Source organism: Lycium barbarum, chromosome 6 (assembly GCF_019175385.1).
Source record: "Lycium barbarum isolate Lr01 chromosome 6, ASM1917538v2, whole genome shotgun sequence".
NCBI lineage: Eukaryota > Viridiplantae > Streptophyta > Magnoliopsida > Solanales > Solanaceae > Lycium > Lycium barbarum.
Window position 1 is genome coordinate 82552454 of NC_083342.1, and position 72089 is coordinate 82624542.

The 72089-nt window shown below is 38.8% G+C and overlaps 1 protein-coding gene across 5 annotated transcripts; it reads left to right on the forward strand.

Annotated features, from left to right (window-relative positions):
- Positions 1 to 11037: 11037 nt before the first annotated feature.
- Positions 11038 to 59800, forward strand: LOC132644395 (vacuolar protein sorting-associated protein 54, chloroplastic-like). 5 transcript variants are annotated; one of them, XM_060360985.1, is made up of 20 exons: positions 11043 to 12065; positions 21555 to 21617; positions 21897 to 21976; positions 22991 to 23108; positions 24532 to 24606; positions 25902 to 26058; positions 26411 to 26499; positions 27697 to 27950; positions 43549 to 43720; positions 43812 to 43895; positions 43976 to 44245; positions 44314 to 44399; positions 44683 to 44836; positions 51793 to 51874; positions 53451 to 53530; positions 54179 to 54340; positions 57894 to 57961; positions 58420 to 58500; positions 58676 to 58912; positions 59535 to 59800. In XM_060360985.1, the coding sequence occupies exons 1-19, from the start codon at positions 11286 to 11288 to the stop codon at positions 58806 to 58808; spliced, it is 2988 nt and encodes a 995-aa protein (XP_060216968.1). In that variant the 5' UTR covers positions 11043 to 11285; the 3' UTR covers positions 58809 to 58912; positions 59535 to 59800. The 5 variants fall into 5 exon arrangements, with proteins under 5 accessions (XP_060216970.1, XP_060216971.1, XP_060216973.1 ...); XM_060360986.1 differs by lacking the exon at positions 59535 to 59800 and having other exon boundaries at positions 11039 to 12065; positions 57898 to 57961; positions 58676 to 58731; XM_060360987.1 differs by lacking the exons at positions 57894 to 57961; positions 58420 to 58500; positions 58676 to 58912; positions 59535 to 59800 and having other exon boundaries at positions 11038 to 12065; positions 53416 to 53530; positions 54179 to 54318.
- Positions 59801 to 72089: the final 12289 nt, after the last annotated feature.

Below are 72089 nucleotides of genomic sequence, written 5' to 3' on the forward strand. Positions count from 1 at the left end.
TTGAAGTCATACAAATATATGGAACTAAGTTTGTTGAAGGAAATGAAATGTAAGTAGCGCTCGGAAAGGTTTTCGCTATAATTGAGATAGTATTTATTTAGTAATGTCTTGAGAGGCTGCTGTCGGGCCTATTGTATGGCTAATGAAGTGTTATTCAAGTGCCAAGAAGGTTCCATAAGGATTGAGAGTCAAACGAATCGAAAGGACCAACTTTTAGGAAGAGGGCACTTTGACGGATCATTTGACGGACCGTATAATATTTGACGGCCCGTCAAATGGTAGAGCACCACTGTATAACGGTCACAGTAAGCTATGTTGGGTGGCCATTTTTACGGTGCACTTTGACGGACCGTAGGAATTTTGATGGTCCGTCAAAGGGGTCGCAGGATTGCCGTCAGGGTTTTAAGTGACGCTTTATATATTTCATTTTTCCTCATTTGAGTTCAATATTTCGCCAAAATCAGATCCAAGAGCTCCCTAGAACTCTCCAAAACCCTCTCTTCAACTCCATAAACTAATCCAAGCCAAAACCCAAGAAAATCCAAAAGAATTAAGAGGTTCAAGTGCTAAGAAGTTGCTAGGGCTTGTGGAACTCATGTTTTTCCTTGGGTGTTGATGTTAGGGTTTTTCACTTTGGTGTAATAAGTTGATTCAAGACTTGTTCTTGTGAGATTAAGGTAAGTTTTTACATCTTTGACATATGGTTGAGGTTGTTTGAATGTTATACCATGTGGGTGAAGGAAGAAAAACGAAAATGGTGTTCAAGTAGGAATTTGAGGATACTTTGAGCTAAATGTTAACTTGAATTGATGTTTTTTGTATGTTATGAGCATAACCTTGTTTTGGGTGAGTCTAATAATATTGGGGAAGTATTGCATGTAAGTGTATATGAAGTTGTAGAGATTATTATTATTAGTGACCTTGAAAGGAGTTGTGGGGATTGAATGATGCTTAATTTGAATGGAGTCTCTTGATTGTGGTATTGTTGATAATGTCATTGTTGATTGAGAATTGTTTTAGAATTTGGTAGAAGTAGATGAAATAGGGGAAATGTTGCCCAATCTTCGTTAACTCATGAATTATTCTAGTTCGAAATTAGGAGTGTCTTTAAGGCCTAACTTTGGTATGAACCCTCTTAAATGTAGATTTCTCGGGCTTTGGAGGTGAACGTTAAGTAGTTAAGATGACATAAAGGTATGTAAGGCTAACCCTTCTTTCATTAAGGCATGATTCCTTTGCTATATGCTACCTCATGGGTTCTAAAATGTCTTCTAAATGACTCCATCCCTGGAATTACCAAAGCTCATGATCCTCGATATTTTCACGATGCTATTGCCTCCCTTATATAATAGTCGATCCCCCAAGGAAAGAAGTAACGGAAACGATGATGATAATGATGTTAGTAATACTTATGGACAAGTATGTATACGTGTATACATATGTATGGCTATCATGCAACACCAAACTTTTATGGCCGGGTATGATACCTATCGCGCGCACACCACTGCAGTTGGGTATAGATAACACTGAGCCTTGGTAGGGCCAGGTACGTGTAACACCGAACCTTATTATGGTCGGGTATGTAAGACACCGAACCGCCATGGTCGAGTATGATACTTCTAAGTGTATGAATGTATGAAATGGAAGTTTCCCATTAGAAAGAGGGTAAGTAAATATGATGAACGTCGCTAGAGGTATACCTAGCCCTTTTTATTTCATGATTCGTCTATCTTATGTTATTTCTTATGCTTTCATTATGTTATTGATCATGCTTTACATACTCAGTACATTATTCATACGAATGTCCTTTTGTTTGTGGACGCTGCGTCATGCCCATAGGTGGACGGGGAGACAGACTTGATCCATAGATTACTTGTTCAGGGACTGCATAGAAGAGCTCAATTTCATCCGGAGCTACAACTGTTGGTATTATTCTTTTGTGTACATACATATGGGCATGGCGGGGTCCTGTCCCGTCTATATGATGTTACATACTCTTCTTAGAGGCTCGTAGACAGTTGTGTATGGTTAGATGTCCTGTAGCCTTGTCGGCTCATATTTTGTATATTTTTTTGTTAGCCTCGTCGGCTTGTGTACATGGATATGGACATTGTTATTGATGATGATATAAATGTGTCGTTGCCCGATTTGATTAGTATTGTTGATGTATAGAAAGTCATGAGTAGACCATGTGACTCATCTATATGTGAATATGAATGTACGATAGGAGGTGCCCGGGTGGGGTAGCATCAGGTGCCCGGGTGGGGTAGCATCAGGTGCCCGTCATGGCCCTCCAGTTGGGTCGTGACATAAACCCATGACACCGAGGGAGGTTCATAGTTTTCTCGGGTTGGCAGGTTAATACAGGAGATTTATGGAAGGCTTCTCCTCTCTTTCAGTGCCATTGACGAAGTTGACACAGAAGGCAGCTAATTTCCAGTGGACAGACGCTTGTGAGCAGAGCTTTCGGGAGTTGAAGAACAGACTGACTTCAGCACCAGTTCTGGCTCTTCCAGAGGAATCAGAGGGTGATTCATGCACTTAAGGTTTAGAGACATTATTTATATGGTGTTCACGTTAATGTTTACACGGACCATAAGAGCAGTATATCTTGAAGCAGAAAGAGTTGAATTTACTACAGAGGCGATGGTTGGAGCTGTTGAAAGATTATGATGTTGACATTCTATACCATCCAGGGAAGGCGAATGTAGTAGCCAATGCCCTTAGCCGCAGATCTATGGGTAGTTTGTCTTACTTGCCAGCCGAGAAAGGGAGCTAGCCCACGAGCTTTATCAGTTAGCCAGCCTAGGAGTTCGATTATTGGACTCAGGTGATACACGAGTTACAGTTCAGGATACAACTACATCATCTTTAGTAGCTGAGGTTAAAGAACACCAGTACAAGGATTCTTCTTTGATTCGGTACATGGAGACAGCCCCACAGAAACAGAAGTCACCCTTTGAGATTTCCAGAGATGGAGTTCTGAGGTATCGAGATAGATTGTGTGTTCCGGATGTTGCAGGGTTACGTCAGCGGATTTTGGTAGAAGCTCATTATTTTGGCTACTCTATTCATTCAGGGTCGGCGCAGATGTACCATGATATCAAAGAGATCTACTGGTGGAATGGTATGAAGAAGGATATAGCAGAGTACGTGGCTCAATGCCCTAATTGTCAGCAGGTAAAGGTTGAGCATCAGAAGCCTGGTGGACTGTTGCAGGATAGAGATTCCAACCTAGAAATGGGAGGCGATTAATATGGATTTCATTACAGGCTTACCTCATTCTCAGCGCAGGTTTGATTCGATATGGGTGATTATTGATAGGCTTACAAAGTCAGCACTTTTTCTACCTGTCGGGACTACTTATTCAGCCGAGGATTACGCGAAGTTGTATATTAAGGAGATAGTGCGACTTCATGGTGTTCCAGTATTTATTATTTCAGACAGAGGTGCACAGTTTACAGCTAACTTCTGGAGATCATTCTAGAAGGGTTTGGGGACACAGGTGAACCTCAGTACAACATTTCATCCCCAGACAGATGGGCAGGTAGAGCGTACTGTTCAGATGCTCGAGGATATGCTAAGAGCATGTGTGATAGACGTCGTAGGTAGCTGGGATGATCATTTTCCACTTATAGAGTTTGCTCATAATAATAGCTGTCATTCCAGTATCCAGATGGCCCCGTATGAGGCCTTATATGGGCGGAAGTATAGATATCCTATCGGATAGTTCGACGTCGGAGAATCAAAGTTAATAGGGCCTAATTTGGTTCAGCAGGCGGTAGAAAAGGTTAAGCTCGTTCAGAAGAGATTGCTAGCAGCTCAGAGTCGCCAGAAGTTATGCAGATAACAGACGATGAGACTTGGAGTTCCAGGTAATGATTGTGTGTTTCTAAATGCATTACCTATAAAAGGTGTCATGAGATTCGGTAAGCAGGGCAAGCTTAGCCCTAGATACATTGGTCCTTACAGAATTATGCGTAGAGTAGGCCAAGTAGCCTATGAGCTGGATTTACCTTCAGACTTGGAGTCTGTACATCTGATTTTCCATGTATCCATGCTCTAGAGTGCATTGGAGATCCTTGCAGGATTATGCCCGTAAGTGATCTCCCGGTTACAAAGTAGCTGTCATATGAGGAAGTCCCTGTTGCTATCCTAGATCGCCAGGTTCGTAGGTTGCGAACCAAAGATGTAGCTTCCATAAAAGTACTTTGGAGAAATAAGAATGTAGAAGAGATGACTTAGGAAGCCGAAGAAGATATGAAGTCTAGATATCCACTATTATTTCCGGTCCCAGAGCAGATGCAAACTACGACACCTTCATCTTCTGGTATGTGTTGTCCTGTCAGTTACTTTGTTGGTCGTGCGAGGCCATTATTATTATTGATTATTGTAGCCCCGCGTGACATTGTACTGTATTGTTGGGCTGTGTGGCAGGTTGGTTGTAGCATGATTATAGAGAAGACTCTGCCAGAATTTTTGTAAACTCCTAAGAGTGCTAACATTCGAGGACGAATGTTTCCAATGGGGGGAGGATGTCACACTCCGTACTTTTATACGTTAAATTTCGTCTTGAGTTAGTTGCCATAGATTTGGAAAGTAGAATTATCTTTGAGGTTGTATGAGATTAGACGTGTTTATATTGAGTATATGAGAGTTTAAATTCATGTTTGGCATGTGTTAGAAGGATTAGAGGATGAACGAATCGAAGAGAATACGTTTTGTCGGAGTTGATTTTCGAAAGTGCAAAATACGGACCATATTTTGGAAATACAGACCGTATTTAAGAATACGGACCGTATTTCCTTAGACAGAGAGGGTGATTATTGGCCTGAGAATTACAGTCCATAAATACAGACCGTATATATACACGGCCAGTATTTTCTGGCCGTATGTTTATGTCGGTTCCAGCTCTTTTCTGTTATATATTTCGCACACCCTCTCATTTTATCTCATTTTGTCCACTTCCCCTGATCACCAACATTCTAGAAAACTCTCTCCATCATATCTAATCAATTCCTAAGAAAAATCAAGGATCAAAAGAGAAGATCAAGTATTAAAGGTTTCCAAAGTATAATTGAAGCTTGTTTCTCCTTCTTATAGAAGCTGTGGAGGATACTTCAAGGTGAAGTAATCGTAGAATTGGAGTTTTCTTGAGTTCTTAAGGTAAGATTCCTTCTTATTTCCATGTTTATGAGTTTATGTGATGATTTTTCTAGGTTTGGAGAGAAAGGAGTTGGAGGGAAGGTTCAAACATGAATTTGAGTTTATGTTGAGATGTAATCTAACTCGAGTCACGTTGTAAATGTGTTTCTAAGCTAGAACCTTGTTGTACGGATAGTAATGGGTGTTAAGATTGTATTAAGGAAGTGATACTCGGTATAATTGGAAGAACAAAGTGTATATGTGTCGTATACAAAGATTGTATTGGGCTGTTTTGATGTAAATCTTAGGGTGAGTAATGATGTGAAATTAAAGATAATTATATGAGGTTGTTGTTGTATTGTTGGCTGTTAGGTGTGTTGTAGTGGCTAAGGAGATTGGAATACTAGCCCGGCAGATTTGTTGTGGGATTGTTAAGGCTAACTTTCCTTCTTTTGGCAAGATCCTTATGAACGAAACGTAAACGTAACGCTACTCCATAATGAATCTATTCGTAGCAGGGATGTTCTATGTGGATTCATGTCCAATGATATTGTTCATAGTAAGTCCTTCTTCAGATTCAGTATGCTTCATAGAGTCACATATTGATGTAAATGCTACTTCATAATGATGTTCAGAGGTATAACGACCTTACGTCACTCCGACAGATTCAGGATGCACTCTTATCATATTCATGCATATGCATATATTATTATATCTATATGGGGTATTGTCATGCCCTGAAACCCACCCTAGACTTGACCAGCATCTGATGCTATGAACAACATCGGAAGAACCTTATAGATTAATAACCATCAAGTCTATTTCTATAATTTTTCATTATTTAAATAAACAAGTCATAAATAGCTAAATAAATCGTGATCATAATTATGAAATAAAATCAGCGGAAATCTAATATAAATAAGTTATCATCAAACGTAGCAACACCCAATGAGTCAAGCAATGACATCACAACTACCCACATTATGACACTTGTCTATGGAGCTTCTAAGAAAAATAAACTAACTCAGGACATAGTCTGAAACTACTAAGTATTATATTTGACTCAATGAAAACCCACGAACAAATGTGTGGGCTCACTAACAATCTGGAAAGCAGCAAGTACTCCTAATCCGCGATATCTGTCGGTACCTGCTCTTCTTTGTTACCTAACATACCATAAAAAACAACAATGGTATGCCTGAGTACTGGGTACTCTGTGAGCGTCTCGGGGACAATAAGTAATATAACAAAATAATACAATAATGATTAGTGAAAACAGTTCCAATAGAATAATTTGAAACCAAAGACAAGATCAATTGTACAACTCAAAATCATCAATAGAAAACCATCAAGACAAGTATATATCTTTTTCGATTCAGTATACCATTTATTACCATTTGAGTCTTTTCCATTCGAGACCAATATAATCAACAAGCCACTCACAGGCGAACAAGTTCATTATCATCAATAAGCCACTCACAAGCAATAAAGATACGAAACAAGCCACTTACAGGCAACCAATATACGAAACAAGCCACTCACAGGAAGATCAAACAATCGATACTCCAGGCTAGGAAACCATGGAGGCTAATCTTCCTCTGGACTGACACAGTAATAGATGCACCAAGCTATACGCCTCGGAGGTTAATCGTCCTCTGGACTGACACAGCAATAGATGCACAGGGCTATACGCCTTGGAGGTCAATCGTCCTCTGGACCGACACAGCAATACTCGTAGCGATACGTTAGGATCCATAATGTCTAATCATCCTATGGACTAGCACAGATTGCCCATACAGGCCCAAACACAAACAAGATACAAATCGTAGCATATTAGCCGAATCATCAATCATGGCATAGAAGCCGAATCCCAAGTCTTATCATGATAGCCAAATTATTTCTCATGGGTTATGTTCATCTTCCTATTATAGGGGTACATCAATTCATTTCAGTTTTAGAAAAACAGACTCACTTCTTTAAACAAGTTTCATGTTCAACACAATCCATTTATAGAGCATTCACATGAGATAATCAAGCTTTCCAAATCTCAAGTTTAAACATCCCTTAAGGGTAATTCGATTTCAAATACCAAAGCTTTATGTCTCAATCTTTAATCATCCCTTAGAGAGGAAAACAATCATGAATACGTATATATAATATAGTACAAACAAGGTTTAATGTGGGCTTGTCCCTCACGCACACAAACTACGACCAATGTCACACAAATCATTTCAAAAGAGTATGTTCAAAAAGACACATACAAATCACCTTTGAAGTTAAAAAGGATTTTTAAAAAGAGACATACATCAAAGAAGGTTTTCAAAAGAGACATACCTCGAATCTCGCTAAAAGCTAGCAAAATGGAATTCTCAAGGTTCAAAAATCAATCTACAATGGATTTAGATGAGAAAGATTAAAGCTTTATTCGTTTCTATGAACTTTCTTTATGTTTCGAAAACTAGGGCTTTCTAAGCCTACAAACGTGTTCTTGAACCTCATGTGAATCATTAGTGGATTCCAATCGCGTAGTATAATATATAATAGCCTAAAAGTCATTAATTAAATCAGGGGAACCAAAGTTCATACCTTTTAGATGAAGTTCTACACGCCCATTCTTCTCCTCTCTTGAGTTTTCAAGAATCTAGGGTTTGGAGAGATGAACTAAGGTTAATTTGATATTAGATTGATGAAGTAATGATGAGAATTGATCAAGAACTTACCTTATATGTTTTGGGGAAACCCTAGGGTTTTTTCTTCTAAAAAAGTCGGCCAAAACAAAGTGGGAATGAACATAACGAAGTTAGGCTTTTATAAAATTCGGGAAAATTCGCTTCAGGCATAAAATGACCTGGTGCGTCGCCCAGGGCGACACGCATAGTATATCTATTTCGACGGTGTCAAAATTTTGAGTTTTCTAAAAATTTGACTTGGGGCGCTGCTCAGGGCACCTCACACGCCTAATTTTTACACTGTAATGATGATGTTCAGTAAAATGGGCATAACTTCTAGCAAAGAGATCCGTTGGAGCTGGGCAACCTACCATTGGAAAGGTATGTCAAATATCTACAACTTTTATGGAGGAAGTTTTCCCAAATTACTAACGTAGTTTCACAAAACTGGCTTAGAAGTCAGACCTACCACAATTTAGACGAGTTTGAGAACTCTTACGAACTTCACTATTTGGTTTGACTTCAAAATGACTGCTCATCACCCAAATTCATCCCGAATGGATTAATATAGCTAAAATATCATCCTTATACTAGTTTTACACATTCACACCTAACTCAAATTTACGGAACATTATAGGTATGGGTGTGAGGTATAGGGAAGGTGGCGGTGTTATATACGCACTACCACTTGATCAGTTGATCACATGATGATGATGCCCACAAAGGGCGATATGATACGATGGGATGCCCACAGAGGCTTAACGGGCATTATATAAGCATATATATGTATGACCAGGTGTTATATATGCATAGACGTATACATGGACAGTATTTATGCATATCATTGGCCCTCAGAGGCAGTTCAGACATACAGGTTGCATTTCTTTTATCCTATGAACTTTTATGTCTTCTTCATGTTACTTTCATGCCTTATATACTCAATACTTTGTCCATACTAACGTCCTTTTCTGGGGGGCGCTGCGTTTCATGCCCGCAGGTTCAGGTAGGCAGGTTGAAGATCCGCCTCCATAGGTTGCTGTTTAGCTGATATGGAGCACTCCCCTTGTTTCGAAGTTGTTGTTATGTTTGGGTACGTTATATTTTTGTGTACATACAGGTATGGCGGGGCCCTGTCCCGACCATGTTATGTCATGCACTCTATTAGAGGCTTGTAGAAAGTTATGGTATAGTTAGACGTTGTATGGCCCCCTCAGCCTATATTTTGCTGTATAGTTATCCATGAAGGCCTTGTCGGCTTGTACAGTTTTGTCCAGCATAGTTATATAGTATGTTTTTTCAGGCTCATCCCTTTCTAGCATACTTCTCTTATGATCTAGCAAATTTCCATCTGATGACCCTCGAGGTCCACCATTATTTATGATTATGATATGAAAGGATGATTAGTGGTGCTTAGTAGGTAGGGCCTGGGTGCACGTCATGGCCCTCCGGTTTGGGTCCAGATAGTGGGCTGAGGTAGTTGCCTACCATAACCCTACTGAGATCTAGGGTAATCCTTCTTGAAGTGATCACTTGAACTGCACCCAGAGCACACATTCTAGCTGTAAGTTCCTAGGTGTTTTTTCCCACAACTTGAGTAAGAAGGGTTTTGTGACTGCTACACCACACTACTCTAGGACTGTCTGTGAGCTTTAGCTCTAAGATTGGTCCTGACGGCCTCTAAGATCCTGCCCCGCATAATGTGCAGGTACTGAATGATTATGATACTACTGGTGGTCCAAACGACCCCTCATTGAAGTTACCCTTGTTACTATGTCACCGCAATGAATGTGCTTGAAATGCAGACTTTCTTGTTTTGCTCTATAGAAGCCTTTTCTTCCAAGAATCCATTCTCCAATTCATGGGCCAAATCAACTATAGCTCAGAAAGTGAAACCTGTCCGGCTACCCTCCACTCCCTTGAAAAGACTATAAATCAATTTCGAGTGAATCTCTCAATTCTGGCATCCTCATCTAGGACCAAATGTGATAGCAAGCAACGCAAGTGAATTCCAAGCTATACTCACCAACACTCATAGTGTAATGTTTCAAGGTCTTGAACTTGATTGCATACTTGATATAGACACCGAAAGGTAAAAGCTTCCCACAAATGCCTTCTCGAATTCTTGCGAGTCAGTAGGAGGATAATCCCGTGGCTTCTCATTCTTGAACAACAAATACCATGTATTCAATAGATATATAGGGTAAACATGGAGTGCTTATTAAATTTTTATCATAAAATAGTGTTATAGGCTGTGCGTCCACCAAACAGTATATGAGGGACCTGGTTGTGTACCAGTTCCCTTATGCAATGCAATAAGTAAAGAAGGCACTGTTTTTACCGTGGAAAACTCCTTGCTCAAGGGATTAAAAACCACGACCTACCCCAGTAGGATTTCAACTCCACTACACGAGCAACTTCAGATTATAACCTATTTTAACCTAGAAACTAACTCCCATAATCCCTCAACCCTTACAATAGTACATACCTAGGAACTAACTCTCGTAGTCCCTCAACCTTTGCAACACACCGGTTGCAAATACCTCCACTTGACTAACTCTAGCCAAGGAAACTAATACAACTAGACTAACTCTAGCCTAGTGTACCACTCAAGAGCTTATGGAAGCAACCTTGAGAATTTAGAACACCTAAAAATAGCTTCCTTTTTGGGAAGAGTAGGTTTACAATTTTAGCACAACAAAACAAAGACTTACGACAACATAAAGAACTTAGACTAAATCTATATCTGGATCAGGGTCTTCAGTTTTGCAGGTGACTTTGTTTTTGTGACGGCAGCTTTGCCCAATTTAGATTAGGTTTTTCGAGTGATACACAATATATTGCAACATGTTGTATATATAGTGGGAAGCATGTGAGATGGATAGATACCACTCATTTAATATTTGACCTAAAGCATGGGCCAGCTGCTGTACTTGTGTGCAGTGAGTAGCTCGACTTCACAACTATCTCTGCTTATCGTGCAAGATGCACAAAGAGCAAATCGCACACCACGTCTCTATCTGATTCTGAATCAGTTTGACAATCATCAAAACACGAATGCACTTAAGCTTATCAAATAGGTATATAGGGTAACTATTAGATGATGCAAATGGACAATGGGTGGGAAATAATTGGTACAACTTGGGTACTTGGGTAAATATCTCAAAAAAAAAAAAAAAAAAAAAAAGGAAGGAAGATATAGAGGGTCTTTTTCCCAAAAAATCCTCATTTTTTTTACCAGTACTAACGATATTGTTCAACCTGCGGGTCCAAAACCAAAGCAGACAGGTTGTCCTTGCAACCAGCGTTTCCCAAATTATTACTCCCAACAATTCCTTACTATACTACTCATTTGCAGAGTGCAGATCCACCTCAGCATTCATTCAGCTCTTGGATCCAAAACCGGTAACCAACTCTATTCTCTTCACAACAGTTAGTGTCTTCAGATCTACACACATTCTCTTCATAATAAACATGGATTCAAAGCCTTCCCCATCATCGGGAAGGTACGAAAGTAGTAGTAATAGCAAGAAACCATATTTATCCAAGTCATTGTCCGATAGTAATAGTAACAATAGCCATCATAACCAAAGCTTAGCATCAATTCTTAACAACCCACATGCTGGAAAATCAGATGGATGGTTGTGGTGGTCATCTAATTCCTCATCTCTTCCTGTTATTCCTGAATTCACCCCATTAAACCCAGTTCCAAAACCCGGATCTGATACAACCCGACCCGATTTCCTCCCTTACATTACATCCTTTTCCGACCCTTTTGCCCGTTTTCATGATATCCAACAGCACAGTAAATCCAGCCTCTTGGATGATCAAAATGGTGAGAATGCACTTGTGGCATGTCTTCGACAAGTCCCTTCTTTGTACTTTAAAGAAGATTTTCAGTTAGAGGATGGTGCCACGTTTAAAGCTGCCACAGCCCCTGAGAATTTGGTTATGCAAGAAAAGTTGTCACAGTATTTGGATGTAGTGGAACTGCATTTGGTCAGGGAGATTTCGTTGCGTTCGAGCTCGTTTTTCGAGGCGCAAGGCCAGTTGGAGGATCTGAATTCTAAGATTGTTGAAGGGTGTAAGAGGATCAGGGAATTGAAAGAGACAATAAGGCTACTCAATACTAATTTGGTGGGGCCTGCAAGAAAGTTGCAAGAATTGAATGTAAAGAGGACTGATTTGGTTGCTCTTCAGAACAAGCTCAAACTCATTATATACGTTAATCAGGCTTTATCAACTCTCACTTTGGTATGTCAACATCTTTACTTCTATATCTGTTTCTTAATTCCGCTAACAATCTGCACTTGTGCTTACCTTTGGGTGCCCTTATAGATAATGCCACTAACTGTAATTTAGATAATAGATGAAGTCGGAAAAATTTCTTGGATATTACGTGAAATGAACAGTTCTTTGATAGAGGAAAGAAGTTGCACTTATATAGCTCCTCACGCATAATACGGGCAACAGTACGTTGAAGGTATTGGAAACCTTCTTTTATGATGCTGTTAGAATAGTGTTAGTGAAGTGTAATCTCTAGTTGACGGTGTTAAAATCATTAGATTTATAATGAAAGGAGGTAAACATTAGGATTCACAATTTCTTCTTAGCTGTAGCTTGGGGATAGGTTATAACTATGTTACTCGGATTCTTCACTTTCGGTGCCCCACCTGTGTCGACATGACATGGGTGTGGGATCCGTACCCGATCTGGTCAACCGATTTTGGATACTTTGACCAAAATCGATGTAGAAATTCTGGACAGATTCAATGATTTCTTTAATCAAAATTAAAGCTAAGGTGAAATTGAAGAAAATGGAATACCTTGTATGTATTTCTGTGTCACTCTATTTCCTTTTATCTCCTTCGGGGATTCTCCTTTTGATCAATATTTTTGCCTCAAGTTTTCCACATAATATTCCATAATTTAAGTTTTATAACTCTATTTTTAGATATTTGAATTTTTTTAGCTGAATCCCCGCACCTGTATCCATAACTGGATCCGTATCCCCGAATCTTAAAATTTAGATCACGAAGGATCTGACATCTAGATCCGCACCCGTATCGGACACGCGCACCCGTATCGGACACCCGCACCCGAGTCCGAGTAACTTAGGGTTATAAGATTATGACAATAAAACTTTTAGCTTTTAGGAATCTTGCACTTGAATCTCAATGGTGATTTGGTAGGTCGCAGATCGCAGTAGTTAAACTTAAGGTTAGATATAATAGAGTGAGTAGAGGCCCTGATAAAAAATAAAAGAGTGAGTAGAGGCCCTGATAAAAAATAATAGAGTGAGTTGAGGCCCTGATCAAAAATAAAAAAAGTGAGCAGAGGTCTTCCATGGAAGAAAGGTAAGAACAAACTAGTTACAACAAAAAAAGGTGAGGAAATAGAAAATTTCATACAAATTAAATCTTGCACTTAGAATTGACCCTACGATGCACTAAAGCAAAGTGACGGTCAAATGGAAGAATACATGGAATTTTCTTGGTGTCCTGTCAACATTGACTTCAGTAATAAAAAACCTTTTGGTGGAGATGCCAAACATACATGCATACAAGATTATAATTGTTTTGATATTGGAGAAATCCCTTGTTGACTTTTGAACCGTCTCTATTTAGCGCAAAGGTTCGAAATTTCGAGGAGTATGACCTCGCCACTCTACTTTCCTCTCAACTCAAATACTAGCATGCAATACTGATCAAACCCATAAATGCACCCTAATCCACATATCACGTGTTGCGTTCTTACTACTGAACTAAGACCTCGGGAAAGGGCAAAAGATTATAATTAGGGGTTGTTTTTGGGTGGAGGTCTTCTATGGAAGAGAAATAGAGATGAAAAACCCGAGGTTAATCCCTCATGGCTTATACCCAAAGTTAGGGATGGGGAAGGAAGCAAAAGTGTATACCGGCATGATTGAGAGAGAGGAGTAAAGATTTAAATCAAGTGAAGTGTAAGATTACTTCCAGCGAGTTTTTGGGAGGATATTACTTCCAGCAAGTTTTTGGGAGGATATAGTGAGATAGAGAGAGACAAAGATGTATTTAGATAACTACTATGTTGGAATTGCAAGAATTGGTAAAGTTGGAAGAAATTTCACGGAGGCAAAGGTCCAAAATCTTGTGGATAATGGCTGGTGATAAAAATACAAAGTTCTTTCACAAGGCTGCAAATGCTTATAAAAGGCACAATACAATTGAGAAGCTGAAAATCAATGTGGAACTAGTGGAAGATCAAGAAGAGATCAAAGGGAAATCATCACTTTTTACAACAATTTGTGCCTGTAAAATGACAGGTGGAAGCCAACCTACTACTCAGATTGTTCCAGTATATCAGAAGAGGACATGGAGTGGTTACAAAGACCTTTCGCTGTGGAAGAGGTTGAGAAAACCATTAGAAGTTGTGAAGGAGAAAAGGCTCCGGGTCAGATGGATTTAACATGGCCTTCTATACACACTATTAGTGTAAAGGACGACATCATGGCGGCTGTAAATCTTTTACTGCACAAGGAATTTCGAAAGAAGTTTTAATGCTTCTTTCATTGTTCTCATTCCCAAAAGGGCTGGTGCAGTGGCGATGAAGAATTTCAGGCAAATAAGTTTAGTTGAAATTTCTACAAAATTGTATCGAAATGTTAGCACAAAGACCATTTCTTTTCCTTAGAAAAAATGTTAGCGCAAGAACTATTTTTTTTTCCTTATAAAAAATGTTAGCACAAAGACTAAAGAAATTGATGAATGTCCTAGTTGTTGATTCACATGTTACTGTTATAAAAGGATAAAAATCACAGATGCTGGAGAATGTGTAAACTGGATATTGAAAAAGCCTTCGATCATGTGAACTTGGAGTACTAATAAATCTGGTGAAAGAAATGGGATTTGGGGTCAAGTGGATTAAGTGGATAAAGTGTTATGTCTCAACTTTAAACTGTTAGATTCCCTGTGATCATAAATGAAGCTCTGGAAGGATTTTTCCCCTACCTACAGAGATTTGAGATAGGGGACCCTTTATCCCCTTCTTATTCATTCTAGCAATGGAAGGGTTAAGCTCTATGATGCTGAAGGCAATGTCTCGCTAATGGATTAAGGGTTTTTGTGCTGCGCCGGTTGGACACACTAGAGTGGAGATCTCCGATATACAATATATGCCGATGACACTTATATTATGTGGTGCGGAGGAGTCACAATTTAGATATCTCAGGGTGATCCCCTATCCCCTATTTATTTGAAATGCCTCTGGCTTGAAGATAAATCTTGGAAAAGCTTCATTATTGCTGTTAATGAAAGTAAATAACATAAGTTGGTTGGAGAGGGCTTTGGGTTGTCAAATTGGGGATCTCCCTATAGAATATCTGGAATGCCTTTAGGCAAGGTACAACTGTACAAGGCAAAACAAGTGTGGCAAAAAACATAAGAGCAGTGTGAAAAGAGACTAGTTACGTGGAAAAGACAATACTTACCTCTGGAGGCAGGGTGGTTCTAATCAAGTGTTCTGGATTCTCTTCCGACATAACTTATGTCATTGTTTTCCATGCAAGTCAGTATGAGAAGAACCTGGACAAGATTAGGAGAATTTTCTTATGGGGTGGCAACAACGAAAAGAGGCCGTTTTACTTGGTGAAGTGGGATAAGGTCACTAGGAGGACTTCGTATCAGAAACTTGAAATAACACAATAATAATTATGAAGTGGCCCCACAAAGACAAGGGTAAGGTCTGCGTACATCCTACCTCCCTAGACCCCACTTGTGGAATTACACTGGGTATGTTGTTGTTGTAATAATTATGAAGTGGCTTTGGAGATACGGAAAAGAAGAGGGACTTTTATGGAGAAGGGTAATATCTATTAAATATGGAGCACAATCTCTTTGGTACACAGTCCCGGTCAATTCTTCACATGGTTTGAGCTAATGGAAGCATATATGCAGCCTTTGGTCTTCTTTTGTTATTAACACAAAGATCAGGTGGGAAATGGAAGAAATACTTTTTGTTTTTTTGTTGAAGTGGGAAATGGAAGAAATACTTGGGTCTGGCAAGACGCTTGAATTGGACATGCTCCAGTGACTCAATATCGTGATCTTTATGACGTCACTTCAAATGATGGTGCTTTGGTCTTGGATGCTGGAATGGAAATATCTGCTGTCCTGATTTTTGTAGACTGTTTTGATTGGGAAATCCCTAGAGTAGCTTTGCTTTTAGATGATCTTGAAAGAAGAGGTGTCAGATACTACCGTATGGACTAGGCAGACAAATGGAGTCTTTTTCTTTTTTTGAAACTGAAACAAGTGGAGTGTTCTTTGTGAACTCTTGCTATAAGATCCAGTGATGGAGACACCACATGTTGGCCTTTGAAGGAATTATGGAAGTCGAAAACTCCCTACAAAGTCAGTTATTTTATGTGGATGGCCTCCCATAGTGCCTGCCTCACCCAAGGCAATCTACAGAGGAGATTCTTCATGTGCAATAGTGAGGAGGAAAGTGACAGCCCCCCCCCTTTTTTTTTTTTTTTGTGTAATGCACAGTAGCAAGATAGATCTGGTCACTATTTTTTCAACTTTTCAGGGTCTCTTTTGTCATGCCCTATTCAGTAAAGGATCTTCTGGCCAGCTGGGGTGTTAGGCTAGGGGAATGCGTAAATCAGTGAGGAACATTTGGAACACAGTGCCAGCATACCTGTTGATAAAATGGAAGGAAATGAATGCAAGATGCTTTGAAGGAAAAATAGAGGCTATACAGAAGATTAAGTACACTTGCTAGGTTTTTGTTTTTTTTGGTGTAACCTACAGAATGTGAAAGATGAAAATAATATGCTTGACTTTATAGACTCTCAGTCCAGATTTCTGATTTAATACAATTACTAATGTATCAGTTCAAAAAAAGATGCTATTTAGGTAAATTATTCTTCTCTGCTCAAAAATGAAGGAAACATTGCGTATCGTTATACATCTGCCTCAGCTACATTTGTAAACTTTGGTCTACAGGGTTAAAGGAGTCATGAAAAATAGGAGGTTTAGAAAAACATATGTCCAAATAGTATCCCTATAAAGGTTTGGAAGTGCCTTAAGGCTTAGAGAAATTGGAGTAATACGACTTACCAAGTTATTCGGGTGGAAAGATGCCAACTGAATGTCAACGAGTACCTTGATTTCGATTTTATTAAAACCACATATATAATTATAGTTGTACAAACTATAGACACTAAAAGTATGAACCATTCGATGAAACTTCTGAAATAAGCGATAGATATAGACTTAGGGACACTATAAAGATATAGAGAGTTGATGGTGGAAAACCTTAGAAAGAGAAAGGTTGTATGTGTCAGCTGGTGTTATATGTGCAAGGACACGGGCGAGGACGTGGATCATCTTCTCCTACATCGTGGTTTGGTACTTCTTGGGCTATGCCAAGAACTGTGAAAGAGTTGATGTCCAGTTGGAAGGGCGGGAGGAGGAGAAGACGCAGGGTGTGGAATATGGTTCCACCCGCGTTAATGTGGGTGGTGCGGAAAGAGAGGAATAGGAGAGTTTTTGAGGTGACAGAGTTGAGTTTTTCTCAATTGAGGAAAAGCATCCGATCTCTTATTTTCTTTTGGTACACCCATAGAGTTCCCAATTGTATAGAAAATGGGTGGAGTTTGTAGAGAATCATTTCTTTGTGTAGATCTTTACTTTTGGTATACCCCTTGTATACGGCCAATTCTTTGGCCATGTTTATGAATGAAAATACATTTACCTGATCAAAAAAAAAAAAAAAAAGATATAGAGAATTAGCTTTTACGCATGCATCATACATCTATAACAGAGGTTACTTTTTTGCTAAGAAGATTGATGAGAATTTATCAAGGAAAAGAATGATTGACATATTGATATAGAGTAAGTGTAAGATAAAGTAGGAAGTTCCAAAGAACTTTGAAGAATGTTTTTTCTACCAGATATGGGAAAAAGGATTTTTGGACACCTAAGCCTGTGCGCTTACGTCTACCACTGTTGCTGTCTGCTAACACATTTTGCAAGCTCTGGGATGAATTCCAGCTTAATATCATTTTAGACAGAACGATGACATGTTAGAGGGAAGCAGGTGGAGATTTTTCCAAATCTATACAGTATTTCACAGAACAAAGACATTATGGTGGCGGACTGTTTTGTCAACTCAGAATGGTAGCTACATTTTAGAAGGGATTTTAATGATTGAGAATTAGATGAAACAACTCAAGTCCTAAATTTACTGCATCCTGTATCTCTTAATATGAACATGACGGATCCTCAGCTTTGGATGGGCAGCAAAGGTGAACGCTATTCTGTAAAAAGCTACTGCTCACTGCTAAGAAAGCAATCATAGAACTGGGAGATGTTATGGAGAACAAAGGAAGCACCCGAAGCAACTTGCTTTGGATGGGTAGCAACAAAAGAAGCATGTCTAATTCAAGTTGCAGTACTGAGAAGAAGCTGTTCTCTCTGCAGCAGGTGCTTTTATGTGAAGATGCAATAGAAACCAACAATCATCTCCTTCTTCATGTTTGTTTCAGAAAAAAATAAAAGAATAAAAAAATCTCCTTCATGCAAATTCACTTGGCAGATTTGGTCTTGCTTCTTAAATATCTTTGGAGTTCTTTAGGTGATGCCCCAGGAAGTGAGAAGTTTACTATCTTGCTGGCATGGTCAAAGGATTGGGAAGAGTAAAAAGCAAATATGAAAGACTATCCTATTATGTATCATGTGCCCTATATAGATGGAAGGGAACAGTAGATGTTCGATGGAAGGATACAACACTCTTCTTTTGTAAAGTATAAATTTCCAGGGTCTTTGTATTCATGGTGTTGGTGTAATACGTTAGACAACCTAACCTTTCTTTTGGAATTTCTAGATGTTATGTGCTGTAACTATGTAGAGGAACTTGATGTACTTCTAAAGTATCTCCCTGGTACTATTTATTGGTATAGTACATCTATCAAAAAAAAAAAATTACTTTGGTTAATGGTGGGAAAGAATGAGTTTGTACCAAATATACAAATTCCATGATGAATATGTCCAAAACTTCCATCACAAATATGATAACAGTGATGGAGATACAAAGGAGTTTCCAATAAGTACATGTCTACACGAGGGATCTTCTTTAAGCTCATACTTACCTGTCTTATTATAAATGACTAACCTATAGTATAAAAGATGATTTCTAATGATGTATTCCATTTAAAGATGTTATTTTATTAAGGCCAAAGTCATAGATGGACCCCTGAACTTGTCCTGATTTTCCATTTAGACCCCCCAACTGAAACGTTGACCATCTGAACCCTCGAACATAAGATAAACTGTGCCATTTGAACACCTCATGCCAGCTTGGCACATGCGTGCAGTACACTTGCTGTGACATGGAAAAATAGACCAATAAAAATAAGCCATGTCAACAAAAAAAATTAATTTTAAGAAAAATTAATTTTAAAATCTATTTAAATAATTTTAAAAAAATCTGAAAAACCCAACCCATCCTCTCCAATAGCCCACTTCACCTCCGCCACTGCCGCTACTGCCTCCGCCGCCCCCACCGCTTCAAAATCTATTTAAATAATTAAAAAAATGGTGCTGTTTTTTTCGTCGGAGATTTGTTTAAATAGATTTTGAAGTGGAGCGGCAACGGAGGCGGCGGCAGTAGAGGCGGAGGCGGCGGCGGCGGCGAAGTGGGCTATCGGAGAGGATGGGTTGGGTTTTTCAATTTTTTTAAATTATTTAAATAGATTTTAAAATAGAGTTTTTGTTAAAATTAATTTTTAATGATTACAAATTTTAAAAAAGAAAAAATTTGGTCTCTCACGCTCTGTTTAAAGCAATGTATTGCACGCGTGTGCCAAGTTGGCACGGGGTGTTCAAATGACACAGTTTATCTTATGTTCGAGGATTCAGATGGTCAACGTTTCAGTTGGGGGGTCTAAATGAAAAATCAGGACAAGTTCAGGGGTCCATCTATGACTTTGGCCTTTTATTAATTCATGAAATTAGTGAGGGAGTCAACCAAAAGTTTGAATTGTCAACACTTTTGAGAGTGAGGGTTTTAGGATAAGTAGAAGTGGAACAATATATATGCAGGACAAGTTTAGACATTATAAGAAGAATAAAGTTGAGATGAGATTAGACGGGATTATAGTGTCTAAATATAGATGATAGATTGAAATATAATTTTACATATAACTTAGAAAAATATGGTTGAAATATAGGAACACTAACAGAAGTTATACGCAATAGGAGTATCCCAGCCAAAGTGAAATGCAAGTTCCGTAGATCAGTTGTTAAGGCAAACAATGTCATATGGTAGTAAATATTGTGTATCTAAGCCATTATATCCACAAGATAATTGTCGTAGTAATGCGAATATCATAATAGATGTAGAGTCATTTAAGGTTAGACAAGATTTGAAATGATCACATCAGTAGAATGTGCAAGTAGCTGAGAGATGATTATGGGCATGTCTAAGTACACTTTCAAATGCACCGGTCCATGTGAACACCATTATGATAGAAGAAAGGTGTTAACAGGGCGTAGATCTAAATTATGTTGAAGATATTGTCTCAAAAGACCTACAATCATTTAGATCCATGCAAATTTAGAACACAATGAAAGTAAAAGATCCATATAGGTGATACCGACTAGTTGAGGCTAAGACTTGGTCATGTTTGATAATTTACACCATATAGTGATTGTCAGATTCTTTTGCAAAGGAAAGAAAGAACGTGTGAAGGAGGTGAATATCCTATACAACAGAGCATTGGTTTTAGGTGCAACTTAGCAGAAGAATGAGTACTATGGTTCTGAGAAAGGGACCAGGATGTTGCCTGGGATATGGAGACATTCAAGTCTTGAAAAGATTCTATTGTATTCAAATTGGAAAAAACGATTGCTATGTTTGTTTCATGAGCGGTCAACTGAGGAGGTTCTGTTGGCCAACTAAACGTCTGTGTGTTGGGTCTTAAATAAAAGTTAAAAAGAACTCAAGAGACCTGGATGAAGTGGGAAATCTTGGAGCAGGGGTATCATTTTGTCTCTCACCGGCCGAAGCATGAATTCTTCAGATGGAGCCAGCAGGAAGGACGTGCGAGGACTGTCAAAGAAGTGCCTCAACCGCTACTTTGACTCCTTTTATCAATTATGAGATGAAAAAAGTTTTTTTTTTTTTTTTAGAATAGTAACAGAAGAAGAGGGTTTTTCTTAAGCCACGTGAAAATTCACTATGGGTATTCCATTTGGATGGTGTAATGCGAGGTTGAAGATTTTCTCTCCATCCCTCGCCTCATATCATTCAAAAATCTAATATATTTTCCCTTATTTTTTCATGCTAGCTTGGACAAGCAGTGGTCATTCTTTACCAGGTCACTGTGCGACAGCCATTTGAATTTTGGCTTTAGTAATTTTAATGATTTTCGGCATGCGAAATTTGGGATGCTACTCCATTTGTGTATTGACATCATATCAGAGGATTATATGTATTCTTCTATTTTGATTTTCATGTTTTGGTGTGTGATTTGCCTTTTTATTACGGTTTTTAGAATCCTTGTAAGAAGAAGAATAGGTTGTACTTTTGGATATGTAATTATGGCTTCCAGCACAACCTTTGTGCTGATGAATACACTGTTACCTTTCTCAATATTAAGCAGAGTTAGTTATTCATCTGTGTTCAGACTTATCCTTAAGCTATTGAAAAATAATATTTTAAGCTGCATGGTATTAGTCTAACTGCTATTTTATACAGCTAGTTGCATCTGCAGATTGTGCTGGAGCTTTAGATGTTACAGATGATTTGCAACATTTATTGGTACGTTAAAGCTCATCTAATTTTATCTTCAATTCCATTCTTAGATTTTTCTATGTTTTGACTATCTCACACTCGATTCTTCTCTCACTATCTCTTTCTATCCTTTTGAAGCAGCAATACATTAAATTTCGAAATTATGTTGGCTTATATGATGCTTCAAGTTTTATTCTCGGATGAAAATGCTAAATTACATTAAAAGTTTTCTATGGATTGTGAACATTGCAAATGCTATGATGGAAGAAGATGTTCTAACTTGTCAAATGATTTACTGCTTGATAGGATGGAGATGAACTGGCTGGTCTACATTGCTTTCGACACCTTCGTGATGAATTAGCCACTTCAATCGATTCTATCAACAGGTTAGTCTATTCGAGTTAGATTTTTAATCAGTTTCTTGGATTTGCTGACTTCATTTTATTATGGTTTTGCAAATTTCTAAGCAAAGTCTGCATCTGCCATTGTAAGATTTGGTGCATTTATCTATGCATAAGTTCTTATTGAGGTTCTTGTGCTTTCAATATAGAACCCAATAGTTTGCCCAACAAATAAATGAAGTTGAGGACATACCCATCTATTGCATAATTAATTTCCCCAGCTATTTCTACTCATAGTTGCAAGTTGTACCTACTGCTTTTTTTATTTTATTTTTTTAATTTTTTTATAATGGTAGCAGCTTGTATTAATCACAAAAAGAGGCTGTAAAGCCAGTATCTACAGAGTTGGAAGTGAGAAAAAAACTACTAAATGCAAAGGATAACTATAGAGACTCTAGGAGTTGACGTAGAGCCGCTGTGTCTTCTGTGTATTCTTGTCTGCACCAAAAGTAAAATAGCAAAATGCAGCTGAGCGTTATCTTTTGGATTGAATTGCCTTCAAAGCATCTCAAATTTCTTTCCTTCCAAATAGTCCACCATATGCATCTTGGGATTATGCTCCATCTTCTTTTTTGAGTTTTTGTGCCCCCCTTTCTCTTCCAGCAAGATAGCATCACCATTGAACTCTCTGGCATTGTCCAGCTCAAACCCATACTAGCCAAAAAGATATCCAGAGTTGGGTGGTAACTCTGCAATGCAGGAACAAATGATTATTTGTCTCTGCAGTCCTTCCACAAAAAGGGCAGATAGAGTATACCTGAAGTCCCTTTTTTGTAGCTTATCATGTGTCAAACATGCCTTTTTGACAACTAACCATACAAAACACTTATATGATAGCCATGTTTATTTAAGACTTGTTATTTCCCCAAGCACTTCTTTTGGCCAAAGCATTTATATGCTAGTATGCCCTTGAAGCACCTCTTGGCGTGCTTTTCCTTAGTAAAAAAGGTACAATTTAGAATACTTTAGTATTGTTACTTACCAGATTCAATCTTGTAGCATTCTTTCAGCAGAATTTTTGCGTATAACCATACAAGAAACTGGCAACATGGATGCAGCAATTACATCAAAATTTAAAGCACGGACGACCATTGCAATTAATGGAGAAGGCCATGAAGTAAGTGTTAGCTTGTGTATTTTGTATTTTGATGTTATTGCTGCAGATTGTTTTCATTCTGTTTGTTAGACTGCAAAACTTGTCTCACTTTTGGAAAAAGATACAGTATCCAGTAGTTTGCATAAAGAGCAGGTTTTGATTCTTTATGAAACTGTAGCCGGAAGATGAAAGAATCTTAAACCGCCACTGTTCAAAAATTGCTCCATGCTTGATTCCAAATGTAGATTATATATCTTCTGCTCCTAAATAATCCAAGTAAGTGGGGGTGGAGGGGTGGAGGATTTACATGTGTCCTCTTTATATCATCCTGAATTTCAATATATCTATCAATGAGATAGTTGTGGTATGAATGCCTACTGTAGCAATGCACATTATGGCTGTGCCTTAGGCAACTTGCAACAGGTCATACAAATCACTTTATTTGAAAATCAGTGTTTGGCCATGAAGATATATAATGTTGAGATGGATGTGTGGCCACACCAGGAGTGACAGGATTAGGAATGAGGATATTCGGGATAAGGTGGGGGTGGCCTCGGTGGAAGACAAGATGCGAGAAGCGAGATTGAGATGGTTTGGGCATGTGAATAGGAGAGATATAGATGCCCCAGTGCGGAGGTGTGAGAGGTTGGCCATGGATGGTTTCAGACGAGGTAGGGGTAGGCCGAAGAAGTATTGGGGAGAGGTAATTAGACACGACATGGCGCAATTACAGCTTACCGAGGACATGACCTTAGATAGGAGGGTTTGGAGGACCCAAATTAGGGTAGAAGGCTAGTAGATAGTCTCGTTATCCGTTCTTATTAGTAGTCGCATTATTGCAATATAATTTCTTGTGCTCCGATTTCTGCTATTATCTGTTATTATGTGTTATTTCCTGTGCTTTGGTTATCCTGTGTCATCTGCTCTGATTTCTGCTATTATCGGTTATTTTCTGTGCTCTGATTATCCTGTATTATCTGTGTCGCTTGCATTATTTCATTTCCATATCGCTTTAAATCTCTTATCCGAATCTCTTAACCTTATCTAACCGTATCTGACTTCTTTTTATGCTTTTATTGAGCCGGGGGTCTTTCGGAAACAGCCGTCCTACCTTGGTAGGAGTCAGGTCTGCGTACACTCTACCCTCCCCAGACCCTACGATGTGGGATTTCACTGGGTTGTTATTGTTGTTGTTGTTGTTGTTTGGCCATGAAAATTCCTAATTCAACTTGAAGTTGGATTCCGAATTCGAAAAACTGCTTATAACCTGTTTTTCAACTCCGTCTTCCTAATTCCAGATAATATGCTCTTTTCTCTCCTTTGCAAAAAGTATAACCAAACACAAATCCATCTTCAACTCCAACTTCAAAAAATTCCAAATAAAGTGAAAAATATTTGGTTTCTATGGCCAAACGCCTACTAAATTGATCTTGAAATATTGCAGGTTAAATTGGATGAAGAAGAAACCTCAAATTTCCGAGACCGGCTTCTTCCATTTGTTATTGGATTACTAAGAACTGTAAGTTATCTCTATGGTTAATCTGTGGCATCATTGCTTATATGACTTGTTGAAGTTTTGGGTGGATCATGATTTCCTCTTGAGGTGTTGACCATTCAATGTCATATCATGACCTAGGTGAGTGGTGACTATGTCATAGCTCAGTCTCTTCCAATGACACACACACCACTTCACATATATGCACTACTCTTCTCTCATAGAATTTGAGGTAATTTTGATGAAGCAAAAATGTGTATAAATCTGGATTAGATCATACTGAGAAGTGTAAACTGCTACTCCAGCATGTTAGGTGAAGTATCGGGGTATGTACGGCATAAGGTAAAAGGTAGGAATTGGATGTCAAGGAGCTCTGAACATAGAGAATATTAGAAACTGTAAAAGCTTCTGGATAGATGGAGATTAAAGTTGGAATCTCTCTCAGGCTCTTCATTGTTTTGTTGTTAAGAAAGAAAACTGTTTTAAAGGGAACATACAACAATGATACAACTGCTACTAAAAGATTTGTGGTGGGGGGGGGGGGGGGGAATATTTTTGGTTTACATATTTATCAGTTCGACGAGTGTAACTGAAGAGTAATTAGAAGTAGGTTGGCATAAGAAGGAAAAAGCTGAAGACTGATACCTAGGATGATATAGTGAATTGAGGTTATGTATCCCTTTTGTTCCATAGTTTTCTGTCTTTGTGTGTGTGTGTGATTCTTTATCGTCAACTCGGCTCATTATCATGAGAGCTATCAAGTTTCATTATATGCGAATTAGAAGATATTATCTGGTCTCCTTTAGTGGATATAATCTATGGATCTATTCTCCTAAAGAAGCAGTGGAGGTCTGGTGCTCAAGGAAAGTTGGTAAAACCACCAAGAAAAATAAGGAATATGATTTCAACATGCATTTTCTGGGTAATATGGAAAGGAAGGAACAACAGATGTTCTAATGGTTTATTAACTTCAAATTCAGTACTCAAGTCTAAATGCATTCTGCTACTCTAAAGCTGGTGCAAGCTATCCCCTGTAAATTCTCTTGAGCCCTTTTTGGGTTTTGTTAGCTCCCTGAAAGGCTGGAACTATAGCGAGTATGTTTTGGAGTTAACATATGTCTTTTGTAATTCTGCATCCTCTTGATGCCATCAATGAACAACATACCCAGTGTAATCCCACTATCAATGAAATTTCTTACTTCGTCAAAAAATAAATAAATTATGGATCTATTTTCATGAATGTTTTATGAGTATTTGGAGTTTCATAAAGTAATTTTTGTATTAAAGCATTTTTCATGTTTGACACTTATAAATTCCAGGCAAAACTCCCTGCTGTGTTGAGAATATATCGCGATACTCTTACAGCTGACATGAAAACTGCCATTAAAACAGCAGTTGAGGAGCTGCTTCGTGTTCTGGTTGCCCAACCTTTGGATTCAGATTTTCTTGCAGGAGAACGAGTAGTTGATACAGATGGTGGGTTAACAATTTAATATATCACAGCTACTTGACTTTGACGAGAAGAGCTTTGATAGAAAAGTAAATATTCAATTATGTTGCTCGAATCCTCTGAAAATGCAACCGCAACTGTGTAATATCCTCCAGAAATGCACCTTTTGTGAAGGATCCGACACCGGCGTGGCGGCGATTTTGGAGGATTCGAGCAACAGATTTTTAATAGGCAAAAGGGTTTATTTCCTTTTTCTTTTAATTAGAAACTAAAGGGTGCTCCCGGAGCTGGGAAAGTCTGATTCATTTTGGTCTGCACAGAGAGGGGAAAGGGAGGATTGATGCTTTGGTTTCTGATTTCATGTATCTTCTGACTTAGGTGGGGGCTCATCTCTTGCCAGTAGATTGAGAAGCCTGTCACCAGAAAGTTTTGTTCAACTTTTGAAGGCTATTTTCATGATAGTGCAGGTAATGTGTACTTGCCATACCTTTTTCTGTTTATTTTTATTTGTGCTTGAGCCAGGTGATGTTGCTTTTTCTTTGTACACTTTTTTACTTATAAAGAGACTCCTTTAGGTACTGTCAAACCCAGCAATCAAACATATAATGTTCATTTTCATGCAATATGTGTTCCTAAAAGGATTCTATTGCAATGTTAATGCCACTGCTAAGACCCAAGATCTTTTGAATCAATGCTTGTGTTGTTAACTTATTCTAACCGATGATAAGTACCTGAGATCCTTAATCTGGTTCAGATCGACTCTTAACCATTAATTGATTTGGTGTCTGATGGCTGCCTATATTGATTTCTCTAGATACGTTGAATTCTGGAGAAATCAGTTCTTCCATTTTATAGGCCAGCTGCATCTCTTATTGCATCTAGTCTTGTTTATGATGTTTTAAAGTTGTTACAATTTAACGTTTTTCCGATAATATTCTTTTTAAAGCTTCATTTCGTGGGGCATAAAATATGATCCCATTTAAGGTGTAGTTATCTTGAATACTGGAAACAAAGCAAAAATGTCTTAAACCAAACAACTAATGCCATTTATAAGTAGAAGTCATTTTCAACTATGACTCACTTCATTATAACTAATTATTCAATACTCTCTGTCATCTACTACTATCACCTCACACCTTACCCCTCACTACCTCTTCACTTCCATAATAACTGCCAAAATTTACTTGAGCTTGAATTTGAATTAAAGACCTAAATGATTAAGATAGTTGTTCCTGTAAAACATTTCATTTCAAAGATACTTTCTCTAACACTGTTGTACACCCAACCTAAGTACCCTAACTTTGTAGTGGATTCTTGGTTTGTGTTTAAGAATGGTAGTTTTACCCTTAGAGCCCATTTGGATTGGCTTATAAGTTGCTGAAAGCGGCTTTTTTGAGTGTTTGGCTGACCAGCTTAAAGCCATTTTGTGCTTAAAATAAGCCCAAAAAAATAATTGTGCCTGTTTGGCTTAGCTTATCTAAAGCAGCGTATAAGCTGAAAACAGCTTGTAAGCTGCTTTTTTTAAGCCCATCCAAACAGGCTCTTACTGAATTTATCTGTATAATTACTAATTGCTTTGTGCAGAAGTTTTTGCCATATTTTTTTCTCTGTTTAATTTAATTTTGGTATGATGTGACTTGATGTTTTTCTTTTAGTGAATGCAGGCGCACTTAGTCCAGGCTTCTGAAGTTAAAAAAACAATTGAGTGGATTATCTGTCATCTTGATGATCATTACGCTGCTGACTCAGTTGCTGCTGCAATTGCACTTGGGACAGCAGCCGCAGAAACTGGTAGTGAAAGTGATGGTCAGATGACCTTTTCACAATTTTCTCCCCCAAGCAACTTCTCCAGGGTTTTTACAATTCAGGAGAAGGGAAATGATGCAACAACCATGTCAAATTTATCGAGAAACTTCAGGTTTACGTACATTCATTTGCTGTTATTCTTATATGTTTGTGCTATTATGTTGTCATTAGTATCAGAACATGTATTGAGGGAAAATCAACTTCTGGTTGTGTATTTGTTTGTTGAAAATATTTCCTTCAAATTGTTGGTATTCATGTACATTTATTTGATAGATAATTGCGCATTTGGTCATTCTTTCATTGAAAATGTTTGAAATTGTTTCTCATAATATCCCAGTAGCATATTTAACTCTCAATTAATATAATGAGCTTTTTGGTCTTTCTAAAAAAATTAATTAAATTAGGCTAACGTGGAAGTGAGGCTTGGTACCTAGGCCATCCAAAAGAAAAGGAAGTTTCAAGTATCTTGGATCTATTATACAAGGAAATGGGGAGATTGACGATGATGTCACACATCATATTGGTGCAGGGTGGATGAAATGGAGGCTCGCTTCCAAAGTGCTGTGTGATAAGAAGGTGCCACCAAAACTTAAAGACAAGTTCTACAAAGTGGTAGTTAGACAGACTATGTTGTATTCAGAAGATGAAAATTGCGGAAATGAGAATGCTGCATTGGATGTGTGGGCACACTAGGAGATATAGGATTAGGAATGAAAATATCCGGGAAAAGGTGGGAGTAGCCTCTGTGGAGTACAAGATGCGGGAAGCGAGACTGAGATGGTTTGGGCATTTGAAGAGGAGAGACACAGATGCCCTAGTGCGGAGCTGTGAGAGGTTGGCTATGGACGGTTTCAGGAGAGGTAGAGGTAGGCCGAAGAAGTATCGGGGAGAGGTGATTAGACAGGACATGGCGCACTTCCAGCTTACCGAGGACATGACGTTAGATAGGAGGTTATGGAGGACTCAAATTAGGGTAGAAGGCTAGTAGGTAGTCCCGCTTATCTTTTCATACTAGTAGTCGCGGTGGAGCTGTATAGTTTCTTACCTGTTGTTTGTTGTACTTCAATTATTTTATTTATTTGTGGTAGCTAATGCTCCTTTCAGATTACTGTATCATGACTTGTTTGCTTTCGTTTATTTTCATTTGCATACTGCTTTGAATTGATTGTCCTTATCTGACCTTTTTTGTCATGCTTTCTCTTGAGCCGAGGGTCTTTCAGAAACAGCCTCTTTACCTCCCAAGGTAGGGGTAAGGTCTGCGTACACTCTACCCTCTCTAGATCTCACGTTGTGGGATTTCACTTGGCATGTTGTTGTTGTAATGGATTTTTAGCTTCTAAACCATTCATCATCCTTGTGTTATGCTAATGCAGGTTATTTTGGTGGGTTTTTCTTTATAGTTTGCGAAAGACGGAATTTTAAATATCATGACAATATAGCGTATTCTCTCCAAAAAAGATGGAGTAAAAAGAAAGAAAAATTTCCTTAAAGTTGCACTTGGCATTCCCATGCTCCAACGGTCCAGCCATTAACAATCCATTACATTTGTAGGAATTTGTAGTGGAGGTCAACAACACCACATTTCTATTATAAAAGGTTTAATGTGTGTAATCGGACTTCATGAGGACCAAGACTAACTTTGTCCTGATAAACCAAGACCACAATTACACCCTTCCTAATTGTATCACAGATTTTCCCTTTTAGGACATCCAAATGTTTGACACATATATACAAGTAATGATAACATATCCTCCTTTTTATTTATAAAAGATTATACCAATCTACTTATTGCAGAAATTCAAATTCATTTAAACAAAGATGTAATGTTATTACAATGACTAATCAACTGCAACTTCAATAATACTTGTACTCTTATCGATTTATAATTTTACTCTAAGTTAGTTCATTAAACGACAGTCTAGTGAACCATGTTATTTAAGATTGGAAGGAAAATATACCATATTTTTTGCCAGAGTTGTTTTCATTACTCTGTCCCTAGCATTCTATGTTGATGGAAGCACATACCTAATCTGGAAAGCATGTTAATTGGTTGCTGAATTTTTTTGGCACTTCTTTTTCTTTCTTCCTTTTGTATTTGTTCTCTTTCTTTTTTATTTTTCCTTAATTAGGGGGTCCTGTTAGAATGTTTCAATATCCGGGCTACAGAAGATTTTATTTGTTTTGGTTCCATTACTAGTAATTATAGCATTTAATGAGTCAAGTTGTTTGCACCCAAGGGTGCGACCTTGAGGTCAATGAAGTGGGTTGAGAACCATGAGGTCTCAGATTCAAATCCCAACGGAGAAAAACACTAGCGCGATTTCGTCCCATCTGTCCAAGCCTTAGTAGGAAAAGTCACTCGATATTTGTGCTAGTGGGAGTAGCAGGTAGCCCATGGAATTAGTCGAGGTGTGGGCAAGCTTGCCCAAACACCACATTTATTAAAAAAAATGGGTTAGAATTGTTCGCAAAACAAAATTCAAATTCACTTGTATAAGCTCGAGTGATTATTTAGCTCTTCAAATTAATCTTGTATAAGAAATTGAGCTTATCCTTCGATTGCCACTCGTGGTATAGCAATAACAAACGAATTATGTGAACATACTATATTTCATTAAATTTTATAATATGTATTTGAATATTAAGCTTGAAATTTTCTTTTTGATTAGATTTTTATTGATTTTGAGCTTATCTTACTAAGTTGAGTAGGTGGTGGGAAGCAATTGTAAGAGTATATCTAAGGTGCTTTCCAATAAACTAGAAAAGGTTTAGATGAGACAATATCTACTTCACAGAATGATAAAGGGCTAGGTCAAGGAGCTCTGAAACAATTCTTTCCAGATTGTATATTTTATCTCAGCAGCAACACGCAACAATTGGGGAGATATGGAGCAGCCAAGGATGGAATTTGATCTTTAGAAGATGCTTGTGGTGGTAAGCAATTGTAAGAGTATATCTAAGGTGCTTTCCAATAAACTAGAAAAGGTTTAGATGAGACAATATCTACTTCACAGAATGATAAAGGGCTAGGTCAAGGAGCTCTGAAACAATTCTTTCCAGATTGTATATTTTATCTCAGCAGCAACACGCAACAATTGGGGAGATATGGAGCAGCCAAGGATGGAATTTGATCTTTAGAAGATGCTTGTGGTGGGAAGCAATTGTAAGAGTATATCTAAGGTGCTTTCCAATAAACTAGAAAAGGTTTAGATGAGACAATATCTACTTCACAGAATGATAAAGGGCTAGGTCAAGGAGCTCTGAAACAATTCTTTCCAGATTGTATATTTTATCTCAGCAGCAACATGCAACAATTGGGGAGATATGGAGCAGCCAAGGATGGAATTTGATCTTTAGAAGATGCTTGAATGATTGAGAAATAGATAGGCTGACAGAATTCCTCAAAACGCTAGAGCTATTCACAGGAATCACAACTTCCGAGGATAGCATCAAGTGGCAAGAAAATAATCAAGGAAACTTCTCAGTCAGATCAGCCTACAAAGAATTCAACCTTTTCAACAATCAGATCGGGTGTTGGCCTTGGAAGATGATATGGAAAATCAAAGTTCCCTATAAAGTATCTTGTTTTACGTGGCTACTAGCTAGAGGAAAAGCACTCAACACTGGACAATCTTTGTAAGAGAGGTCATCATTTATGTTCCAATCGTTCAAGTTGTTTTCTATGTGGTGAGGAACCTGAGACAATTAATCTTCTGTTCTTGCACTGTAAACTGACTGAACAACTATGGAGGATGTTCCTCAATTATAGGGGGATTCTCTGGACCATGCCAAGTAAGATAGTTGATGTGCTAGCATGCTGGACCAGAGAAGGCAGTAATGCAATTCAGAAAATGAGATGGAAGATTATTCGAGCTTGCAATAGGGGGATTCTAACATTGCTCAGGTTCTACAATATGTCTTAATTTGATGCTAGTAGAGAATACAACAGTTGATGTCAATAAGTGAGGGAATAAAAATATCATTTCCCAAATGATTATCCAAGTAAGCCACTTTTTCTCTAGAAATGCTCCCAGGCACTCTCCCCAAGAAAGTTCTCTCTCCTACTTAGGAGGGGAACTAACCCTTTTCCGGTGACTTTCTACCGGAATTTCTTTCTATCTCTCTCATCTATTCTCAAGTTATTACCTTCTGTGATATCTTATCCTTCTCTTTCAGTTGGACAACTTAGATTCTCTTCTCAAACATGGGTGACAATAGAATTTACTTCAATGCAGGGTTTAAATCCTTTGACATTACTAGATGGTCTTCTGGAAACTCTGACTGGTATGAATGGATAGAAAGAAGTAGAAAGATGATGAGGAGGACATCCATAAGTAGCAAAATCATGGAGTGGATCATTTTCACTTTGAAAGAAGCCTCAACAGATCAGAAGAAGGTGGTGAGGAGATGGAAAACTTCTGAACGAGAAGCAGAGCACTTTTGCACCAGGAAACACAATGAGCATGGGAGATATATAAGCATCCTATCTTTAAATGGTAGTGGCAGATCAGTCCTCATTATTCCAGAGCCTGTATTGAATGCTGGATCGGTTGACTTAGCATTTAAGATTGAAAGATCATTAAGTGCCACTCAAAGAAGGAACAAGCAGCCCCTCCTAGAATTAATGAAACCAACTACCCTTTCTCAAAGGTAGTACAAGAGAGTAAATGGCAATCGAGAAATCTCCGTACAGCAGAGGTTAAAAGCAAGAAGGGAAGCATTGAAATATCAGAATCATCTGCAAATCAGGAAAATGGGCTCTTGAAGAGATGTTTAGTTGGATGTTGTGGAGAAAAGTCAAAGGAAAAACCTACCCTAGCAGATATAAGGAGATGGTCTTCATCCAACTGGAAAAAGGCTATTGGGATAAACATCTATGAGCTATACAATGATATGTTCCTATTTGAATTCCCAAATAGACATATGGCTGAACAAACTCTCCAAGGACAATGGAGGTGGAAGAACATCTGTTTTAACCTCGCATGGTGGAGCCCATTATCAGGAAGTGGCTCAAACTCCATTGAATTAAAGGAGACTTGGATCAGAGCAGTGGGCATTCCACTGCATTTGTGGTCACAGAAGATTTTCCAAGAAATAGGTGAAATTTGTGGGGGATGGGTGGCTACAGAGGAGGAGACAGAACTTAAGAACCATATGAAATGGGCAAGAATCTTGGTGTCCAATGATGGTAGATTTATTCCAAGGGAGGGGTCGATTAATCGTAATGGAATCACGTATTACTTCCCAATCTGGGTGGAAAGTAAAACGAGATTCGAAATCACATCGGAAAAGGAAGGAAGAACCATCAGAGATGCTGCTGTAGATGATGCTGTGAAAGATCCAGGTAAAGTTATTGCATGCTGGGTAAAAGGAGATTACCTCTGCAAAGAAGTACAAGAATCCCATCCTCCTAGGGATTCTAGAGATATGCATCACATGGGACTGTCAGATACAGTAGTTGACTTCACATCAGAGGTATCATGTGATGGGCAAGTGAACAATTTAAATGAAATTTCAGGATTGGGCCGGGTATGTGAGCCCACACCTAAGAAACCTCTGAAAGTGATAAATGGGCCTGATTTTGCTGGACAAGTTATCTTTAATGACTTAACTTGTGATTATTACTTGCCCTCAACATTGTACAACAACAATTGGCACTGCATGGCCATGGCTGAGCTCTCAAAACAAAAAGAAAAGCATGCATGCACACAAACTGCAAAGGAACTGAACACTTTTGCAGAAGTGGTGATGAACTTGTCTAGGGAGGTGATTGGGGAAACTTCAAAAGTGGTGGAAAAAGATGATTGGCAGATGGTGGTTGGGGAAAGTGGTGGAAAGAGGGTGGCAGAGGACCTATCTGAGATAGCAGTGAGATAGCAGATCTGAATCCTTTCAATGCTATTGAAAACTGGGAAGTTGAGGAGGTAGAGCCTATCCAAATTCAGCAACAGCAAACAATCATGGATAAAGAGCAAGAAGCTTCGGTATGGGTACAACAAAATATGAGTAAATTCAACAAAATTTTTGGGGTAGATTTCCAGGGGCACGAGGAAGAGGCTATGGAACTATTACTACAAATTGACAGCAGTAGACAAGCAAGAAGAATGGTGCAGGATTCTGAATGCAGAAAAACAAGGTTTAAGGGTGCACAAGAGCTGAAAGGTCTTGTTTCTTTTGATGTTAAATACAAGAGCAATGAGAATAGGTACAAGGGGAGAAGTATCATCCCTGTTTCTTAATGCAGTTCAAACTAGTAACATGGAATGTTAGGGGATTAAACAATAGGGACAAAAAGAGACTGGTGAGCAGTTTAGTTTTTGACTGGAGAGCAGATATCATCTGTTTTCAGGAAACTAAAATTGAGGGTGACATTACAGAACTGGGGGGAAGATGGATTAATTTTGCTTGTTTGGAAGCTAGTGGAACAAGAGGGGGGATTCTGTTGATGTGGGATAAAAGAGTATGGAGGGGGGATATTCTTGAAATAGGTGCTTACACTCTAACCTGCAAGTTTGAAGCACAATTACAAAACTTCTCATGCCATATCACAGGAGTGTATGCTCCAAACTCTTATAAAGAAAAGAGACTGGTGTGGGAAGAATTAGGTTCTGTGAGGGGCTTAATGGAAGGGCCATGGGCTGTTTGTGGAGATTATAATGTCACTAGGTTTATCACAGAGAAGAAAAACTGTTCTCAAAGAACCAGAGGATGAAGAAATTTTCTGATTTCATTGAAGACATGAATCTAATTGACCTACAGCTTGAGTATGCTACTTATACTTGGTTCAAAGGTGACAATCTAGAGATAGCTTCTAGAATTGACAAGATATTAATCTCAAAAGAGTTTGATGATAGTTTCAACAATTTGATACAGATTCCTCTTCAAAGACTGGTTTCAGACCATATTCCTGTTGCTTTACAAGGTGGTTCATGGAATAGGAGTAAAAGTTATTTTAAATTTGAAAACTGGTGGCTAGGTTCCGAGGGTTTTGTGGATAGAGTTAGGGGTTGGTGGAATTCTTTTAACTTCACAGGAAAACCAGACTACATACTTGCTTGTAAATTAAAAGCTCTAAAGTCTAATCTCAAGAATTGGAGCAGAAGTGAGGATGAAAACTTGGGCTCTAAAAGAAGAAGTTTGCTAGGACAGATGGCTGAAATGGATGTAGTGCTGGAAGAAAGAGCCCTAACAGAAGAGGAATCAATCAAGAAGGCAACTTTGCTTATGGGGTATGAGGAGTTGGTCAAGAATGAAGAAATATCTTGGAGACAGAAATTAAGATCACTCTGGTTAAAAGAAGGGGACAAGAACACTAAGTTCTTTCACAAAATGGCAAATGCTCACAGAAGATATAACAATATTGATCAACCCTCAGGGGTTGGCCTGGTGGTAATTGGCTTGAGCCTTGGGGTGCTCCCCTTCAAGGTCTCAAGTTCGAAACCCACTGGGTGCAAACAATTTCTGAGGGCCATCGGACTGGGGTAAAACCCTGAATTAACCGTGGTGCACTTGCGGGAAACTCCTTGCCGAGGGCCTGTGCACCCCCGGGATTAGTCGGGGCTCAAAGAGACCCGGACACCCGGTGCTTAATCAAAAAAAATATTGATCAGCTTGTGATTCAGGGAGAAACAATTGAGGAGCCAGCTAGAATTGAAGAAGAGATAATTGATTACTATCAAAAGCTGTATACTGAGACTACACAATGGAGGCCAGCCTGTAACTTCACAAATTGCCCTACTATATCAGAGGAGGAAAAAGAGTCTTTACAAGGTAGTTTTGAAGAAAATGAAGTATTGAGATGTCTAAAATTGTGTGCAGTTGACAAAGCTCCGGGCCCTGATCGATTCACCATGGGTTTCTTCATCAAATGTTGGGAAGTAATGAAGCATGACATAATGAACACTTTTCACAACTTCCATGAGCACGGAGTTTTTGAGAAAAGTTTTAATGCAACTTTCGTTACTCTCATTCCTAAGAAGAAAGGTGCTAAGGAACTAAGGGACTTCAGGCCTATCAGTTTGATAGGTAGTATTTATAAAATCTTTTCCAAAGTGTTGACTGAAAGAATGAAAGGGGTCATTGCAAAACTAGTGGACTCCCAGCAGATAGCCTTCATTAAGGGTAGACAAATTATGGATGCTGTGCTAATAGCTAATGAAGCAGCAGATTCCAGGTTTAAGCAAAAGAAACCTGGAATCCTTTGCAAGTTAGATATTGAAAAAGCATATGATCATGTAAACTGGACGTACTTACTCCAGGTTTTGGAGATGATGGGTTTTGGACAGAAATGGATCCAATGGATCAAATTCTGCATATCAACTGCTAGTTTCTTAGTTCTGATTAATGGTTCCCCAGCAGGTTTTTTTAAAGCACAAAGAGGTCTCAGGCAAGGTGACCCTTTGTCACCTTTCCTATTTTTGATTGCAATGGAAGGTCTAAACAATATGATCAAGACAACAAAGGTGAATTGGTGGATAAATGGTTTTGAGGTGGCTAGAGCTGGTAATGAAAGTCTGGAGGTGACACACCTCCAATATGCAGATGACACACTGATATTTTGTGATGCTGAAGAGGAGCAACTAAGGTTTTTAAGGATGATACTAGTCCTATTTGAAGGAATCTCTGGGCTGCACATTAATTGGAGGAAGAGTTTTTTGTATCCTATCAATGAAGTCCGAAACATGAACTTGTTGGCTGCAAATCTAGGTGGTGAAGTTGGTACTCTGCCAACCATCTATCTGGGAATGCCTCTGCGAGCCAAATCTAATTCAACAGAGATTTGGAACAATATGATTGAAAAATGTGAGAGGAAACTAGCCAGATGGAAGAGCCAATATTTGTCCTTAGGGGGTAGAGTGACACTCATCAACTCAGTCCTTGATGCCCTATCAACATATATGATGTCTCTGTTCCCAATTCCAGCAGGGATTATCAAGAGATTGGATAGCATCAGGAGGAAATTCCTGTGGCAAGGAAATAAAGAAAAAAAAAGAATTTCATTTGGTGAAGTGGAAAGTAGTGATCACTGGCAAGAAGAGTGGGACTGGGAATAAAAGATATGAAAATGCAGAGCAAAACACTCAGAATGAAGTGGCTATGGAAGTATGCCAATGAAAATCAACTTTTATGGAGGAAAGTTATCAATGCAAAATATGAAGAGGAAGATAGCTGGATGACAAAGGAGGTTACCACACCATATGGGGTTAGTCTGTGGAGATCCATAAGAGCCTTATGGAATGAAGTTAAGTGCAACTCCAAGATCAAAGTAGTGAATGGGGTCAAAACTAGATTCTGGATGGATAATTGGCTTGAGGTTGGTCATCTGGAAACACTATTTCCAGATATATACAACATTGTCTTAGATCATCAAAGGACTGTGGCTGATTTGTGGACACCTCAAAGGATGAAATTTCACTTTCAGAAGGCAAATCAATGATTGGGAGATACAAAGAGTTGCTGGTTTTCTTAACATATTGCAACAATTTAAGGGACTTCAGGTAGGAGAGGATGTTTTTTGGTGGCTGGAGAATAAAAAAAGAGTGTTCAAAGTTAGTTCAGCCTACAGGATGATGAACCAATCAATTCAACAGATTACCAACTGGCCCTGGAAACACATTTGGAGATCCAAAATCCCACATAAAGTTAGCTGCTTTGTGTGGCTTTTAGCTAAAGAAGCAATTCTTACATAGGATAATTTGATGAAAAGGGGGATAATTTTACGCTCTAGATGTTTCCTATGTGGAGAAACAGCAGAGACAGTTAACCATCTGTTTCTACACTGTAAGTTTACACAACGACTTTGGAGAATATTTTTAAATCTCAAAGGTATAGCCTGGACCATGCCTAGCAAGGTTTCAGAGGCTCTAAAGAGTTGGAAGAGGCAGGATTGCAGGCAAAGAACAGAAATAGATGGAGAATTGTCCCTGCCAGCATATGGTGGGCAATATGGAAGGAGAGAAACTCCAGATGTTTTGAGAGTATAGAGAATGGAGTGCAGAAGGTCAAGTTGAATTGTATTTTATTGCTTTGTTTTTGGTGTAATCAGGCCTACTCAGATGATACTATTTCCATTATTGATGTATTAGATTCAATATAGGATTAGAATAGTAGAGTCTTGGAGTACTTTTGTAGATATGGTTTCAGTACAACCTATGTACTGTTTTGTTCATATGGAATACAATACAGTTACCAGTTTCAAAAAAAAAAAAAAAAAACAAAGCCAACCATTTCCAGAAGATTAAAATGAAGTGTTTAGGGCTGTTCTACTTTTGGTGTAAAGGAATAGGTTTAGAAGATAATGAATCAATCTCTGATGTATTAGAATCTTTGTGAGATGACATAGGATCAGATCCTTACCCTTTTGTAATCTAGTCTGTATATATATAAATATACAAATATGTTACCTTCTCAAAAAAAAAAAAAAAAAAAAAGCTTTTGTGAAAGAAAGACAAATTCTAGAGGCAACTTTGGTGGCAAATGAAGTGGTCGATTCGAGAAGAAAGCAAGGGGAACCGGGGATTTATGCAAATTGGGTCTTGAGAAAGCCTATGATCATGTCAATTGGAGTTTCTTGATTTCATTATGCTAAAGATGGGCTTTGATACAAGATGGGGGACGTGGATATTATTGTAATCTCAACAGTTATGTATTTGGTCCTCGTGAATGGCAACCCATGTGTTTTTTTCGATAGTGACGAGGAGGCCTGCTATCACCTAAGTTCATACCAGTAATGAAAGCATAGAATAGGACATGGATAGAGCTGTGATGAGAGGTTATTTTGAGGGGGTTTTCTACATCGGTTGGAGTAAGGTACAGTGAGGGATCTACATCGGTTGGAGGCAAGGTACAGTGAGGGGTACACTTTTATATGCTGACGTCACTTTAGTGTTTTTTGTGATGCTGACTAGTGGTGGATCCAGGATTTTTAGTAAGGGTATTCGAAAAATAAAAATGTAGTGTTTGAGATTTGAACTTGGAACCTCAAGGTGAGTTTTGAACACCTTAACCACTAAGCCAACATCTAGTCTTGTGTTCAGGTGATTCAAAATATATATATATATATATATACACACACACACACACACATACATAAAAAATAAACAACTATCTTATATATACAGTGTAATTTTTTACCGAGGGCGTTCGGGTGAACACCCTCACCCCCGCTAGATCCACCCCTGACGTTGACAGGACTCAATTGGAGTATTTGAGAAAAGTTGACATGGTCGCAAGTGGTATTGAGCTTAAAGATCGATCTCAGAAAATGTAAAATGATCCAAGTTGGTGTGGTGGAGAACATTGAGATCTTAGCACAAGTGTTAAATTGCAGGGTCAGGGCATTCCCTAGTACTTATCTTGGTCAACCACTAGGAGCATGTCACGACCCAGCCCCATGGGCCGCGACTGGTGCCCTGTTTGGACACCCAAACAGACTTACGTACCAGATCGACATATCCAAAATTCATTCAAACTTAACATACGCCATTTTAAGCAAGTACTGAAAGCAAATATCATCTTAAGCGGTCGCCCGTACAGAAACATCATATCCAAATCCAATAGATTGGCGGAATACACATCGCCAGATATATACACATATACAGACAAATGGGCCGTTTTGGCCATAATAGTAAACGGGGCCGCATTAAGACGTAGATCATAATCACAACGAACAAACATGACCCATGACCCACATATATGACTACAGGCCTCTACAAAACATAACAAAACATATGACGGGACAGGGCCCCGCCGTACCCAAATAGTCATATATATAGAATGTGTATAACAGAAGATATGTACCAAAAATATGAGCTCCGAATCAAAAGGAGCAATCTAAGTGGCAGAATATGTATCCTATACTGAAGGATCACCAAAATGAACGTCCGTACCTGCGGGCATGAAACGCAGCCCCCGAAGAAAGGGGGTCAGTACGAAATATGTACTGAGTATGTAAAGCATGAAATACTGAAGTCAGAATCATAACCGAAGTGAGTGCAGAATATGGATACCGAAAGAATATATCAAAATCTGTGCAGAAGACATATATATATATCATGCAAATAAAAATCGTGCATAAGGCTCAGGAACGTGGTCGCCACTCCGACGCTGGCGCCACAACACATCATACTCCAGAAAGTTTCAAATCTCCGTATAAACCCCGAACATATCGTATCATCATAACGTATCACAACGCCAGAACATGTCATATATCATATCACATCATAACGCCGTATATAATCGGTACCCGGCCCTATAGCGAGGCCTCGGGAACCGTAACACATCATACTGCCGAATGTTACATAGTGCGCACGATCACAAAACCGGCCCGGGATCCGGCGAACGATATCATAGTAGTAGGCACGAGCGGAGTAGTGCGGAAACCATATGCATACACATATTTAAATAAATTCCAAGACTCGACGGATAAATACATATACATACTGATATTAGAAGGCTCAAGGTAGGCATCGAGTCCATCGGAAATTAGTATACAAAAGTTACGGATTTCCAAATTACAAAACTTTCGAAAAACACATCATAGGTCATTTTTTGAAAATTTAGTATCATTCATATTGAGGAACTTTCAAATAACATTATAGGGTTCTTCAAACGGAGTCTTAGAATCATATGCACATATTCGAAATATACATATCCAAACTTAAGCCATATCAAATATTTTTCAAACCACATCCGGAAACGTATCGACTAATACTTCAAACATCATAGACATGTGACAAGTCGTATGGAATAGTTTATGGAAATCAAAGACATAGGCCATCCTAGTGGCTCTAGGAGTAGAATTTTTCTTTGGAGCATACATATATGTCATTCATTTATTTCATAAAGGTCATGCCAAAAAGGAAGAACGGTAAGCTTTACATACCTCGATCGCTCACTACCAAATCTCGATCACTCGCCAAACAAATCCCGACTCAAGTCTCGGGCTCTCCAATATCTACAATACTATTATCAATTTCCAAAAATTAGCTACAAGTACTTAGAATTTTAATTCTAATTAGTATTTGTCTATCGAAATTTCGGCAGCATCTCCCCTGTAAATTCAACATCCCCGAGAATTAAAGTCGGCCAAATTCATCAACAACCATACCAACAACCAAACCAATAACATCAAAAACCAATTTAAAATGCATTCCAACACTAGTACCCTTCCTTTCAACATAAATCACCGACATTCCATTCAATTACGGATTTTTCAAGCCAACATCGACACTTACACATTCATTACCAATTCAAGACCATTCAAGTGCAATTCAAATCATTTCATACCATTTTACAAAATATACAAAAAATCCACCAAGACTAGAATTCATCCGAAATCTCCAACCTTCGACACAACATTCACAACACATTTTTCGTCTTCCCATTTCATCAACAACAACCACAATTTACACTTTAACAATTCCATTTCCATAATTACATAAATCTACAATAAAATCACCAAATTTCCTACAACAACTTAACAAAAATTTTCATGCCAACTTGAACTAGAATTCTTCCATTTGCATTAAAAGGCCATTACAACACAATTAACATAGTAAATAAAATTTTTGATCATTCCTCTCCATCAACACCCATTTTCGGCCACACACACACACATACCCATGACACAAAATTTTCATACTCTACATTCATTCCCACATACTACAACATATATATAAAATTCTTCCAATATAAAAAGAAGTAGAATTCTCACCTTTTCCAAATTCTCCACTTGGTAAAAAAAGTACTTTCTTGCCTCAAAGTTTATACCACGTTGAAGAGGGTTCCGGGCTTAGTAAGAATTCAAAGGAGGTGAGTTTTGAACCAAAGATTTGAGCTCCACAATTTATTTATTTTTTCTTGTAGTGGCCGAATGGCCCTTTGTTGATGCTCTCAATTTTTTTCTTCTTGAAGTTTCTAGTGTAGAAGACTTATGGCCCCCTTTTTCCTTTATTTATTTCATTGATCTTGAATTGTCACGGGCTTGGGCCCTTTTCAATGGGTATGGCCGGCCACTACTACTTATGGGCCTCTTTATTATTTTTTTTTTGAGCCCAATTGGTTATGGTCCATATTTTGTAATCCGCGAAACTAATTTCCAAAATTCCAAATTTTGCCCTTAGCCTTCCTCGATATTTCCACATCAACATTTCATGGTCAACACACATATTTTAAAAAGAGATCAAATTATGGCCTTATTTCTTACAAGTCAAAATTATTTCGAATTTTCCGAACATGCAAAAATGCGGGATGTAACAGAGCATCTAACAAGGACCAAACAACTTGGAACCCGGTGATTGGGAGGGTGGAAAAGAGACCTGCGGTATGTACACTTTCGAGTCGTCCTACATACTTTGTCTTTGATGCATGCTCTAATTAGCATTACAAAGAAGTTGGAAAAAATTTAGTGGGACTTTCTATGGAATGCTCCAAGTAGGGAGGACAAGTATCACCTGGTAAATTTGGAGACTGTCACAACACCAAAGTGTTAGGGTGGACTTGGATTAAAGATTTAAAGGTTTTCAACAAGGCGCTATTAGAAAAGTGGTTATGGAGATTCGGGATAGAGGAGAGGGCTCTATGGAGGGGGGTGATTGCAGAGAAATATGGGGTCTTAGAAGGAAGATGAGGACTAAAATGTTTCTCTTCCTTATACAGTTACCAGTTTCAAAAAAAAAAAAAAGTCTCTCTTCCTTATGGGTGTGGGCTTTAGAGGAATATCTTAAAGGGGCGGGAAGATTTTTATGGGAATATATCTTTTACTGTGGGAGATAGGAGTAGGGTAAGTTTTTGGAGACACATGTGGTGCGGGAACAATGCTTTGAGTATTACATTTCCCAATATGTTGAGGATTTTATGCCAAAAGATGATGTTAGTACAACGGATATACGAAGGCTTCAGGGTGGAGAAGTTCATTGGCAGTTGATTTTTAGGAGTAATTTGCAAGATGGGAGATAACAGATTTTCAAAGATTGAATGAGTTGCTTCATGAACAAAGTGACACTGGATAGCCATGATGTATGAAGATGGGGATGGGGAATAACGACGTCTTCCTGTTAAGTCCTTTTATGAGAATATTTTGGATAGGGAGGGTCCATTTTCATACCTCTCGGTGTGGATCCTTAGGATACCAAGAAAGGTGTGCTTTTCCACTTGGTTAGCTGCGAAATATTGATGCGGATAATTTTAGGAATAGGAGGATTACTTATGTGAGTTGGTGCTTCATGTGCAAAAGTTCAGGAAGACGCGAATCATCTCCTTCTACATTGCCAAAAGCGTCTTGTTTGTGGTGGGAAATACTGTGTTAATTTGGTCTTCAATGGGCAATGCAAGGTGCGGTCAAATAAGTCTTGTTTAGCTGGACTTTAAGAGAAAGGAAGAGAACGACGCAGGATGTGGATGTTGCTCCGCTAGCACTTATGTGGACCGTGTGAACCTAGGTCAAACTAGTCCATAGAGTGTTGTTTGATTATTTGACGAGCCAAGCTAGTACATAGTATGCTTGAACTTGGTTCAACTTGAGTATAAACCTGCTAGTAATTTGGTACTTTAGAAACGTGCTTGTTTTTTTGTTATCGAAGTCTGGTTGTCACACTAAAAATGGGCAAACTATATTATTATGTGCTTTAAATTGCCGTCATATTTTCGAAGACTACTTAAACTGCTTAGATAGATTTGGATACTTATAGATCTATTTATTTCTTTGATAGAGCTGATATATTGAGAGAGAATACCGAAGCTGTATTTGCAGCTTGTGATGCTGCTCATGGAAGATGGGCAAAAATCCTTGGAGTCCGTGCTCCGATTCACCCTAAGTTGAGGTTGCAAGAGTTCCTAAACATATATAACATCACTCAGGAATTTATTACTGCCACTGAGAAGGTAAAGCTTCATCTTTCTATTAAGTATATCCTTTACTAATTCTAATTTTTGTTTCTATACTTATAATTATCTGTTATTCAAATCTAAACAGATTGGTGGAAGGTTGGGGTATAGTATCCGTGGAACCATACAATCACAGGCCAAGGCCTTTGTTGATTTCCAGCATGAATCTCGAGTTTGTTCCTTTTCCAGCTGAATTTATTTGGTTCCACTCTCTTGCCTGGATTATTAAATGTTTTTTGTTGGTTAATTCAGATGGTAAAGTTGAAGGCTATACTTGACCAGGAAAACTGGGCTGAGATTGATGTCCCCAATGAGTTCCAGACCATCGTCACATCACTGTTCTCTTCCAAGTCAGAGAACACTGGACATGCTGATGATGATTCTGCTGACACTGCAACAAGCAAAACTGAAGTCATTCGAAGCAGCAGTGATCCTTCAATGGTGGATGCTGGACTCCCAAATATATCACATAATACGGAGCAGACTGATTCTACTTCAACTCATCCAGATAATACAGCACAGGTTAGTCTTTCACAATTGAGCTGGAAAACTAAGGGCAGCAGTGCTAATTTGAGACTATTTAAATTCAGAGTAATGACACAAAATCAAGAGAACGCGGAAGATCATCTCCTAGAATGCTTTCCTTAGGGGGTGTTCCGTATCACATGGTGAACTGGTCAGTGATTCTCCCTTATTCTGATAAATTCATCTGTTATTTTGAGTTAACTTGCAGTTTTTTTTCCAGTTTTCATTTCATTGTCATAACTCTCAATCTCAAACGCTTCTCTTCTTGGCCCTTGGTTCTTAAATACATAATGCTGCCTGGTACTTAACTACAATTAATATGAATACTACCTCCTTCCTCTTATTGCTACTGTTTCCTGGTCATTTAGCATGTTTTCATTTTTCTTGTCAAGGCTGGAACCTGCAAAAATAACTTCATTACTGTTGCTTTTCAGTGGCTTGATTTTGGTGAAGATGTTGTCAGAATATATTGACATGAATAATAGTTTAACTGGCCTATCTTCAGAAGTAGTTCACCGTGTTGTTGATATCTTGAAGTTTTTCAATACAAGAACTTGTCAACTTGTACTTGGAGCTGGAGCCATGCAGGTAAGCTCTTGCTCTCTAAATCAACCATAGTACCTTATGGATCATTCCTTGGATATACCAAATAATTTGGATGCACCCCGCAAGCCCATCACCCATTCTAGTTCCAATCTTATTCTTCGATTATGTTGCCTTTTTGAATAAAATGGGCCTGAATAGACTGGAGCATGCATGGAGGATTCATATAGCTGGCTCCAATTAGTTTGGGAGTGACTATAGTTGATTGATTGATTGATACTTTTTTTGACAGGCAAAGTAAATGTTTCATGTATATGAGAAATAAAGGAGAAAAATATTATTAAAATTGTGTGTTTTACATTATTACATTGAATCCTATTTATAGACGCTGCAATACAATCTTTTTCCTCGTAGGACACTATATACAATCCTATTCCTATTCTAATACTCCCCATCAAGCTAGTGCATACAAGTCATAATGTACCGAGCTTGTTACAGATGTAACTAATACGAGGACCAGTGAGAGATTTGGTGAAAATATCTGAAAGCTGATCACTCGACTTCACAAATTTTTAACAATATCTCGTGAGAGGCATTTTTTGTCGGACAAAGTGTCAGTCAATCTCACTGTGCTTCATCCTCTCATGAAATATCGAATTTGATGTGATATGAAGGGCCGCTTGGTTATATCAAACATGTTTCATCTGATCGGTTTCTCCAAACTTTAGTTCTCTAAGTAATTGTTTAATCCAAACTTACTCACAAGTTGCTACAATCATTGCTCGATATTTTGCTTATGCATTAAACCGAGGAAACCACTCTATTTTTTACTCTTTTGGGACACCAAATTACCTCCTACTAGAATACATCCGGATGAAGAACGCCTATCAGAAGGTCATCCTGCCCAATCAACGTGTGTATATCTAACGATTTGCTCATGGCCCCGATCCTCGATGAGTAGTCCTTTACCTAGAGCTGATTTTATATATCGCAGAATGCGGATAACTACATCTCAATGACTATCACATGCAGTGTTTTGAAAGGCGAGCAGTGTCAAAAAAGGCGACGAGGCGAGGTGATAACTGAGGCGTCGCCTTTTTTTAAAAAGAAAAGAAAAGAAAAGAAAAGACACAGACTTTAAAACTTAAAACGTAATTTTAGGGTTTTTTCGACTTACCTCTTTCAGTTGACTCGAGTAGGCGGACTTCTCCCGCTTTTCCTTCTTCTTCTTCTTCTCCTCCTCCTCCTTTGTTTTCGCAGATTCTTTCTTCTTTCTTTCTCCTCTGTTTCCAGCAAATTCTTTCGTTTTCTTGCACAAAATTTTCTTCCCTCTATTTTTGTCCTCTGTTTTAGATTTTTCTGCCCAGATTTTTTCTTTTCATTTTTCAGTCCATTTATTTTTATTTTTTGCCCAGTTCAGTTCAGGTGTAACTTACTTCATCAAAAAAATTAATACATTAATATGTTGCCTATAAACACTAATTTTCAATGGCATCATGTGAGTCCTTCAAGTTCTAGACTTTTGGTTTTTGAATTGAAATATTTGCTAATATGTTATTGCTATTGAGATTTTGGTTATTTATATATGTGATTAAATATTTTAATTTTTTGGCATTAATTAGCGCCTCACTTCAAAAATGGGAGTGCCTCGCCTCTCGCCTAAGTGGGTTAGGTCCTTGTCGCCTTTTGTCGCCTCGCACCTTCCAAAACATTGATCAAAGCGAGAATCCATAAACTGACTTACAAGACTCACAGGCTATGTTGCTCGGACCCTTCACTTTTGCCGCCGTACCCGTGTCCGACACGACACGACACGGGTTTGGGTACGGAATTCGTGTCGGATCCGGTCAATAGAGATCGGATACTTTGACCGAAATTCATGACCAAATTAAAGAAAAATTTTGAGATTGTGATTTCTCAAGATATCAAAAGGTAGAGATTTGAAGACATGAGATGGCATACCTTCAATATTATGTAGAAAATTTAACTAGTTTCTCGGAGCACGCAGTCTAGCACCTAGTAGAATGGAAGATTGAATCACATGTTTGGTACAAACTACATGTAGGTGCTTCCACAAAAAGCTCTCATAATCTAGGCATATTCTTGTAGCTATATTATTAGAATTTTGAATTATTTTTGCCGAATCCCCGCACCCGTATCCGTACCCGGATCCGTACCCACGAATCTTAAAATTTAGATCATGCCGAGTCCGACCTCTAGATCCATACCCGTATCCGACACCCGCACCCGAGTCCGAGCAACATAGCTCACAGAAAAAGAAATGTCAGGTCTAGTCACTATGAGATAATTGAACTTACCAACCAATCGCCTATATCTTTCAGGATTATTGAGTGCCTCCCCCTGTCATAGCAGGAGTTTAGCATTCGGTTCCATAGGAGTATCAATGGGTCTACATCCCATCATTCTTGTCTCTTCAAGAATGTTTAAGGCATACTTTCTTTGTGAAATAACAATACTTGATCTGGATTGAGCAACCTTAATACCTAAAAAGTACTTCAGTCTATTGAGGTCCTTAGTCTGGAAATGCTGAAAAAGACGTTGCTTTAAATTAGTGATGCCATCGTGATCATTGCCGATGATAACAATATCGTCAACATAAACCACCAAATAAATACACAGATTTAGAGTAGAATGCCGGTAAAACTCAGAGTGATCAACTTTAATGAGTCATGCCAAACTCCTGAATTATTGTGTGCTGAACTTCTCAAACTAAGCTTGAGGAGATTGTTTTAGACCATAGAGTGACCGGGGCAGTCGACATACAAGGCTACTAGACTCCCCCTGAGCAATAAAACCAGGTGGTTGCTCCATATAGACTTCTTCCTCAAGGTCATCGTGGAGAAAAACATTCTTAATGTCCAACTGATGAAGTGGCCAATGGCGAACAAGGAACAACCATGGATAGAAAAAGGCGGACATATGCTATTTTAGCCACGAGAGAGAAAGCATCACGGAAATCAAGCGCAAATATTTGAGTATACCCTTTAGCAACAAGGTGAGCCTTAAGCCTATTAACTTGACTGTCCTAACCAACTTTGACTGCATAAACCCAACGGCAACCAATCCAACGACAACCAACATTAGATTTACCTGAAGGAAGAGAAACAAGATCCCAAGTACCGCTCGCATGTAAAACAGACATCTCACCAATCATAGCTTCCCTCCATCGTGGATGAGAAAGTGCTTCACCTGTAGACTTAGGGATGAAAATAGAGGACAAAAATGATAGAAAAGGCATAATGAGGTGATGATAGACGATGATAACTCAAAAAAGTATAGCGGGGGTTAGTATTATGAATGAATCGTATACCTTTTCGAAGTGTAATTGATTGACTAGGAGGAGACAGTCCACAATAGGTATAGGGTCCGGCTCATGACATGAATCATCTGAGCCTGATGCTGGATGAGGGGATGATGATAAGTCAGGAGTGGTTGCAACGGGGCTGGAGATGTAGATATAATTGTATATTCCTCAAAGATCGGTACAGGTAAGACCACAGAGATATCAGGATGATCAGAAGATGTAAAGTAAAGGTCGAGACCAAAAAAATGTGACACCGTCTGACATAAGGTACCGATAAAGATCAAGTGAGTAGTAAAGATACCCCTTTTAAACTCAAGAATAACCAAGAAAGGCACATTTGAGAGCACTTTCCCAGGGCTAAGTGCCTAAGTTATGAACAAAACATGTGCTTCTAAAGACATGAGGGGGGAAGAGAGTATAGAGGTGACTGAAGAAATAATAGAAAATAAGGAAATTGATTCTGAATGGAAGACGAAGGCATTCGGTTAATTAAATAGCAAGACGTGAGGACTGCATCACCCCATAAACGCAACGGAACATGGGATTCAATTAGAAGAGTTCGAGCAGTCTCAGTGAGATGCTTGTTCTTCCGTTCTGCTGAGGAGTCTATGGACAAGATGTCTGATGAATAATTTCTTGGTGAGTCATAAACTGATGAAACTGAGAGGATAAGTATACTAAGGCATTGTCACGACGAATAGAGACACCAAATTGATTTTGTATTTCAACACAAAAACTCTTGAATATAGAAAATAAATTAGAACGATCTTTCATTAAGAAATCCAAGTACATCTTGAATAATCATCAATGAAATTAACAAAATAACGAAATCCTAAAGATGAATTGACTCTACTAGGATTCCAAATATCAGAATGAACTTTTGAAAAAACAGACTCTGCACGACTCTTAGCACTACATGGAAAAGTAGTGCGGGTGTGGTTCCCAAGTTGACACGACTCACAATCTAATGTCAATAGACTAGACAAACTATCAATAGACTAGACAAACTATGTACCATCTTCTCTAGCTTAAATAAACTTAGATGTCCCCAATGTCTGAATTAGGTATGGAGAATTTGTAACGGGGTATGCTGTGAAGGAATTAAAGAGAAGTAAGATAGTAGAGGCTTTGTGATTCTTGCCCTGCGCCGATCGTTTGTCCCGTACTGTGCTCCTGCATAATAAAAAAATCATCATGAAATATTATGGCACAATTTTGGCGCGAGCGTCAAACGACTGCGTCTGCCTAATAAAGGACTTGTTGGGGTGACAAAACAGAGATCTAGAAGCTGCTGAAATGCTGGAATATCGCTGGAGCTCGTGGGAATAGTCGTCAGAAAAATAAAAGGTGATCAGATCTTGAAGAAAATGGTATGGGTTAGCTTGGAATCTTTGCTCAACCCTGAGAGGAAAAACATTTGTCGAAAAACGGGCCGGAAAAATGCAGATTGACGAAAAAGGTGAACTGTTGCGCCAGATTAGGGTTCCGACAATCGGATCTTAAAAAAATGGAGGGACATGCTCAGAATGCTTGGGCGACCACACCCAAAAAATAGCTAAAAAAACTGATTAGAATCTGCCTCACGCGCCGGTACGCGTGGATAGGGTATTGCCTGAGCAGCTTGTTGGAGTTCGGTCGCGGGAGAGTGGAGGAGCTTGTGATTGTGTTGGTTTTGGCACCACACTGACGGAAAGTGAAACGAGGCAAATCAGATATGAGTTTTCGCCGGGAAAATGCACGACAACTGTTTTTCCTGTCCCGGATGTTTCTCACCTTAGCTCTGATATCATGTAAGAAATAAAGGAGAAGATATTATTGAATTGTGTGTTCTACATTATTACACCGAGTCCTATTTATATACACTACATTATAATCCTTTTCCTCATAGGACACTGTATAATCATATTCCTATTCCTATTCTAACACTATATAAATACAACATAAAAGAGCGTTTTTACTCAAAAAAAAAAGAAAACATAAAAGGAGCGTTGATAGCAAAATTTATGTACTAAAGCAGGCTAAGCTCATAGGTAATTTAAAAGATTTGTTGGACTATCTATTGCATATACATCATTGGGTTCACACCAAAAAGCTAATTATTGCAAACAAATATCTTTTTATCTATGTATAGGTTGAGCTATCCCTTCAAAACATCTTATATTTCTATGTTTTGGTTGATATTTCAAGTACCTTGAGCTTATGCAATGCCTATTTCATGTTATAATTAATGGCCTTTAGCCCGTCTAGGCGTCATGTGGGTATTATAGAAGGAGAGAAATAGGAGAATGTATCAAGGAGTTGAAAATGATTTGGTAAAATTAAGGAACTCTCTTATTTCTAGTTTCTTTTTGGTGCACAAATGAAGTCCTATTTGTAAAGAAGATTGTCTTTTGTAGAGAAACATATGTTTGTGTGGGTTCTATATTCTTGGTATAAAAGGCTTGCATAGGGGTTTTGATGCAGGGGTTTCCCTATAAAATCATTTACTTTATCATCACAAATTCACAATAGTAGATTGATTAGTTGATTTTCTTTTTATATGATATTTTAGGAATTAAATGACTAAGGAGGCCAAGAGTGTTTTTGTTGCATAAGTTAATCCTAAATTCAGCCCACCCTAATTCTATGGACCAAACATGATATAAAAAATAACTTCATCAGCCCCCGGAAGGACTTTTCTGCCATTTCCATTTGCCAACAGCTATTTTGCTCTGCCATTTCCTTGATGGGAATTCAAACAAGAATTCGAATCCATTCAGATCATACACCTGGACCCCTTTAGCATCTTTCGAGTGCTATACATCCATTGCCGTACTTCATTGCGTGTTGGGTTTTCGCACTCTCCGGTGAACCTGCCAACCATACATCTATTTAGAAGATCTGACTTCGAAGTATATAGATCCCCCACCATTCTGATGCAGGCTTCACCAGCATCCTTTAGAGGCTTGCCATTTGCACCTTGCTATTGCATCACTTTAAGAGCCTTCAGTGTTTTGCCTCATACTTGTCACTTGTAATTACTATATGCTGACTTGTAATAGCTATGTTCTTGTTAATGAGCCCTTCTAATTTTGCTGCTACGTCTCTCCATCCAGCATTAAATGATGTCTCTGGTAGGATAATAACTGACCTCCTGTACCCTTGAACAGCAACCAAACTAATAAATCGACTGTTGTTAATGAACTTATGTGAACAGAAGAATTTCGCTGAGTGGTCCCTGGTTTTCCATCTCTTAAATGAGTTGCCTCAATTCTCTGACGCCATGCGCATTAACTGGCAGATCCATGAAAGGATCTTCCTGCTAATCATCATCCTTCTCATAAATTTCTTGTTACGTTCAATCCATTCAAACCACTGCTCAGACTCAATGCAACATTCGGTTATGTCATATCACTTCTCCCTCAAGATAAAGTTAACCATATTGATGCCTTCAACCAAGTTTTCCAGCAACCACTAGGAAATGATTGATGGAAAACGCAGCTTTTCCGAGAAAGCTTTGCCGGAAAATCACTAAGCAAGGTCGAAAAAGATTAGTCACAAGCTTACCTCGAAACTAGTGCCTGGGAGCATTTTCTCTCTTCGACAAAAGTTACTACAGTATTCCTCACCCAAAGCTTACACTGTTTCTATCTTGTATATACAGTATCTGTGTCGTTAATTGGAGAGCATTTTGCAGGTTTCAGGTTTGAAGTCTATTACTTCTAAGCACTTGGCCTTGACAAGCCAAGTCATCGGTTTCACATACAATATAATTCCTGGTAGGCAATATGACAAAACTGTTTACTGATGGAGTTCATATATTGTTTCTGGCTTTTGTCTAGTTCCCTCTCTCCTGTTGCATTCATGGTTGATCTTTGGTTTAAGATACACAATGTGCTTGGACATTGTTCCATTGGTATTGACATACCAAGTTTACTATTTGTGTAAAATTTCTACCTGAATTGGGGTAGGAAACAGTATGTTGTTTATTTACATTGTTATTTTATTACCTTTGTCAGTGTATAGTTGAAATTCATAAAAAGTAGGAACATTATACAAAAAGTCATCTATTGGCATATTTCTACCTGAGTGTCTGAATAAGTATTCAGAGGAAAACAAACCATTCAGGTCTTCCGTAGAGTTAATCTCTCTTCATCTGCGAAGGCGTTCTGCATTGGGTGTTCTTGCATTACACATGATCACCTCTGTCAGTTGGCAACTCTGAAAACCGCAAGTTCCATCAAATTTTAATGGTTGTATGATTCCTTTTTCAAAAAACTGTTGATTTCCGACTTGAACCTGTGTCCTTAATTGCGGAATCTCACCTTATCTCATCAGCCATTTTATCTTCCTTTCGTCTCTCTGTCCCATATACATGGTCATTACAAACCTGAAACTCTGCTGACCTTGCTCATATTCTCCGGTTATTCGCCCTTCCTTCATTAGACTATCTAATGCTGCATCTCTTTTTTCACCCTTTCTTAATTAGGCTATTTAGTGCTACATCTATTTTCTTCACCCTTTCTGAATGAGACTACTTTGTGAGTGGTGGAGAATCATGAGGTCTCAGGTTCAAATTCCAACGAAGACAAAATTACTAGGTGATTTCTTTCCATCGGCCCATGCCTTGGTGGGTAGAGTTACCCTGTACCCGTGCTGGTGGGATGTAGCAGGTACCCAGTGGAATTAGTCGAGGTGCGAACAAGCTGGCCCAGAAAAAATAAAATAGGACTACTTAGCACTTTGAGCAGGGATTAGGCATGGACCTATAGATTAAAATCCAAAAGGTGTATACATGTGAGGGGGATATGGTGCCTTACCTCTTCAAAACTAAGAAACGTTTGAGCGTACTCAACCCTTCCTAGTCTAGTTATCTTGAGTTAGTCTATGATTAAAATTAGAAAAATACTAGGCTTAGGAGGACTCCTCCTAATTACATGTGATTACTTTGTACATTACTTTCTTTAGGCCATAAAGGATTTCTTTGCCTGATATTAGAGTTGTCTATTCTTCCTGATCCCAGAGATAAATTGGTAAGGGACATCCAAGAGACAAAAGTATTTCATTTCATAGGCCTTATACTTGGAGGAAAGTTTATCTGAAAAGGAGAGGAGGATCAATGTCGTCTAACTAAATTTGTTGACAAAGGGCAGATGTTAGAAATCATCTTGAGTAATGATTTTTATTACTATTGCTTGAGACATGATATGGTTCTGGATACGCTAATAATGTATGTTCTTCCTAACTGCAAAGAAACTGCGTAGAAGTATTTTTCATGCTTAACTAACTTTTAGAAGTTCCTTTGATACCTATTGTGTAGCCTGTATTTATTTCGGACATTTTATGTGTTCAAAGAAATCAAGAGGATATTGTTTCTGAAAGTGCCTGAGACACACAAGGGATTGCTAATGCTGGAAGTTGATCGAGTAGCACAGGTAAGGAAGAGATTTTGCTTATGTTCTTTCCTGCATATTCCTTCCTTCCTAGTAGAGGTAGCTACTTAAAGAAAGAAAATTTTGTGTTTCTTCGTCAACCTTCAAGATTATTAATGAGGTTCCATGTTCGTTTGTGAACGTTCCTTCGGTATTTTTCATTCTTGTTTTCAGTCTGCAAAAAGTTAATGTAGGTTTTCTTTTTCTCCTTTTTGGGGGGTGGGGGAGGAGTGTAACTTCAAGGCTTTTATCTTTCTTGTCTTGTTAAGCTTGTATTTTTGGACCACCTTGGTGCCCGTTAATATATTCTTTTTTGTTTTTACTTAAAAAGAGAGAGGGTGCCTATTTAATTGTACTAAATGCGAGTATGAGATCATGGGGAAGAAAACAAAAAATAAGGGCATCTTTTTAGATGTTACCATTAGTTATGTGTGTATGGACCATATCAAGCTATACCTGACCCGCACTATTTCTTCTATCTGTTCACAGTTATTGGCTTTTCTCGCTCATTCTATATATAAAATCAACTGCTTTTATGTTTTCACTGGGCCCCAGTCAAATGCTTTGTATGCTGAGACCATTGTACTTTTAAAGCATCATAGTCCAAGGTTTTGGCTAACATCCTTGACCCTAATCTCTTTCTGGAATTAGGACTACAAAGTTCATCGTGATGAAATACATTCGAAGTTGGTACAGATAATGCGAGAAAGATTGCTGGTACACCTTCGGAGTTTGCCACAAATTGTTGAGAGTTGGAATAGGCAGGACGATACTGACTCACAGCCAAGTCAGTTTGCTCGTTCAATCACAAAGGTAGAAGTTTGTTTGTTATATCATATATGTCTGACTGCATTTCCACCCAAGTTCTTGCCCCATTTTTCCTACCTTTAAGAAAAAATATTGTCAAATTTGAGAAAGAGAAAGGTAGGGTGGGATTACCCATTTATTATCATCCCTTGATGATTTCACACTTAATTTTTGTAAATTCATGATATAGAAGTTTGCTTTATTTCGGAGATGTTTATGAAAACATTAGGAACTAAAGGTTTTTGTGGATTTTTTAACTGGTAAGTAATGTTGTATTAGTAATAAAAGTGATCAGCGTAGCACTAAGAAGGTGCTACGTCATTACGAGGTTAGACATCCCCCAAAACAAAAACAAAAATAAAAAAGGAGGATACCTCCTGCACAAAGTTCTATTCGTGTAGAGAATCTATGAATCGTAGCATGCTGTTTTCGCCTTCGGCATCCTGTAGATTGCATCAAAAAGTGAAAAGCTATAAGCATATAAATTTGATCTTTTGAAGAACATCTGCTTTCCCTCCAAAACATCTTGCGTTCCTTTCCTTCCACAATATCAAACAATCGCAAGCCGGTGCTGTATTCCAAATCTTTCTCAAACATTTCCTTAATCCCACAACACTAACTGCTGAAAATTTCCTTGACTGAGTAAGGCATGATAAACCGTATACGGAACAAGTGAAAAATTAAGTACCAGATCTTATTTGTCACTGCGCAATGCCAAAAAAGAAGGGGGTTGCTGCTTTCCTGTGTTGTTGCACAGAACGATCTTCTGCATAATTTCAATCCTCTTCTCTGAAATTGCTTTAAGTTAAGCATGCTTTATGAGAGGCTAGCCACATAAAACAGTGGAAGGAGCCTTGGACTTCCAGAGTTGCTTCCATGGCCAACCAATTACCCCCTCTCTGTTAGATGTCTTGTAACAAGAGTTAGCAGAGAAATGGCCATTCTTATACCTAATCCAGGTGGTACTCTCAAGGACCTCATTTAGTAACTCCTTTTCCAAGTGTTCCAACAGTTCACCCATTCGAGGTACCTCCCAATCAAAACGTTTTTTTTCTAAATGTTAATCTCCAGCTGTTGCCATTCCAGCAATCTGAGACAAACTTATCAGTATTGGAGGTGCAACTATGAAGATCTTGATATTTGAGCTTAAGACGTGTATGTCCAATCGAAGCATCATGTCAAAATCTTGTCCTTTTTCCATTCCCACCTTGATTATAATGTTTTCAAAAATATGCCATAGGCTGCTAATATGTTTGCATAAAGCCATAAACCAACACCATGAGAAGTATTAATAGGACCGCTGAAATAGAAACTTTGTTCCCCATATTTGTCACAAATCATCTTTTTTTCCTAAGATCCTCACTTCTTTGTCGTATCTCCACAACCACTTCAATAGGGGTAATTTCAAGAACTTTTTCCCCGCTTAACAATTCTTTTAAAAAGAACCTATGTTGCTCATCGAGCATAAGTGGGGGCATAAATTAGTTTTGCCTATGAGGCCGGAGTTCAGGACATTTCAATACAATGAACCTGCTCAACTGACCACAAGTTTTGCCTTAGAGACAAAAGTTGCATGTGTTGCTCAGTTTTTATTTATAAGTCACTACAACTGAACTCTTGCCCAATAGGCAATGATTACACTATCTTCATTGTCTGTAACTTCTTGAATGTCCCAGACTCTTGCCACATATTAAAACTAGAATTTATGCCTAACGGGCAACAAAGATCATTTTTTAAAGATTTTGTCAAGCGGAGCCAAAAGTTCACTACCTCCCCGTATGGTGAACTTTTTCTGCAATTTCTTGCTTCAATAGTAGACTATTATTATGCAATTGCAAGTTTCTGATTCTGACACCTCCATTTCTTTTGTCCTTCAACACTGTATCCCACTTTATCAAGTGAAAGGCCTTCCTTGTTACCTTCCACAATGTATTTCACCTTATCCTGTCCATTTTCTTCTTCACGCAAACTGGTATTGGAAAAAAGACATGAGGTAGGTTGGCAGAGAATTTGCCGCACTAGTTTTGACTTGAAGCTAGCCCCTAATGCCCTACCTAGGTATTCCGTAGGGAGCTTACCAATCTGACAAACCAAGATATTACCCAGCCTATGTACATATTGCACTATATCTACAGGGAACATGAAGCTCTTTCCAGGTTAATATTCAGTTCGACTACTGCTTCAAATAAGATTAAAAGCACCTTTAGGCTTTAGATAGTTTAGTTGTGACTCCTCAGCTCCGCATTAAATAAGTGTATCATCTGCAACTGTATATGAGACACTTCCAGCGTGTTGTAGCTTGATGTCCCAGCTCTGAAGCCCTTAATTCATTGTAAAGACATCGCTTTTTTGAGCATCAACCTAGGCCCTTCCATAGCCAAGATGAATAAGAAAGGAGATACTGGCCTGTCTTAATCCCTTAAAAGTAGGAAATAACCCTTTTGGTGCACCATTAATACTAGAGCGATCTTCACAGTTGAAATACAACATTTAAACCACACAATTCACTTTTCGCTGGCTATCATATCTTTTAGTAAAGTGAATAGATATGACCAATTGACTTGGTCAAGTGCTTTCTCTATGTCCAACCTGCACATTATCCTGCGTCTCCTTAACTCATTCTGCTGTTAAGGTTTTCATTAGCAATAAGGACTGTGTGTTATTTAGCTTCCTTTGGTAAAAGCCATTTGTATATCTGCTATCGGAACATTCATCTCCCTCTTAATTCTTTCTGCCAACATCTTGGATATAATTTTGTAGAAGCTCCCTACTAACCTTGTTGGCCTGAAGTCCTTCATCTCCTCTGCATCAGCCCTTTTGCGGTATTTCTGTAATTGGCAATTTCCTTCTAGCTTAATTTCAACTCAATTAAGTAGAAAATTCTCTTTCTTCATCCGTTCATACGTATTTCATACATTCCAGATACAGTGGCGGAGCTAGGAATTTTGTCAAGGGTGTTCAAATTCATATAATCTACATATTAAGGGTGTTCGATATGTAATATATGTCTGTAATACGTAATAATTGACATGTCTACACGGTATAATTTTTCGGCGAAGGGTGTTCGGTTGAACACCCTTGCCAGGCTATGGCTCCACCATTGTCCAGATGTGGAGTTAACATGAAATGTATTGGTGCAAAAGTGGTGTGAAAATAAAATTTGAGTTGAAGAAGGGGAACTATTGAAGACTGATTACTAGCTTCCAAATTGGAATGTGGATGGACCAATCCGTGAATCAGAACGTCACCATGTCGAGTTAATATGTTAATGACTAACAAGTTCCATCACCTCTTGGAATTTTAACCTCTAACTAGATTAGCTGAGGTTTTTAATCAATTTGATCTGATGTATTGTTATAATGATCTTTGGCCGTCTTTCTTGTCCTCCTAGCTTGAGTTATTCCTTGACGTTATTTCGCTAGTGAGTTCAGTGTCTTACTTTCTGCGTTTAACTCTTACATGCTTGTTACTTCTGGTTTGCTGTTTCCCTAATTTCTCTTTGTTTAAGTTTATCAGAAAGTTCCATTTAACTGATTTTACTTTCTTCATTTGTTTGAAGGAAGTTGGCCTTCTTCAACGTGTGTTATGTCGAACTCTGCATGAGGTAGATGTTCAGGCTATTTTCAGGTGAGGATTTGAAATTCTGTGGCTATCTTCCCTTAAACGTCCATGAGCTAGAGACATATTATTAGCCTTTTTTTCTTTTTGGTGTTTGGGGGGGGGGGGGGGGGGGGGTCACAGATTTGCACCAGCAGTTATGTCCTTCCTTTTGATTCTCTTTCAACAGCAATCCGTCTTTACACATTCTGTCCAAAAAAAGGGGGCGGAGGGAATAGTAACATGTTTGATTAGCTTCATATTGGCAGTTATTTTAACTCTTGCAGATATCAACATCCTCAAGTATGGCTCCCCGTTACTACTTTCCTTATTATACTTAGTGGTTAAACTAATTTATACCTTGGATGCTGGCTTTGCAAACTGGAAGAAGTGCTTTCTCTCGCTTCTTCCTTGCTTCCAACGTTAGGTATTTGAGACCAAATAGTCCTTGCTTCCATCCGATGGTCCTAAAAATATGATACTTGCAGGCAAGTGGTTATAATCTCTCACTCACAAATTTCGGAGGCATTCTCACGATTGGATATCAGCAGTGAACAATCTAGACAAAGGTACCGTCTATATACTTGGAAATTTTACTCATGCGAGATATAATTTAGTAATTAGTACTATTTGATGTTCTTGGAAGATGAAATTTCTAATTTTACTTCCTTTCTGTGGGAGTTCTTTATTATTCATTTATTTGTTACCTGCTATGACTAATTAACTTGATTTTTCTTGTAACAGAGCGTATCGTGATGTTCAGCATCTTCTTGGATGTATCAGATCATTGCCTTCTGATAGTAAATCCAATCCTCCCAATTTGGGGCAGCTTGATGAGTTTGTGGAACAAAATTTTGGTGCAGAAGCTAGTCAATAGGTTCCTTGTAAACTAGGCTATTCTCTTAAACATTAGATAGGTGTGATGGGAGCAATCCGAGGACACCTGAAGACTACGCAAGGATGCTGTACAATTAACTTGAGGTAAAATCTTGTGTTACTGGTACTTATCTGTGTGAATAAATAATAAGAGACACTATAAATGAAGCAGTGGTCTAAAAGATTACTAGGGATAAACTGCATTCCAAGCTCCTATATTTGTGCCTGAGTTGCATCTCTTGTTGCTCCATTAAAAAAATGCCTTTGCTCATCTAATCAGTTACGTTCAACTCATACTGCATCATGATTAACTGGAATATATAGTTGTGTCTAGTAACTAACAAGGGAGAGCATGTTGATGAGTAACAGAGAAATCTGAAATAGTCAAGTGAGATGAGAGCTTGTTTAGAGATGTCCCAGAGTTTACTACAAATATGGAAAAAGTGAACTGCAGAAGTTCATTAATTCACACTTGCACAAGCATATATTTGATTTTTGTTTCATCTTAATATCTCATGTGAGTTTCTTTGCTAACTGATTCATAGTATAATTTTACTTTCTGTAGTCAAATTGTTGGATTTTCTCAAATTGTGTGAATGACTGCTATCGGCATTTTGTGTAAAACCTTTAAGATAATTATTGTTGGAAAATTCTCTTATTGCTCTTTCCATCAATCTGCAATGCTCACACATGGGTAGTCGTCTTACTGGATGTCTTATTACCATAGTTGAATCGAGTTCTGCGGGGAGCAAGAATCTTTAACAGCAAATTTGGAGCTATCATACACAGTTTGTGATCTGTCAGATGTTTGATATTTTTTTGTTGGTTGTATTCTTTGGGCCTGGCATCAGTTTTTTTCTTCTCTAGATTTTAGAGAAAGAAAAAGGCATCAGCTGAATAATAATAGTCAGAGTGCAGTTATAGTGTATACTAGTGAAAAGTATTGTATGTATCAGTTCCTTGCTTAATTCGAGCATGTTTTCTCCTGTATCAGTATCAATGATCTTAAAGACTCCTTGTACGCTTCCTCTCAGCCCTTCCCTTGAAATAGGTGGGGTTGGAAAGTTGCTTGCTTTTCTTCTAACTGTCCCCACCCTTGATAAGAATAATCTCTTTTTTTGGGGTTGTTTGTTATTCAGGTTACTTTTAGTTTTTGTATTGTAAGAATAGCTACTTAGAAACACTGTCAATATAAAGAGAGCTCCAGCCATTATAGGTTTAATTACTGACTTTATAAGTCTTACATTAAAAAAATTCAATGTCTACACCCTGTCAACTTAGTCTTTAAAGTTCCTCTTTCTTTCACTCATGAATCTGAGAGGGACCAATTATGTTAGTCTTCAGGACAAATTTATTTGTGGAGGATATCCTCCCTAAATCTGTTACGTTTCTAACATTTCGTCCTGGTTTTGAGGTTGCTCTGACACCCAAAACTCCTTGAGATACAGTAACTGTAAGAGATGCCAGTCACCCTTCGCATTGTTGAAGTTTTTCCACAGTAATTGCTAGTAAAACGTCTTTCAGCACATGTCGTAGGTGAGGTTGAGGATATATCAAATCTTAATCACACACTAAGTCCTAAGCATCTGAAAATTCGTTATTGAAAAGTGAGATTAACTTTGCAGTGACTGAATCAAAATAATGAGAAAAAATCAATTCATTGCGCGTTTCTTCTAAGCCGTTTTTCACTAATCTATATTTCATGGACTACTTACATTTAAACAGAAAAAAAAAAATCTTTCCAAAAAAGCGTCATTTCTATGAAATTCTTTTCCTTGTTTCTTTTTTCTTGTTTTTATATTAAGCCAATTCCACAGACTACATTTGTCTATGGCCATTGGGGAAGGGGGGGGGGGGGGGGGGGGGTATTTGACATTGACCCCTACCTTGTTAATTGAAACATCAAGATATACATGGGAGGAGGGCTACGCCATGACTCCCTTTTTACATTTGTGAGGAAGATCCTTTCTTAATAGTTTGTCCCTAGAACCAAAGAGAACTACTAAATAAGAATAATGTTCTAATTAGAAGTGTTCTCATTACAAAAGAAAGACTATATACTTAGGGGACATCATAACTAAAGTAAAAGAAAAGTCTACTCATTTTACAATGGACTTGCAACACATTCAGGATAAAGGTGCTGCCAATTGTTCGACAAAAAATGACTATCATTTTATACAAAAGATCATGCTCCTTTTTGCTATAGAGCTCTTTCTTCTTCATCTGCATGCAACTTCTCCTCTTATTTTTATAATTCTGCTTCATATTCATCTTATGTGTATGATTCAAAAGTTTGCCCTTTCAGCTTTGTCCATCATCACTGCTCCCCTAGCTTCTCTATGAATTTCCAGCATTGAATTAAACAAGTTAGCTATCAGGTTATGATTGAATTACTTCCAAATTTAGCCAAAGTATCAGCTACTGTGTTTGCTCCCCCTGAAACAATGTTGGATTTTGATGTTTCATTTATCAATGATTCTCTTCATATGCTCCACCTCTTGCAAGAATTCCCAAGGGATATCATATTAACCATCTAGCCATTTAACCACCAGAATTGAGTCAACTTCCACAATACCATTGTTGATGTCATTAAAATCAATCCAGTTGATCCCAAAATTTGCAGCCTTAATTTCTGCATTGTCATTGGAGCAAAACTGTAAGGATTTAGAGAATGACATAATGATATCCCCTCTAGAATCTCTAGTAATTTCCCCAATACCAGATTTGTTGCTTTGAGCTATACTGCTCCCATCAGTGTTGACTTTGATGATATTTTCTGGAGGTTTGTTCCAAGTGATATGAATATTGGAAAAGTTGGCTTTGTAAGCTTCCATTGTTTTGCATATCCTGCTCCAGTTGTAGCTTGACTCCATTTTGTATCCCTTCTTGTTCATAATGCTGAGTAACTTCATAGCAAATTTTGGCCACAAAGTAATTCTTACGACCATATTTTACTGAACTCCAGGCTTTCCACAATTCCCAGCAAATGAATACTGGGATACTTTGGCATGCCACTTTTAACATAGAATTCTTAGTGTTGCAATTTCACCATGAAAGCATTCGGCCTAAATGTTCAGATTCTGCATGCTAATACCCGTAGAATCTCCAAAGAATTTCCATACTTTCTTGGCTATATCCCCTTCAATAAACACATGACAGATGGTTTCTTCCTTACGCTGATCACAACAAATGCACATAGGATCTGCATTCTTAGCATAATTCTTGATTCTGTCATACATAGGTAATTTTCTTTTGATGGCTCTCTGTTAAACCTCAGAAATTTTTCGTTGATGCACAGTGAATAGACTAACGAAGAGCACGAAGTATACGGTATTGCAATAAGTAAGGAATGACATTTGATGACCCTAATTAAGATTTCAAAGACGTTCGAGGTAAGAGAAGAAAGTTTGCCAAGAGGAGGCAAGGCATACGATAGGTATCAGAAAGGATGTACGAGTAACAAGTTAATGATGACTTAATGATGTTTTGGAGAAGAGTTATAGCGTCCCTTAGATTGTTAATGAGGTGATAAACAAGTGTTAAGAAGGTTCCATAAGGATTGGAGATCAAACGAGTCGACGAGAATGAGTTCGGAAGAACTGGGCATTATACGGCCCAACATACTGGCCGTATGTTTGGCCGTATAATCAGCCCAGATGGCCATCCTCACCGGACCAAATCTACGGTCAGACATACGGTCAGTATAATTTATACGGACCGTATGTTGGTCCGTAGAAATTGGTCGGGACAGATGGAGTATTATTAATAAGGGATCAAGTTCATTTCATTTTATTTCCCCTTCACTCCCCTTCTCTCTAGAACTCTCTAGAATATTTCTCCACACTTCTCCCACAAGAATTCAAGAGATATTAGTAATCAACTTCATCAAACTAAGAGAATCAAGTGTAAGAAACCCATTAAAGTTCATCCAAGACAAGGAATCCAAGTGAAGGTGAAACTAGGGTTTTGCTCAAGTGAAGTGTTTCCACCCAAGGTCCATTCCCACACCATCTAAGGTAAGTTTTATGGTATTTCCACGTTGTTTAAGGTATTGAGACATTGAGAGACTTGGATTGTAGAAGAATATAGGAAATGGGTCTTGAATGCGAGAATAGTGATGTTTGTGAGAAGTAGCTTGGGTTGAGTCATGATTCTTGATATGTTGTGGTTATAATCATATTATAGATGTTTGGGAGTTGATGTATGATATGGAGGAAATTGTATAAACAAAGGAGATGCTGCCCAATTTTCTCTAGCTTTAGTCAAGTATGCTAAGCTATCGATTTTCTAATGTTAGTATAACTCTAATGAAGGTAGAAACGTGAGCATTGAAGGAGAACGTTCAAGCGATAGAATAGTTGAACGAAAAGGTATTTAAGGCTAACCCTTCTTTCGATAAGGCATGGTTCTTTGGCCATATATCTATTCTTTCATGAGCCTATGATGTCCTCCAAATGATTCTATCTTTAAAAGCTACTAAGCTCATGATTCTCGATATGTTACGATTGTACTAAATTCCTTATATGATGAGTAATCCTCTAGGGATAGATGCAATGATCGACGATAGTAATGATGCTAAAGATGCTTATGAGCTTTTATGTATATGTGTCTATGTATGACTATTATAAAACCCTGAGCTTATATGGCCGGGTAGAATATATATATTGCACGCGCACCACTGCAGTTGGGTATGGATAACCCTGAGCCTTGGTAGGGCCAGGTATGTATACTCACCGAGCCTTGCCATGGCCGGGTATATGAAACACCGAACCTTCATGGTCGGGTATGCTATGTATATGATATGGATATGCATACGATATGAATATGAATATGAATACGAATATGCTATGAATATGAAAATGGATATGAATACGGATACGGATATGGATGTATGTACACAGTTACACATTAGACATGGAAAGTTCCTATGAAAATCAAGTAAGTGTTTATGACGATGGTTCTGCTACCTCCCATCTTATGCTATTTCTTATGTCGTCTATATGCTTTCATAATGATGTTGATCATGCTTTACATACTCAGTACATTCTTCATACTAACGTCCTTTTGTTTGTGGACGCTGCGTCATGCCCGCAGGTGGCCAGGGAGACGGGCTTGATCCATAGCTTTATTATTCAGGGACTACATAGCGGAGCTCCATTTCATTCGGATCTACAACTTTTGGTATTTATTCTTTTGTGTACATACTTATGGGCATGGCGGGGTTCTGTCCCGCCTATATGATATGACATACTCTCCTTAGAGGCTCGTAGACATATGTATATGGTTAGATGTATTTGGCCTTGTCGGCCCATATTTTTGGATATCATTTTGTAGCCTCGTCGGCTTATGTACATTGTTGTGGGCATAAATGTTGATGGTGGTATATAAATGTATTGTTGCCCATCAGAAGTAGTATGAATGATGGATAGAAAGCATGATCTAGCTATGTGGCTCACCTAGATGTAAATGTGAATGTACGATAAGAGGTACCCGGGTGGGCTAGCACCGAGTGCCCGTCGCGGCTCTCTGGTTGGGTCTTGACAAAAGTGGTATCAGAGCAGTTCTGTCCTAGGTTGTGTCTACGAGCCGTGTCCAGTAGAGTCTTGGTTATGGGTGTGTTGCCCGCCACACTTATAAACAAGAGGCTGTAGGAATTTTAGGAATGAATGACCTTCTTTCTTCATAAGATCGTGCGATAGAGCTATGATATAAGAACTTCTTTTCCTTAACCGTGTGTTATGTATTTCAGAGATGCCTGTAAAGAAAAAGGCTACGACAGCCCAAAAGGGCAAGACAGTGGCAGAAAAACGGGCTGAAAGAGCACCGCCAATGGTTGTAGAGGAAAGTGAGTCCCAGAATGCGGCTCAATCTCAGTCCTCCCATTCAGTACCTATTTCTGAGGAGTGTGAGGGAGCCTCAGCCCCAGCTCCAGCACCTTCGGCTCCTCCACCGGATGCTTCAGGCCAAGATGTAAAAGAGGCCATTCATTTGCTTACTTAATTAGTTGATGCCCAGACCCAGCGGCAAGGTACAGGGCAAGGTGATAGGGCTGTTAGTGCTAGGGCCCGTGATTTTATTAGCTTGAACCCTCCAGAATTCTTTGGATCAAAGCCGGATGAGGACCTTCAGAATTTTATTGATGGAATGTTGAGGACACTTCGGTTGATACATGCTTCGGACACCGAATCGGTGGAGTTAGCATCCTATAGATTGAGGGATGTTGTGGTTCATTAGTACACGGTTTGGATGGCTTCTCGGGGAGCTAATGTGCCTCCCCCGGTATGACAAGAATTTGTAGATGCTTTCCTTCGACATTATCTGCCTCCAGAGGTTCGGCGAGCTAGAGCCGATAAGTTCTTGAATTTGAGGCAAGGCAGTATGAGTGCCCTAGAGTATAGTCTCCGCTTCAATTCTTTGGCTAGGTATGCTTCGGCCATGGTAGCAGATATGGGTGACCGAGTGCACCGATTTGTGAGAGGCCTAGGGCCACATTTGATGGATAGGTGCTTGACTGCGCCCCTTCAGGATAATATGGATATTTCACGCATTCAAGCCCATGCCCAGAATTTAGAAGAAAGCCAACAACAACAAAGAAGTGAGCGTGAGCATGATAGAGGGTATAACAAGAGGGTTAGATCTTCGGGTCCGATAAGTGAGTTTAGAGACGGGCACAGACAGTAGTTTTCTAGGAATTCAGGCCATCCTATGACTAGTGCGCCTCCACGGTTTACAGGCTAGAGATTTGATAGATCTACTCATTCCGGGCCGAGTCATAGTTTTTCGGGATCTCAGTTTAGGGGTGATTCGGGTCAGGCGAGGCCACCCGTACCACGATGCTCCTAGTGTGAGAGGTTACATTGGGGCCAGTGCCGATTGGGTTCAGAGGTTTGTTTTTTATGTGGTCGGCCAGGCCATATTATGCGTGATTGCCCCTCAGTTGGTGGTAGAGGTAGGACCCAGCCTTCAGGGTCGGTGGCCGGATCATCATCATCTATACGCCCTATGGGTCCAGGTTCACATGCGCTAGTTGGCCATGGTAGAGGCATAGGGAGAGTCCCCAGTTCTAGCGGTCCTCAGCACCGTATTTATGCTTTGGCTGGACGCCAAGATGTTGAGTCTTCTCCTGATGTTGTCACAGGTATATTATCGGTTATTTTCTCATGATGTATATGCTTTGATAGATCCGGGCTCCACATTGTCATATGTTACTCCATATATTGCGGGTCGGTTTAGAGTCAAACCGGAGTCGATCAAACCTTTTGAGGTGTCTACACCCGTTGGTGGATCGGTAATAGCTAGCCGAGTATATATAAGTTGTATAGTTGTGATTTGTGACCATCGTACTATGGTTGACTTACATGAGTTAAAAATGGTGGACTTTGTTGTTATTATGGGCATGGATTGGTTGGCTTCTTGCTATGCCAATGTTGATTGTAGGATGAAAATGGTTCGTTTCCAATTTTCGGGAGAACCAGTTTTAGAATGGAAAGGAAATACTGCGTCACCAAAAGGTAGGTTTATTTCCTATCTCAAGGCAAGGAAAATGATCACAAAAGGTTGCATTTATCATCTAGTTCGGGTTCAAGATGTAGAAGCTGAACCGCCAACTCTTCAGTCAGTCCCCGTGGTGAATGAATTTCCGGATGTATTCTCGGAAGATCTTCCAGGCCTCCCTCCAGAGCGGGAGATTAATTTTGCTATTGATGTGTTGCCAGACACCAAGCCTATATCTATTCCTCCTTATAGAATGGCTCTCACAGAGTTGAAAGAGTTGAAGGAGCAATTGAAAGACTTGCTTGAGAAAGACTTTATTAGGCCTAGTTCATCCCTGTGGGGAGCACTCGTACTGTTTGTTCGAAATAAAGATGGCTCCTTGCGAATGTGCATTGACTATCGGCAACTGAATAAGGTGACGATTAAGAATAAATATCCTCTTCCAAGGATTGATGACTTATTTTACCAATTACAAGGCACCAAATGGTTTTCAAAGATAGCTTTGAGATTCAGGTATCATCAAGTGAGAGTTAGGGAGAAAGATATCCTTAAGACAACCTTCAGAACAAGATATGACCATTTTGAGTTCCGGGTGATGTCGTTTGGGCTAACTAATGCACCGACAGTATTTATGGATTTGATGAACGATGTGTTCAGGACCTTCCTAGATTTATTTGTGATTATATTCATCGCTGATATCTTGGTGTACTCTAGATCCGAGGCAGAACATGTGGATCATTTGCGTACTGTCCTTAGAGTTCTTCAAACTAGAGAGTTGTTTGCCAAATTTTCTAAGTGTGAGTTTTGGTTGAACTCAGTGACATTTTTGGGGCACATTGTTTCAGCCGATGGTATTCGGGTAGATAGCCAAAAGATTGAGGCCGTGAAGACTTGGCCAAGGCTCACAACTCCTACGGAGGTTCGTAGCTTTTTGGGCTTAGCAGGTTATTACAGGAGATTTGTAGAAGGCTTTTCTTCTATTTCTGCGCCACTCACAAAGCTGACCCAGAAATCAGCAAAGTTTCAATGGACAGATGCTTGTGAACGTAGTTTCCAAGAGCTTAAGGATAGATTGACTTCTGCCCCAGTCCTGACACTTCCAGAGGGATTGTAAGGTTATGTGTTTATTGCGATGCTTCAGGCATTGGGCTAGGCTGTGTGTTGATGCAACATGGTAAGGTGATTGCGTATGCTTCAAGGCAATTACGAAAACATGAGAGAAATTACCCAACCCATGATCTAGAATTGGCTGCAATGATTCATGCATTAAAGATGTGGAGACATTATTTATATGGTGTGCATGTGGATATTTATACAGATCATAAGAGCCTTCAGTATATCTTCAAGCAGAAAGAGTTGAATTTGCGGAAACGACGATGGTTGAATTTGCTAAAGGACTATGATGTTGATATTCTGTATCACCCCAGAAAGGCAAATGTTGTGGCTGATGCTCTTAGCCGTAGATCTATGGGAAGTTTGTGTGTTGTACAACCAGAGAAAAGAGAAATGGCTCGTGAGCTCCAGCAGTTAGCTAGCCTAAGAGTTTGAGTAGTGGACTCAGGTAGCGTGAGAGCTACCCTTCAGAATTCAGCAGTCTCGTCGCTAGTAGTGGAAGTGAAAGAGCGACAATACGAAGATCCCATGCTAATGCATTACAGAGATACACTCTCTCAGAAAGAGAAGTTATCATTTGAGGTCTCAGGAGATGGAGTTCTCCGATGCCGAGGCAGATTATGTGTTCCTGATGTGGCAGGATTACGCCACCAAATATTGAGGGAAGCTCATTGCTCCCGTTATTCTGTCCACCCCGGAGCAACGAAAATGTACCATGATCTTAAATCTATATATTGGTGGAATGAGATGATAGAAAGATATAGCGGAATTTGTAGCTCAATGTCCCAACTATCAACAGGTGAAAATCGAGCACCAAAAGTCGGGTGGATTGTTGCAGGCTATAGAAATTCCAACTTGGAAGTGGGAAGTAATTAACATGGACTTCATTACAGGCTTACTCCGTTCTTGACGTAAGTATGACTCTATATGGGTGATTGTGGATAGGCTCACGAAGTCAGCTCATTTCTTACCAGTCAGAACTACATATGTGGCAGAAGATTATGCAAAACTTTATGTTAAAGAGATAGTGCGACTTCACGGTGTTCCAGTATCTATTATCTCTGATAGAGGAACTCAGTTTACAACTAATTTTTGAAAGTCCTTCCAAGAGGGTTTGGGGACTCATGTGAGCCTTAGCACGACATTTCATCCACAGACTGATGGACATGCTGAACGTACCATTCAGATTCTTGAAGATATGTTACGAGCATGTATGTTGGATTTCGGAGGAAATTGGGATGATCACTTATCACTTATTGAGTTTGCTTATAACAATAGTTATCATTCTAGCATCCAAATGGCACCGTATGAGGATTTATATGGGCGAAAGTGTAGATCCCTAATTGGGTGGTTTGAAGCAGGAGAGACTAAATTGATAGGGCCAGACTTGGCCCAGCAGGCCATAGAAAAAGTTAAGCTCATACAAGGTCAGCTATTAGCAGCCCAAAGTCGTCAAAAGTCCTATGCGGTTAATCATCGAAGGGACGTAGAGTTCCAAGTTAAAGATTGGGTATTCCTAAAGGTGTCGCCAATGAAGGGCGTTATGAGATTTGCAAAAAGGGGAAGTTAAGTCCCCGATACATTGGGCCTTATGAGATTATGCGCAAGGTAGGCAAAGTGGCTTACGAATTAGATCTACCTCCTGATCTGGAGTCAGTTCACCCAATTTTTCATGTCTCGATGCTTCGTAAATGTGTTGGAGATCCTACTAGGATCGTGCCAGTAAATGATGTTCAAGTGACAGAAGAGTTGACTTATGAAGAGGTACCCATTGCCATATTAGATAGGCAAGTACGGAGGCTTAGAAACAAATAAGTGGCCTCAGTTAAGGTTTTATGGAGAAACAATAACCGAGAAGAGATGACATGGGAAGCGGAAGAAATTATGAAACCCAAGTACCCGCACTTATTTCAGCCCTCGGAAGAGATCCAGGATGAGACATCAAGATCATGAGGTATGTATGTTTCCTTTTTATGCATTTGGGTCGTGTGTGGCCAAACTCTATTGCTATTATGTTGTGGCCCTGTGAGGCATTGTTATTATGGGTTGTTGTGACAGGATGGTAGTGCCATATTACAGGGAAAGCTCTAGCGAATTTTTTATAGAATCCCCGAGGACTTAACTTTCGAGGACGAATGTTCTTAAGGGGGAAAGAATGTTACACCTCGAGATTTTTTCCGTTGATGCACAGTGAATATACTAACGAAGAGCACGAAGTATACGGTATTGCAATAAGTAAGGAATGACATTTGATGACCCTAATTGAGATTTCAAAGACGTTTGAGGTAAGAGAAGAAAGTTTACCAAGAGGAGGCAAGGCATACGATAGGTATCGAAAAGGATGTACGAGTAACAAGTTAATGATGTTTTGGAGAAGAGTTATAACGTCCCTTAGATTTTTAATGAGGTGATAAACAAGTGTTAAGAAAGTTCCATAAGGATTGGAGATCAAACGAGTCGACGAGAATGAGTTCGGAAGAACTGGGCATTATACGGCCCAACATACTGGCCGTATGTTTGGCCGTATAATCATCCCAGATGGCCATCCTCACCGGACTAAATCTACGGCCAGACATACGGTTAGTATAATTTATACAGACCGTATGTTGGTTCCGTAGAAATTGGTCGGGACAGATGGAGTATTATTAATAAGGGATCAAGTTCATTTCATTTTATTTCCCCTTCACTCCCCTTCTCTCTAGAACTCTCTAGAATATTTCTCCACACTTCTCCCACAAGAATTCAAGAGATATTAGTGATCAACTTCATCAAACCAAGAGAATCAAGTGTAAGAAACCCATTAAAGTTCACCCAAGACAAGGAATCCAAGTGAAGGTGAAACTAGGGTTTTGCTCAAGTGAAGTGTTTCCACCCAAGGTCCACTCCCACACCATCTAAGGTAAGTTCATGGTATTTCCATGTTGTTTAAGGTATTGAGACATTGAGAGACTTGGATTGTAGAAGAATATAGGAAATGGGTCTTGAATGCGAGAATAGTGATGTTTGTGAGAAGTAGCTTGGGTTGAGTCATGATTCTGGGTTGGGATAAGCCACTTATCTTCTGTACTTCTTCTGGCATATGACTTCGGCATATATGATTTGTGTTTGGAAAAACAAGTATTTGGATATTCTGGATGATTTACTTACTTCCTGTACTCCTTCTTACTTATGACATCGGCAGATACGATCTGCGTTCTGAGAAGTAAGTAGTTTGGTAATCTGAATAATGTACTTATGTTTGTACTGCTTGTGTCGATTATGGTTCTGTTTTCTGTATTCTTGCCTTACATGCTCAGTACATTTTCCGTACTGACCCCTTTCTTTGGGGGCTGCGTTTCATGCCACGCAGGTACACCCAGATGAGTAGAAGTCATTACAGAAGATGTTCCAGCGAAGTTGGCAAGCTCCATTTGCCTCTGGAGTGTTGCCGGGTCAGAGTATTATGCTATGATGTTTTGTTCGAAGTTAGAGACTTTGCAGACAGAGTCGTGGGTATTGGTTGTCAGTTCTGTAAGCGGCTCCATCGACCGATGTGTCATTTTGTGTTATGATATAAGTTCTATATGATTACAGATTTTGTTTGATTTGAAAACTACGAGAAAGAATATTTCTGAAAGTTTTGCTCTGTATTTCATCCTTATTTGATTTAAATTTTTTGACAAGATTATGTGTGTACTAAGGGTCAGAGGGTTCGCTCGGCCCTAAGTAAGGGTCGGGTGCCCATCACACCCTAGTAAGGTGTCACGACCCAACCCCGTAGGTCGCGACTAGTGCCCGACATGGACACTCGTACATACTTACTAACCAAATCACACTTGCGCTTACATATTATGAATCTCGTGCTTACAAAATCATATACATATCATTTAAATTGTTACTTATATTACAATACGTAAATCGGTCACATTAACATAGTGTAGGAGAAAACCGAACACAACCTAAATAAACATTACTAACCAAGCACGACCCATGACCCACATACATGTCTACAGGCCTCTAATACAGACAACAGAATCATATGACGGGACAGGGCCCCGCCGTACCCAAAACAGTCACAGACACAAAGATATGTACAACAGAAAGATCTGTGCAAAGGTATGGGCTCCGAATCAAAGGAGCACTTCAAAACAGCAGAGAGTGTACCCTAGGCTGACAGATCTCCTTAATAAGCGTCTGTACCTGCGTGACATGAAATGCAGCCCCCGAAGAAAGGGGGTCAGTACGGAATATGTACCGAGTATGTAAAGCATGGAATGCAGAAGACAGAAACGTAATCGAAACAGCGATACAAAGGTACATGTATTATCCAGGTTATCAAAGTGCTACTTCTAAATCACAAATCAAGTAAACAGATGTCAGATGCCAGGAAAATACAGACTCAGAATATCAGATCATGTAAGCCAAGGTCATATGCCGGAAGTAGTACAGAATGCCAAGGGGTTTACTTTTCAAACACAAATCATGCATACCAGAATCATATATCGTATAGATGCTTATAACAGATCTCGGCCCTTCCGTGAGGGACGCGGTGAGCAGAATCATATAACAGATTTATTTGTAATGTGATAGTGTCGAGGGACATGCTGCCCGATCCATAATTGTATAATATTTCTGCGGAACGTGCAGCCCGACCCATACATATATTATAATGCTAACATCATATATCAGATGAAAT

Bases quoted from the DNA above. Each gene is read 5' to 3' on its own strand.
- LOC132644395 (XM_060360985.1), top strand. From the start codon at position 11,286: ATGGATTCAAAGCCTTCCCCATCATCGGGAAGGTACGAAAGTAGTAGT. The intron at 44,246-44,313 runs GTTAGTCTTTCA...ATTTAAATTCAG, and splicing joins ATCCAGATAATACAGCACAG to AGTAATGACACAAAATCAAG. The intron at 58,501-58,675 runs GTACCGTCTATA...TTCTTGTAACAG, and splicing joins AGTGAACAATCTAGACAAAG to AGCGTATCGTGATGTTCAGC.